At 35.9% G+C, this 72,089-nt stretch overlaps 2 protein-coding genes across 2 annotated transcripts; one reads left to right on the plus strand and one right to left on the minus strand.

Annotated features, from left to right (window-relative positions):
* Nucleotides 1–26,352: 26,352 nt before the first annotated feature.
* Nucleotides 26,353–49,325, plus strand: SLC6A14 (solute carrier family 6 member 14). The gene is made up of 14 exons (XM_006208827.3): nucleotides 26,353–26,759; nucleotides 27,673–27,838; nucleotides 30,798–30,929; nucleotides 32,359–32,520; nucleotides 33,268–33,406; nucleotides 34,555–34,687; nucleotides 36,287–36,427; nucleotides 41,255–41,483; nucleotides 43,142–43,267; nucleotides 44,455–44,573; nucleotides 45,106–45,205; nucleotides 45,463–45,572; nucleotides 47,650–47,817; nucleotides 48,740–49,325. The coding sequence occupies exons 1-14, from the start codon at nucleotides 26,712–26,714 to the stop codon at nucleotides 48,884–48,886; spliced, it is 1,920 nt and encodes a 639-aa protein (XP_006208889.1). The 5' UTR covers nucleotides 26,353–26,711; the 3' UTR covers nucleotides 48,887–49,325.
* A 1,941-nt stretch (nucleotides 49,326–51,266) lies between these two features.
* On the minus strand, nucleotides 51,267–53,680 carry CT83 (cancer/testis antigen 83). Its single transcript, XM_006208851.3, has 2 exons — nucleotides 52,397–53,680; nucleotides 51,267–51,600 (listed from the first exon to the last, which is right to left on the minus strand). Exons 1-2 carry the CDS (start codon nucleotides 52,469–52,471, stop codon nucleotides 51,292–51,294), a joined length of 384 nt encoding a protein of 127 aa, XP_006208913.1. The 5' UTR covers nucleotides 52,472–53,680; the 3' UTR covers nucleotides 51,267–51,291.
* Between the last annotated feature and the right edge of the window lie 18,409 nt (nucleotides 53,681–72,089).

The raw sequence follows: 72,089 nt of genomic DNA on the forward strand, positions 1-72,089 counted from the left end.
CCAGGGACATAAGGATGGTTCAACATACACAAATCAAGCAATGTGATACACCACATCAACAAAAGAAAGGACAAAAATCACACGATCATCTCAATAGATGCAGAAAAAGCATTTGATAAGATTCAACACCCATTTATGATAAAAACTCTTACCAAAGTGGGTATAGAGGGAACATATCTCAACATAATAAAAGCTACTTATGACAAACCCACAGCCAGCAAATACTCAGTGGTGAAGAACTGAAAGCCTTCCCACTAAAATCTGGAACAAGACAAGGATGCCCACTCTCACCACTTCTATTCAACATAGTCTTGGAAGTCCTAGCCACAGCAATCAGGCAAGAAAAAGAAATAAAAGGGATCCAAATTGGAAGAGAAGAAGTAAAATTGTCACTGTATGCTGATGACATGATAGTGTATATAGAAAACCCTAAAAGCACCTCACAAAAACTACTAGAGCTGATAAAAGAATTTGGCAAGGTAGCAAGATACAAGATTAACACACAGAAATCTGTTGCTTTTCTTTATACTAACAATGAAATATCAGGAAAAGAAAATAGAGGAATAATCCCCTTTAAAATCACATCCAAAACAATAAAATCCTTAGGAATAAATCTGACCAAGGAGGTGAAAGACTTATACATGGAGAACTACAAAACATTGATTAAGGAAATTAAAGATGACTTAAAGAAATGGAAAGATATCCCATGATCTTGGATTAGAAGAATCAATGTTGTTAAAATGGCCATACTGCCCAATGCAATCTACAGCTTTAATGAGATCCCTATCAAATTACCTATGACATTTTTCACAGAACTAGAACAAATAATCCTAAAATCTATATGGAATCACAAAAGACCCAGAATTGCCAAAGGAATACTGAAGAAAAAGATGCTGTAGGCATAACCCTCCCAGACTTCAGTCAGCAATACAGAGCTACAGTAATGAAAACAGCATGGTACTGGCACCAAAACAGACATGGATCGATGGAACAGAATAGAGAGCCCAGAAGTAAACCCACAGATGTACAGTCAATTAATCTTTGACAAACTAGGCAAAAATATACAATGGAGAAAAGACAGTCTCTTCAGCAAGTGGTGTTAGGAAAACTGGACAGCAACATGTAAATCAATGAAGTTAAACACTCCCTCATACCACACACAAAAATAAACTCAAAATGGCTTAAAGACTTAAACATAAGACAAGACACTATAAATCTCTTAGAAGAAAACATAGGCAAAACATTATCTGACATAAATCTCAGCAATGTTCTCCTAGGGCAGTCTACCCAAGGAATAGAAATAAAAACAAAAATAAACAAATGGGACCTAATTAAACTTATAAGCTTTTGCACAGCAAAGGAAACCATAAGCAAAACAAAAAGACAACCTATAGAATGGGAGAAAATATTTGCAAATGATGTGACTGACAAGGGCTTAACTTCCAGAATATATAAACAGCTCATACAAGTTAATAACACAAAAACAAACGCCCCAATCTAAATATGGGCAGAAGACCTAAACAAGCAATTCTCCAATGAATGAAGACATACAAATGGCCAGTAGGCACATAAAAAATGCTCAGTATCACTAATTATCAAAGAAATGCAAATCAAAACTACAATAAGATATCACCTCACACCAGTCAGAATGGCCGTCATTCAAAAGTCCACAAACGATAAATGCTGAAGAGGGTGTGGAGAAAAGGGAACCCTCCTACACTGTTGCTGGGAATGTTGTTTGGTGTAACCATTATGGAAAACAGTATGGAGATTCCTCAAAAAACTGAAAGTAGACTTACCTTATGATCAAGCATTTTTGTTATTGGTTGCTTCCCATCTATTCTGCCTCTCCACACTGAAGGGATGCCGTAATTCTCAGTGGCTCAGTCCTCATATCTTGTATCTCCTCTGTTCTCCCTCTGTTAGTGATCTAATCCCCTATCATATGTTTAAATCTCATTTATCTATTGAGCACTCCTAAATTTATCTCTATCCCAGATTTCTCCACAGAACTCCAAACTCAAGTATCCGATGGCCTACTCAAGCTTTCAACTTGGAGGTACAATAGGCATCTCAGAGTCAACACATCAAAAATTGAATTCCTGATCTTCCACCCCCACCTCCCCTAGCCTTGCTCCTCCCACAGATTTCCCTATCTCAATTAATGGCAGCTCCATTTTTCTAATCATTAAGCTTTGACCCATTTGTTCCACTCACATTTCACATCCAATCCATCAGAAATCATGTTGGCTCATCCCTTAAAATACATCCAGAATCTGACTGTTACTTCTCACAACCCTCTAGTAGCTCCTCATCTCACTTAGAGTAAAAGTCAAAGTCTCTACAATGGTCAACAATTCCTTATATACTTCTTCCAACTTCCCTACTTCTTTCATTGCACCCCCTCTACTCCCTTCCTTGCTCACTTTGCCCAGCCACACACTGGCCTCTGTGCTGTTCTTTGAATTCCCCAGGAACAGTTTTCCTTTAGAATCTTTGCACTTACTGTTCTCTTTGCTCATTCTGTCCTTTAAAATTTTATCCCCTCTTGGCTTTCCCTCTGTCTCTCCCCTGCTCTATTTATCTTCCTAGCACTCATCACATTCTAATGAATGATATTGTTTATCCATTTTGTTTTATGCCAATCTCCCCCACCTAGAATATAAGCTCTATGAGGGCAGGGATTATTGTCTGTGTTATTAACTGTGCTGTGTTGTCAACACCTAGAGCAGTGCCTTATATATAAAGTATTGAATAAATATTTGTTGAATGAATGAAGGTATTAATTCTCTGGGCTTTCAGTCTGAAACCATCAAGGACCCACTATGTAGTGGTGCAAAACTACCTTGGCATTTGGAGGGAATAGTGATGACTTAGAAAAGCTAAGATAAGACCTCTTCTCAAGGATGCAGTCCTGTAACTCATCACCTGTTGATCTGAGAATAGGACTATGTGACTCCAGAGGGAAGACTCGTAGGTAAAAAGCTACAGGAAAGTAGATGTTATCTTTTTCATTTAATAAACATTTATTGCTCACTTTCCATGTATCATGTACTGTGTTGGGTCCTTGGGACCTAATCATAAATTATAATTCTCATTTCTGAGGAACTTCTAGTTTACTGTGTGTTGTGGGAGACAAATAAATAAATATTTGCATTGGGTTATGATAAGCACTGAAAAAGAGACATTGTAGGATAGTTTGGAAGCATATGAAACAGTTATCTAACTTATTGGGGAAGGCTTCCTGGAAGAGGTGCTATCTAAAAAGAACAATTATGCCAAAGAGGGGAGGAAGAAGGGGGAGAAAGCATAGTTTATACAAAACTGTGGTGTTAGAGCAGTGTGTGTGGCTGGACTCCAGAACTGAAATGGGAGGTGTGTGAGAGAAGAGTCTGAAGAAGTTAGAAAGGGCCAGGTTATGAAGGAGCTGGCATGCCATGTAAGGGATTTGAACTTTATTTTGAGGGCAATGGAAAGTCATTGAAGGTTTCTTCTATCACCCCCCCCATTTAAAAATACAGTTTGTTTGTTTGTTTGTTTGTTTACATTTCAGGTGTACAGCATGATAATTCAACATTTGTATACACTACAAAGTCATGACCACCATCCGTCACCATACATTTGACCCATCCTATTGAAGGGTTTTTTTTGTTTGTTTATTTATTTGGTTTTTAAACTCAGGAAAGTGACTTTATGAGTTAGGAAACTGTTACGGTGGTTTGGAAGAAAGCCCATGAGGAAGATTTGGAGCAATTACAAGGTGTTGAGGGTGTCCGGAGTGATTTTGGCGGGGGGGTATCTATGCATTCATTAGGGGGCTGATCTCCGCGATATCTAATACCCAAGTCAGAAATTCCTAACAACAAAGTCCTAATGTATATAGCATAGGGGACTACATTCAACATCTTGTAATAACCTATAATGAAAAAGAATATATATGTGTATATATGTATATATGTATAACTGAATCACTATGCTATACACCAGAAATTAACCCAACGTTGTAAATCATCTATACTTCAATAAATAACAAATTCCACGATTATGTGACAAGGGCTTTTGCAGAGACATGTCACTAAAAAAAGCTTCAAAGCAGAGGAGGAGGATATAGAGGACCCCTAACGGAACTCAGTGGATGTGTGTCTTTTTATGTGTGTGTAGTTGTTACATTAGCTCTTGTGGCAAAAGAGCTACATTAAGTCCCTAATGTCCAGAAGAAGTAAATTCTTCTCTCTTTTGCCTTGAGTTCATACTCAGGCCTCTCCCTATCTCTCCATAACACTAAGGCATGCTTCCTAGAGAAGTGGGAGCACCTTTTGGGAATAGTATGGATATTTTTCATAAAAAAAAACTTTGCCAGCCACTATCTAAAAATGGTTCTTGATGGAAATAGGTACACAAATGCATTCTACTTTAATGACTTTTGACAAGACATTTAAATTGTTGCATTGTATTCAAACCCTATTAAAATGGAAGCCTCTTGTTACAATGCACAGAACTGGTACTCTTGGTTATTTACAGATTTAAAAAATCTATTTATATAAAGCTAATATTTGATATTTATCTACGTCCAGCGTATTGCTGGAGGTAAAGATATGCAATAGAGATATCTAGTGATTTCTAAAGAAAGAATCTTGAGAAGCCAAGTCTCTGTGTGGGTCACAGTGTGCCTGTTTTTATCTCCCTAAGGGATGCAACATAAAACCTCACTACAATTTGAGGTATTATGTGGGAAAGATATAGAGAAGCTTGTGTATCAGCTAGGATTCCAGCAAAAAAAAAAATGGGACATATACTCAACTTGGATTCTGAATAACATTTAATGAAAGTCTATTTACAGAGGTGTAGGCAGTGTTAAGGGAACCAAGAAGAGATGGTGAGCTACCCAGTGACTAACAGCAGTGGAAAACTCTCACCCTTAGGCCAGGGAGAGCTGGGATCTGCAGAAGGGGTTAAGGAGCACAAGGCAGGAGCTGGAGTCACAAAGGAACTCCTGCTACTGTAGCTATGGGGCCGAGCAGAGAGTTCAATGGATTTGGGAAGGTGGGGCAAAAGGAGAATAACCAATACATCTGTAAATCACTTCTCTGGGAAAGTGGTTTTTCACACCCCAGGCAGCATTGCAAAGGGAAGCATGTGTGAGTTAACACTGGAGTCCAGCTTAATTGGTAGTTTGGAAATCTACAAACGCTGTCCTTCCCTATAGTCTTAACTCAGGAATCTTGAGGTCCAAGCTACACTGCTGCTGAGTATGGTAGATCTCCTTGGTTAGGTTTCCCAGGAAGCATGTCCACCGTATACTTGTCACCAAAAGCCAGACCATGCAAGCCAAGTCAGGCTACTGTGTTTCTTTACTGAGATATAAAACCTTCTGATGCTTATGGATCTCACAACAGCTTTTTTGCCTTCAGTAGAAAGTCGTTAAGAACAGTGGAAACATGAGTAAAAAGGGACTGGGAAGCCAGTCCCATTTCTGACTGGTTGAATGACCTTATATCCACTTTCTTTCTCTGTGACTAGGCTTTCTTATCTGTATCATAAGGGGATTGAGCTAGTGATTTTAAAGGTCTCCTTGAGGAGGGAGGGTCTAGCTCCGTGGTAGAGTGCTTGCTTAGCATGTCCTAGGTTCAATCCCCACTGCCTCCATTAAAAAAAAAAGTTTTTAAAGATCTCTTTGAGCTCTCACATTTTTGGCTTAGAGAAGAGTAATTTCCAGCATCAATGGTACTTCAGCAGTTTTCCTGTGGCCTGGACTGTTCTTTACTCTGTAGCAAAAATAAATTAAAAAGGGAGCAGGACATTTATAACCTCTCCTTTCCTTTCCCTAAATTGTCAGTTCAACATTTTGACAAGTCAGCATTTATTAAGAAATTTAAAAATTGTACAGATATTCAAATGTTCATACTACACAAAAAAGATACTAGCAAAGGTTCAACTTTATCATGCTTTTAAAAACTGACCGCTTATTTTACAGGAGTACTGATCTAATTTGAGTTGTTTGATAAATTTGTGAATGTCCCATCCTATAGGACCAGGTATCGTGAATTTTTTCTTGAAAATGGATTCTACTTGTGCTTTTATAAGTTTATTATTCTTCTGTAAACTGGATTTACATAATAATCCTTATTGAAAAGTGTACTAAGAAATGAGCATTGACTTTATTTTATTATTTTTTACACTATTATTAACTAAAGTACATACTTTATTCTGGTTTCCTTAGTTTTTTTTTAATTGAAGTATAGTTTATTTACAATGTTATGTTACTTTCAGGTGTGCAGTAAAGTGATTCAGTTATATATGTATATTTTTTCAGATTCTTTTCCACTACAGGTTATTACAAAATATTGAATATAGGTCCCTGTGCTATATGGTAGGTCCTTGTTGCTTATCTAGTTTATGTGTAGTAGTTTATTAATCCCATACTCCTAATTCATCCCTCTCCTGAGCACTAACTTTAAATAACTGAAAGACTGTCACATAAATAAGGTTTCCAGTAACTCTTGTAGATCCAGAGGATAAAACTAAGACCAGGTGTGGAAATGCAAAGAGATGAACACTCTGGACATTGCCTTACAGACTTATGGTGGCCATTAAGAATCAAGTGTCTCTGGCATAAGTGTCAGTAAGTTTAAATGATTAACCAATGCCTCATACCCCAAGTGGTTTCTGCTAATTTTATGTCACCACCCTCAGATCAAAAGGTGTAGACTGAGAGTGTGACTCAATTATTTCATAACTAAGAAGTACCTAATCTGATCCTAATTAGTCATCTCTGAACTAGGACTTTACCCTGAGTTTTTAAGCTTTCATGACAAGTTAAAAAGTCACACAGAAAAGATATTTACATAGACATTTTGATTACCATGCAAAATAAATGATGTCATTAATAATATAGATCCTTTTTTTTCCTCCAGGCATTTTTCAAGTGTAGGAAGTGTTCTATTTGTTTACATGTATTAAAGTTTAAGGGAAGATCCTGATGTAGGAAGACTTTTTTTTTTTTCTGAGCTACTTCAAAGGAAAACTAGCAAATCCTTTCTAGAGTCTTTCTGTGCTTTCCTTTTTAAAAAACATCCTCTTAACTAAAGAGAAACTAACATTTTACTGAATGCTAACTCTGTAAAAGATTCTGTAGTAGGAGCTGCTCATTTTATCCTCTTAACAATCCTCTAATATTAATATATTTCTATTTTATTGGGAACGAAACCCATGGTTACAGCAAGCACTAATTTGCCTAAGACTCCATAGCTGGTAATTAGTATGTGAATCCAGCATTTCTGATGTCATTTGCCTTGCTCTTGTCATTATCTATTTGGGTTTTCCTGAGACCATATTCAGGTGTGTCATAAAGTATTTTCCCAGGTTGTTTTCCATTTTAACATTAAGGTGTGTAGATTTTTCACTTACCAGGTCCTTTGTCCTTTGAATAGATATCAATCTTTAGCCAGGGCCACCGCTAGCAAGCTCAAGATTATACACTATGGAGCTTCTGCTACCCAGGAAACCTGAAGAAAGCAATCAGGAAATCTGGGTTCTGATTCTTGACAATTGATACTTATAAAGCTACAGCTGAGTTCAAATGACACCAAGACGGCAGTGATACTTTGGAGAACTTTGGAAAACAGGTACAAGTTACATATGCACGGACAAGGGTGTTCAGCATAATGCTATTTGTAATGGCAATATTTTGAAAACAACTTTAACTGTGGTACATCAGTATGGGAATGAATTCAGTCATTAAAATTGATAAAATAGACCCATATTTATTCATGTGGTTAGTTATTCACAACATGTTAAATTTTGTGTAATGGAAAATCCTAACATAAAATAAAATGCAGTGCTATATTTAAAAAGATCATATATCCCAAATAGGCTAGGTTTATTTCAGAAATGCAAGAGTTGCTTAGCATTTTTAAAACAATGAATATAATTCACAGTAAGAGAATCAGTGAGAAACTCATATTTTATATAACTAGGCATTTGATAAAATCCATTCAAGATGTAAAAAATAAAACTGGTATAAAACTAGGAAGAAAGAAGAAATTGTTTAGTCTGATAAGAGTATATATCAAAAGCTTACAGGAAACATGTTTAACAATAAAATATTGAAAGGCTCTCCCCCAGTATACACCAGGATTGGGGATGAGACAAGGATGCCCATTAATCATTGTACCAGAGTTATTAGCCAGTGCAACAAGACAGGAAAAACAATGGTAAAATCATGTAAGGACTGGAAAGGAAGAAACAAAACTGTCATTATTCACAGATGAGCTTGTGTATGTAGAAAATCCAAAAAATTCTATAAGCAAGTTATTGCAATTAATAAGTGAATTGTTAAGGTCATTGACTAAAGATCAAATATGCAGTTGTACTTATATGCCAGAAATAATCATAGAAAATGAACATTTAAAATATAGCATTTAAAACACCATAAAAATATCAAATACCTAGGAAAAATCAAATGAAATATATGTCAGATCAATACACAGTAAACTACAAAGGATCACCAAGAGATATTAAAAAGACCTAAATACATGGAGGTATATACCATGCACATAGTTTGGAAGACTCACTGTTTTAAAGATATAATTTTTCCAAGTTGATCTGTAAATTCCATAGCAGTCTCAATTAAAGCCATAGCAGGTGTTTCTGTGGGAATTGAAATGCTTAAAGTTTTTATTAAAAATGGAAAGGGCCAAGAATAAGACAAGAAGAATGAAGGTGGAGGACGTGCACTGCCTGATAACAAGACCTTATAAAATTATGATAATTAAGATAATAGCATGATGTTGGCACAAAATTAGATAAATGGAGCAGAATAGAGAGTTCCGGAACCAATTTGTATACATATGGTTGCTTGATTTATGACACAAGTGGGACTGCAGTGCAGCAGGGAAAGATGACCTTTTCAATAAATGGTGCTGGATTCACAGTCTATTGGGTTACAGATAGAAAAAAAGGAAATCGCACCTCCATATATCACCATGTACGAATCAATTACAGATGGGCTGCCGATCTGAAAGTGAAGATAAAACAATAAAGTTTCTAGAAAAAGATAGGATAAAATCTTACTGACTTTGGGCAAAGATTTCTTAAACAGGACACACAGACACTCTTTATAAAAGATGATGCTGTAAAATTGGACACTAACTCAAGAACTTGTGTTAATCAAAAGCATCATTAAGAGAATGAAAATAAGCTACAGATTGGGAGATGTAAAATAATATATATAACCAGAATATCTAAAGAATTCTACACATCAACAGTGACAACCCAAAAGACAAAAGGGTAAAACACTCATCAAGATACTTCACAAAAAAAGGATATCCAATGAACTTCTGAAAAGCTACTCTGCATCATCAGTCATCAGATAACTGCAAATTGAAAACAGGTGGAGACACAAATATGCATCCAATTGCATGCCTAAAATGGAAAAGACGGATAGTAACAAGTTTTGGTGAGAATGTAAAGCAACTGGGATGTCCATGAACTGCTGGTGGGAGTGTGAGCATACCCAACCACTTTGGAAGACGGTTTGACACTCTGTACTAAAGCTAACAGTCATAACATAACCCAGAAATTCCACTTTTAATTATGTACAAGAGAAATGTGAACATAAAGGCACCAAAGATATGTACAAGAACACTCTTAGCAGCGCTATTCATAATACCCAAGAATTGGAAACCTCCCAAAAGTTCATCAAGCATAGAATGAAAAAGTAACTTGTGTACTCACACAATGGACTTCTGTACCATAAGGGAGAGTGATTACTGCCACGTGCAACCACTTGGATGAGTCGTATAATAAAACACAAAGGAAGCTAGATGCAAAAAGATGTGCATACTTTATAATTTCATTTATGAAAAGTTCACAAACATGAAAGTAGTGAATGGTGAAAGAAGCCAGAATAGTGTTTTACTTCTGGTATGAGGAGTGTGGCTGGGGGGAAGCACAAAACCCTGAGAGGTCAGTAATATTTTATTTCTTTACCTGGGTGATGATTACATGGGACATGTCTACTTTGTGAAAACTCAGGCAACTCTATACTTAAAATTTGTGTGTTGTGCTTCAAAAAATATATATAATATATAATAGATGAGGAAAAACACTTGTTAAAAGAATACATCAAATGTTCCTTTGTTTTTTTAAAAGATGCATCTCCATAGAAAAGGTTTTAATTTATTTATATACCAAAATGTTACATTTTGGTGGGTGGGATTGTTGATGATTTTGATTTTCTGCTTTGTACTTTTATTTCTTGGGGATGGGAGTAATGCAGAAAGAAACGCACAACATTGTAGAGGTGTAGTCCAAACCTTGAGTTTCTATACTATGTCTATACGGTATCTTGAAGTTGAACAGATTTGAATCAGGCTGGCAAGAGAGGCAAATGCTAGAGAAATGTCTCAGGTTCTCCTTAGTTACAATCACATGACATCAATCAGCAAAAGCTTCTGGATTTCATTGTCTGTGCAAGAGGTCATTGTTGAAGGCCCAGTATAGATTGCCTCTCTGCTGGTAAACATTTCTCTTTCTTGATGCACTGAAGTAGTGGGTTGAGTTCATATTGACGCTGAAACTTGAAGGTGATTCAGAAACTTGAGATGGGAACAGAACATTTTTTACATTATTCTCATGGCTCTTAAGGGATCTTAAAATTTGGTTCCTAAGGGAGAGACTGACAAATAAAGGAGATATTTATAACAGAACTTTTGACTGCTAAATCTCTATGCACATTGAAATCAATATCGTTTATTTTCCTTTCAAGTACATAGCTGCCTACTTTGTAGTTGGACCTTAGATATTAAATTAGTTGTGATTTAATGGGGAGGTTCATGAGCTTGGACTTCGATGTTTTCATTCAATTGGGAGATTTTTCTTAGTCATCCAGAAAAGGTCAAAATTTTGGCCTCGTGGTTAAATGTTTTGTCCCAAGCCAAGTCAATCCCACATGAATCAAACAGGTCTAACATGATTTTACTGGCCAAAATCCAGCCAGCCTCTGCTGCACCATCTCTTACCTCTAAAGCTTTGGATAATCCTTGTAGTGGTTCTGAGTGACTGGGACTGTCTAGCTAGCTCTGGATGCAGGGGTGCATAAGGAGTACAGGTCCTTTTGGCAGCTTCAATGGTTCCTCCATTGTCCTTGCCTGTTCTTTAATAATTATACATGGATTAAAAATTCAGGAAATCATTCCCTGTTAAAAATAAAGCTACATTCCATTTAAGCAGGAAGATTATTAGAAAGATTGTTCAGGAAAGCTTCTCTGGGTTAGTTAATAAAAATAGATAGGGAACCTTTTTTTTTCAATTTCCAAAATTAAAACATCAATGTAGAAAAAGAAATAGTCAAATAACTTTCCAAGAGTTTTTCTATATCACTTACATAAAGGGAATTACCTTTTCGGGGTACTTTTTTGTTTTGTCCTAATAGGCACTTTATTTACATTCTGTTATTGAATCATGACAGCAACCCAGTGAAATGAGTACTATATTATTGTCCCCATTTTACAAATGAGGAAACTGAGACACAGGATGCTTAAGAAACTTGTCCAAAACCATTCAACTAGTAAGTGACAGATCTGGGATTCCCATAAAGATTCTTATTATTATACAGACTAAATTCTTAATCATTCCAATATATTTCCCATATATATATGTGCTATCTAATAGTGCAAATATACCTTTCTTGATTCTTCTTTAAAACAATTCTGTAGGGAAGAGGTTAATATTGTATGTATTTGTAGATCTACTCTACCCTCTTAACCACCTCTGCCCAACTCAAGCATTTTCCTCTTTATAACCATTTCTTTCTTCTTTACCTTAACCTCAAGCTTTGAGTGGAAATCAGAAGTAGTACCTCACTACAAAGAAGTTGGGGACACTGTAGTGAGAGCAGTAGTCTCCACTAGGGGAGATTCCATCCACTATCCTCCACCCCCAGGCACATTTATCAGTCTGGGGACATTTTTGATGGTCACAACTTGGAGGGGAGGTTGCTCCTGGCACCTGCTAGGTAGAGGCCAGTCATGCTGCTGAACATACTACGGGCACAGTAATTCTTCTCAACAGAAGAGAACCAGCTGGCCCAAAACGTCAATAGTGTTGAGGTTGAGAAACTCTGACTTGGAGGGATAATATTAAATTGCCCAACAGGCCTTGTTAACTAAGCTTACCTAGGACAATCCCAGTTCTGTAACTGGGCTGCTATCTTGTAAATTCCAGCAGCTTTAATGTACTCAGGATGGTTCCTGTGGACAAAAAGAATTGTCTCAGATTATTGCCCAAACGTTTATAGGATTCTCATATAAATGGTTAATAATTTATTCAAAGAAACAAGAAACAGACACTGAAAAGCAAGCCACTCCTTGTAAAGGAAGAGGAGGGAGAGAGATGCTCTGAAAGAAGTTGATTCATACACTAGATTAGTTCTGACCTCATATTTAGTAACTTGTACCTTGATGTACAGATAGTCAAATTCTGCCTCCAGCTATTTGTGTGGAACGCTTAGACGTCAGCAAGAGTTACAATGAAGGTATCTGAGGATAAATATTCTCTCCCAATATTTTGTAAAATAAGAAAGTACACATCTACAGAGAGACTAACAGATAACATTAAAATTGGAGCCACTGGGTTTAAGTCATTCTGTCTTACAACAGCTTTAATGCCATCATATACTTTATATAGGTGTGTTGTGTTACTGCGTGGCTGTGCAATCACTTATTGATTAATTTTCAGAATATTCCTGGGGTAGTACTAGTTCATGGTAGAAGGTTTTTGGCTGCAAACAGAATCAAACATCATAAGAGATATTAGTGGGAAGATGAAAGTTACTGATCATAAGAGGTTATAGCTCTGTTTCAACTTACCTTTCAGAATGTCATGTGGTGAAGTAGAAAGAGCGCTAGCTGTGGGATCAGACAGACCTGGGTCTCATGCCTGGGTCCACCATTTTCCAGTGGTTGCAGTAGTGTTAGACTCCCTAAGCCTCAGTTTCCCCATCAGCAAAACAGCACATGGAGAACTTCACCCAAGAGCCTAGTGAAGATTAAATGAGAGGATTCACGTAAGGTGAGAAGCGCACACTCCCTGGCACGTTACCACTAGCAAGATGTTAGGCTTCTCCCATGTAACTTGCACAGGAACTGACCGAAGTTAACTAAAATTAATACAGAAAACATTACCTAATTACACTTGGCATTTACTTGGTGGCTTGTTTGGTCATCAGAAATCACACAAGGAGCCAGTAAGATTTTCACATGGACATTTGTCCTGTAATTTTTATTACATTCTGGTAAGATTTAGGATATGAGTGGAATTTTTAGAGAAATGTAACTAAGAGATATCAGATAACAGGACTACTAATTTGACTTCATGGTCATATCAAAAAGTCATTTTCCATAAAGATCTATAGAAATCCATAGAGAGTCTTTCTGATTATAGTTAGGAAACTGCAGTCAATGTTGGATGCAAATAATAGGTAAGAAAGACCCTTGCATATCTGGGACTGGGTCAGGGTTCCCAAAGCACACTGAAAACACTGGCCCCTAATTGTCATGTGCCAAGAATTGCCAAGGTTCTCTGACATAGGAGGTAGTGTGAATTGTTACAATTTTGGATGGTAATCTAGAAATATGTCTTAAACATAAAGCAAGCATTCCTTTTGACTTCTAATCACACTTTTAGGAATCTATCTTGAGGAAATACTCCTTAACAATATGCAGACATGGATAGTTATCTAAACATTGTTTATAGCAATGAAAACTTGAAAAATTGTAAATCACCAAGAATAGTTCAAATAAATTGTCATGCCCATGTGAAAGGATGCTATGAGGCCATTTAAAAAATGTCGACTTAGAAAATGCTCAAAATATAATACTAGGTGCAAAAAAAGGGGATCTAAACTTTTTTTACAACATAAAACTGATTTTGTTTACATATGCGTACATATATACATATAAATACATTTACACAGACATAAAGTATATGTCTGAACAGTAGTGGTTACATCTGGGTAGAGGTATTATGGATGGTTTTTGCTCTTACTTTAAACTTCTTATTTTGTGATTTTTTAAAACAAAAATATTGCTTTTCTACTCAAGAGGTAAAATAAATACTATATGCTGTATAATTTTGGAGTACCTAAAGAAGGTGCAGTTTTACCTCAGCCCTGAGGGGCAGGACTGCTGGTCTGTCAGGAAAGAAGAGGGCCAAATGACTGAGCTGTCCAGCCTTGGAGAAAAATCTAGAGCAACAGCCTCGTAAGGGCCTAATTAACAAGTAAGCTGTGTCTAGCTAATTTAAATAATAAGCCTGTGTACCTGCAATTTACCTAATCTGTGTATAGTTTATCCCTCGAAATTGCCACGCTCTGTCAGTAGTTTTTCACTCCGACTGGCTCGCTGAGCACGTGTGAGTACTAGACGCGGTGCAGAGGAGGGTGGCGAGGGGGAAGGCAGGAGGAAAGCCTGTGGGCCATAGGGCATGGAGTTCAGACAAGAACCGCCCACCCCTCTGCTACCTAGGCATTACCTCGGATGATGTCAGCAGAAAGTTAGCCAGCAGGGAACTGCCTGTCTGAGGCTAGTAGCCCTATTTCTTAATACTCCCAATTACTGCCAAATTGAGAGGAAGTATAGTAGACAATGTCAAAGTCGCTAGATTCCATGCCCTTCATTTTTGGTTTAAATTTTAGACCACCTTTAAGGGCAGGAAGCAGACTAGAGGTTTAGCCTAGAATTCAAAGAGATTTCCAGGCTTCGAGCTACATACACCACTCTCTTTCCTCCCTGGGACATCAGAAAGCAGAGAACCATCTGAATTGAACTCTTTTTTTGCTTTTTTTTTCCTGTTGTTATTTGCGTGGACAGTCATACTGGGCCAAGAGCATTAAGATAAGGGAGTGATTTGCAGGATTAATCCAGGAATGGGCTCGGTGTATCTGGGCATAATCCATAAATACCTGCTGATACGTTGCTCAATTATCTTGAATTTATTGTCACTTCCATTTCTCTGTCCCCTTTCTTTCTTTCTTTTTTTTTTTTTGTTGCCTGTGTAGAAAGGATGAGAAGATAGATTTTTAAAAAGACTCAGAAAGTACAGTTTTTGTCTGGTTATAAAAATATACATGATAATTGGGGATATAAATTATTGATCTCACTACTGAGAAACCCCTCCCTAATATTTTAGCATAATTTCTTCCAGAGTTTTTCCAGTCTATTTGGGTACATGTTTACATTTTTATATGTCATTATTCTACAACGGAAATTTTCTTGGTTGAATAATATAAAATTTACTTAAACATTCAAAAATTTTTAGTTATTCAGTGAGTTACCAGTTGTTCCCAATTATGCTAAATTTTTATTCATATCTCTGTTTCTTTAGCCTACATTCCTAGCATTAAGAAATATCAGGTCAAAGATTATGAACATTTTTCAAATTTTTGACACAGGTTGCCAAACTGTCCACGAGAAATAATACAAATATTATAATAAATTTGATTCTGATGACAGCAAAAGAAATAAAAATGAATACTACTTTGGTCATTCATCAGCCTCATCTCATGAGCTGAGACTGTGGATCTGCCCTTGTCTCCCTTGGTATAGCCTTAGACAGAATGAGGATGTTGGGTGAAGACTGGGTACAAAACAAAATTTGAAATATTTCTAGAGGCACTTTGGGAAATGCTCAAGTGATTCTGTCCTTGATGATAACTTGATGATAAGAGGCTCTCTCTTACCTTACCTACAGGGTGGAATCCAGATTCAAGCATCTCTATCCTCAGGCTCCTCAAGTAACAAATATTTATTGAGCCTGCTATGCTACAGGCGTCCTTCAAGGCCTTGGGGATACAGTGGTGAACAAGACAAGGTCCCTTCATGAACCTGACAGTCTGGTCATCCCACTGCACTGAGCCAACCATTTCTTCTACTCCCTCTCCCCAACACAAAATTGTTTGCTTTAGTCAGATGTATATTAAGCCGCTTTATGCTTATTCTTGCCTGATTAGTTATCTTGTCCCATAAACCCTAATCCTTTCAGTCAAGGCTTATCCTAAGTCTCCTGCGACACTCTCCCCAGCGAGTCCAATCATCCAAGCACTTAAATCTGGACTCACCACTTAGCACTCGATTATTCATTGTCTTGTTCAACTCTCTAACACCGTCCTGAGGAAGACGGCAAGGTCTTTACGCACCGCTTCCCCAAAGCACCTCGTGTGGTGTGTGCACCAGGTAGTCCTTTCTTTTCCAGAACTTTGCTTTAATATAGTAGGATGAGACTCTGAAGAAGGCTTCTCTGTTTTGCACCAACCCTGTCCAAGGAGATTTCATTCCCGAGATCCCAAATGTCTTCATGTCAGCTTAGGTGCAAGGGTAAGGCAGAGTCCCTGAAGTGAGGGTTAGAGTGGGGCTCCAGCAAAGAGCACAGTCCTGGGAAGCTGGGAAGCAGACTTCGTTCCTGGCTCTGCCAGTCACATAGGTTCCTTTGAAAACCCAATATCTTGGAAGAATCCATGAGTTTTAGATTCTTATGTAAAATGGGGTCAATAATACATTTGCTACCCCTTTCATAGTATTACTGTGAGAATCATATGAGAAGTTATATATAAGAAGTTATATATGTGAAGTGTTACAGTTTTTCTCTTTTAAAAAAGACTATTTTTATTGAGACACACTTGACATATAACACCATGTTAGTTTCAGGTGTGCAATATAATGATTTGATACTTGTGTATATTATAAAATGATCATAACAAGAAGTTGCAGGGTTTGGCAAAAAGAAGACACTGGCATGTCATTTTTTGTTTTAACTTCTGCTTCTCTAATGGAACATCTGATCTGTCGCTTATGACTCTTTGAGCAGCAGGAGGAGATGACAGAAGAGATGTCAGTGGAACAGCCTGACCTCCCAATGTCAGTGGAACAGCCTGACCTTCCCCATTGGTCAAGTGGATGCCAACAAAGGTAGCCAGGTTTGAGTCATCTTGCCAGTATGCTACAAAGTTGGCTGCCTGTTGATGAAGGTGTTCCTGACAGCCAGAGGTTCTGAGGTGTACTGCGGAGGCCAGCTTGGAAGAAGTTGCATTTGGGTGTCAGAGACTAGTGCAAAGAGGAGCCACACGGCCATACAGTTCCAGATGACTTCACATGCACCCATAATTTGACTGCCTGCTCTGAACAGGTCATTGATGACCAGTAATTCGTAGTCAGGGAGACAGCGACAGCTGAATGTATTTTTTTTTTTACCAGGAGCTCTTCCGATCTTCAATCCTGCAGAGAAGAAAGACTCTGAAAACAGAGAGGGGAAATAAAAGACCCTGTTGTATTTCTTCACCACTCCAAGTCCCTTGAGCAGAAGTCTGGCTATTACTGAGGGGAGAAAGATAATGAACAGCAAATAGGCAATGAATTGAAATTTTAAAATGGGTCAGACTAAGTTGGACTTTTAATATGAAAAAGTAATCCCCAAGCTAGGGATATGCCTGAAATGTTGGTTTGTCTTTTTTCCCTCATATGTCCTTTACTTTTTTAAAGTTGTGTTATGATTGACATGTAACATTATATTAGTTTCAGGTGTGCAATATAATGATCCAATATTTGGATATATTGCAAAATGAACACCACAATAAGTCTAGTTAACATCTGTTACCTTATACAGTTCCCAATTTTTTTCTTGTGATGAGAACTTTTAAGATGTAATCTCTTAGCTACTTTCAAATGTACAATACAGTATTATTAAGTATAGTCCTCATGCTGTACATCACATCCCCATGACTTACTCATTTTATAGCTGGATATTTGTACCTTTTAACCACATGTTTTGCTCAGTTTCCCCACCCCCTGCCTCTAGCAACCACCAATCTATTCTCTGTATCTATGAACTTTTTTTGCTTGTTTTCTTGCTTGTTTTTGCTTTAGATTTCTCATGTAAGTGATATTATATGGTATTTGTCTTTCTCTGTCTGACTTATTTCACTTAGCATAGTACCCTCAAGGCCCATCCATATTGTTGCAAATGGCAAGATTTCATTCTTTTTTTTTTTTTACTGAAATATATATCTCACATACTCTTTATCCATTCATCCATTGATGGACACATAGGTTGTTTCCATAGCTTGGCTATTGAAGATAATGCTGCAGTGAACATAGGGGTGCATATATCTTTTCAAGTTAATATATTTTTGGATTCTTTGAATCAATACCCAGAAGTAGAATTGCTGGATCAGATCGTAGTTCTATTTTTAATTTTTTGAGGAATGGCCAATGCTGTTTTCCATACAGGATGCACCAATTTACAGTCCCACCAACAGTGCACAAGGGTTCCCTTTTCTCCATATCCTCACCAGCACTTGTTATTTCTTGTCTTTTTGATAATATAGTCTAATAGGTGTGACGTGATATCTCATTGTGGTTTTGATTTGCATTTTCCTGATAACGATGTTGAGCATCTCTTCATGTATCTGTTCACTCTCTGCATGTCATCTTTGGAAAAAATGTCTGTTCAGATCTTTTGCCCATTTTTAATTGGATTGTTTGCTTTTTTTTAACTTTTGAGTTATATGAGTTCTTCATATATTTTAGATATTAACCCCTTACATGATTTGCAAATATTTTCTCCCATTCAGTAGGTTGCTTTTTATTTTGCTGATGGTTTCCTTTACTGTGCAGAAACTTTCTGGTATGACATAGTCCCACTTGTTTAATTTTGCTTTTGTTGCCTTTGTTTTTGGTGTCAGATCAGAAAAAAAAATCACCATGACTGATGTCAAGGAGATTATCACTTATGTTCTCTTCAGGGAATTTTGTGGTTTTAGATCTTATATTCAAATTTTTAATCCATTTTGAGTTAATTTTGGTGTATGATGTAAGACAGTGGTCAATTTTCATTCTTTTGCATGTGGCTGTCCAGTTTTCCCAACACCATTATTGAAAAAATTGTCTTTTCCTCGTTGTATATTCTTGGCTACTTTGCTGTAAATTAATTGACCATATATGCATGGATTTATTTCTGGGTTATCTATTCTGTTCCATTGATCTATCTGTCTGTTTTTATGCCAATACCATATTGTTCTAATTTCTATAGCTTTGTAATATAGTTTGAAATAAGGGCATGTGATGCTTCCAGTTTTGTTATTCTTTCTCAAGGTTACTTTGTCTATTTGGGGTCTTTTGTGGTTCCATATAAATTTTAAGATTCTTTGTTCTAGTTCTGTAAAAAAAAAGCCATTGGAATTTTGATAGGGATCGCACTGAATCTGTAGATTGTGTTGGGTAATGTGTACATTTAACAATATACTTTCTTCCAATCTAAGAGCACAGAATATCTTTCCATTTATTTGTGTCTTTTTCAATTTCTTTCATGAATGTTTTATAGTTTTCAGTGTGCAGATCTTTCACCTCTTTGGTAAATCTATTCCTAGGTATTTTATTGTTTTTGATGCAATTGTAAATGGGATTGTTTTCTTTATTTCTATTCCTGATATGTCATTATTAGTGCATAGAAACGGCACAGATTTCTGCATATTGATTTTGTATCCTGCAACTTTACTGAATTCATTTATTAGTTCTAACAATTTTGGGTGGAGTCTTTCTAGTTTTTACTATATAATATTATGTCATTCACAAATAGTGACAGTTTTACTCCTGAGGCATTTTTAAGAGTCAGGACATGGAGATTCAACACATTGTGGTTAAAGGCAGTAATTAGAAAAAGTTACATGTGCACCCACCATGGTTCAATAAACTGAATATCAATATATGTTCTTTATTTCCCAAAGGACATTTTAGTCACAATAGGTAATAGGATTTAACACTTATATCATGGAATGTTGCCCTTTTTTCCCCTAGCTCCATAGATTTTTTTTTGCACCAAGAAGTTATGAGAGAGCAATGTGAGTGTTTTTCATAATTAGAAAAAAATTGATCTAATACACATTGCACCTATTTCACTTGGCATACCACATTGGGATGAGCAACTCAATTTGGTAAAATGATGTAATAGAAAGATATTACATAGGAGGCTCTGCTTTAATTTTTCCTGCATTTTCAATAATATTTCCCAGTAAGTCTTAATCATATGGCTCCTTTCATTTCTAGACACAAAAGGTCTAAACAGATGAGTCAGTCTGTAACCCACACTGAGGCATTAGCTTGTGTTCTGTAATTACGAGACAGGTGTATCACCACTCCTAAGCCTGAGAACAACAGTATCCCAATAACACAGGGTCATGGGCAGCCTGAAGTCCTGGCCACAGTGACTGGTTGCTGCACTCCACTGATGTTAATAGCTATAAGAGCACCGATTATAGAGCTGGATTCCGTTTTGTTTACAAGCCCGCCCTCCCATGGGTATTGGCAGAAGTCTTGGTACTGGTTTTATAAACTAATCTCTGGTTGTAGGAAGCTCATGGAACTGATCCAATTGGCTTATTCACTGAACTACCCCTCCTTTCTTCAGCAGTCTCCCCAAAGAGATCCCCAGCTTGGAGAAGTGAGATCGCTGGCAGGTATTGAGGTGTTATCTGTTCAGGCTGGTGATGAATACTAATTACCCTTTGTGTTTTAAGGATAGACTGGCTGGCAGTAACGTTATTGTTGTTAGTGGCACTACCATTTGACAGTAATAAAGCCCAAACGAATCAGTTGCCATGACAATCAGCAATAAAAGTAAGTGCATAGATGAAGGAGGCCTCAGATAACCCTCCAGATGTCAGTTTTAGCAAAAGAAGCTAGAACATTTCCATGCTGGGTGAAGAAGGAAGGAAGGATTGCATTCTATTATTCACATTCTACCGCTCATCACTTTTACATTAAGGGACTTCAGCCAAGCAAGAAAAAATAAATGCTATACTTCGGACACATGACCAATATTGTTCATAGCCTTTCCTTTTCGAGTTCTTTAGAATATGTAGTAATGGCAACCCCCAATTTGATCTTTATTAATTAGAATAAGATACTGAAAATTCCTGCACATCAACATAGACAGTATTAAAGTAACTTTTCTTTCATTGATTTTATCTTCTCAAAGGACTCGAGTAGGTGGGTTTCAGTTAGGTTTCATAATGAAATGATTTTTTTATGCTTGCTTTTATTTGAGAAGTTAACAAGATCAATTATTCTGTGGTTCATATGAAATGAATGATTTCCTTAGGTGGGAAAGCAAAAGGTTAGGCTCCTGGATCTCTAAATAGCCTGATATGTAAGTGCTATAGCACATAGTTCTAAGGCAGCTTATTATTGTCAGTGCAAACTAGCAGCAAGCATGCCTTACAGCAACGATCTTAAAAGGAGAAATACCAGTGTATCAAGGGTGAGGATTAAATATTTCTCTCCTTTAATGCATCATTACAATAGTGTCAGATAACTAGGTCAAATTAAAATGTTTATTCATCGGTACTAACAATTTAAAGAGTACCTCTTGTGGCTACCTAAAGTTTCAGGGTGATAGAAAAAATGAATATTGATGAACTGAAGAAAGACTCTCTCTGTCCTGGGAGAGAACATTCTTGATTTGTTTGTTAAAAAAAAAATCCACATTAATTCCATTGCCTAGTGTGATTCAGGTAGCTCTTATATGAAGGATTTCCCTAGTTAAAGATGTTTCAAAGAAAAAGCTACATTGTATGAGATGGTTAGTGAAGCACTTAAGTGTTTTGTAGGCTCCAAATCCTCTGTGTTTGTCACACCTTAGAGAACTATGTGTGTCTCTTTGTTTCTAAGATCTCACTACTGACATTCAGCCCTCACCCTGAACACTCAGTACTGATCGTCCTCACTATGAATCAGTTGAATCCAAATTTCTCGATGATGACCCTTGCAAACTGACAATGTGAGACTCAGCTGGGAAGGAAGCACAGACGTTGTGTAAGTTGTGACTTCTTCAAGTAGGAAATACAGGTAAGCTTATTCAATCTTTGTGACTTCTCCTTCAAGGAGGAAATACAGGTAAGCTTAGTCAATCTCACTGAAGATGAAATGAAACAGTTTCATCTCTGTGTACTGTTCTACTGGATATGGAGGGTCAAATGATGCCAAATTATTTCATGTCATCATTAATGTGGATGGAGTACCAAACCCCTACAGCAAGAATGCCACAGACAAAGCATTTTATAACATCTTTTTCTTGCATTCTCATAGTAAAGTGGTTTGAGAGCATAGACTTTAGAGTCAGATAGTCTGGGTTCAAATATCAGACTATGTCACTTATTAGTTGTGTAACTTTGAACAAGTCACTTAACTTCTCTGAGCCTCTGTTTCTTCATCTGTAAAGTGCAGATTATAATAGTTCCGACCTCACAGAGGTTCTGTGCGGGCTGAGATCATAAATGTAGATCACTTAATACAGTACTTGGCTCAGTAAATAATTATTTCATCTCTTTCTCCATCAAGCGCCCTCTTCCAACTTCTGTTCCTTCCTCAGCCCACTCTATTCTATGTGGCCTTTAAAAATCTATGGGTAGGGCTGATGGGAATGTAAATTGGAAAATCACTTTGGAAAACTGCTTTGCAACATCTACTAAAGGTGAACAGTGTATATTCCCTGTGATCCAGCAAGTCTGCTTCAGGTCTATACCTAATAGAAACACATACAGAAGACATGTTGCAGGGAAGTTTTTAGCTACACTCTTTAAAACAGCCCCAAATGTCCATCATTAAAACAGATACATAAATTGTGATATATTCGTACATTGGAATACTATACAGAATGATGATAGATGAATGACAGATGTATGTTACAGTATGGCCGGGTCTCCAAAACACAACATTGAGCCAAAAGGAGTCAGATACAGAGTGTACATGCCTTAATATTCCCCTTATCAAAAGTTCACAAACTGGCAAAACCAATTTATGGTGTTAAAATTCAAGATAGTGGTTAAACTGGAGGGAGGTAAGGCGGGGTCTTCTGGGGTCCTGGCACTGTTGTTTCTTGAACTTGGCGCATGGGAGCGTTCCATCTGTGAAAATTCATCCAGCTGTACACCTAGGATTTGTACACGTAATACTTAAGAAAAGCTGTGTGGTAGGCTGCAGCGAGTGTTTGTAAAAAATTGTGAAATTTAACAGCTGCGCTTTTCCTGTTCAGAAGTACTACTATGAAATTACACATCAAGAGCTATCGTTTTCTTTCAAGGGTCTCTGTCTTGTTATCCTTTAGTATTCTGTAGAGAAGGAGTACGTGTTTCTCTGTCCATTCTCTAGGGAATCATTACGTCTCCTTGTCTGGCAGGAGGGAGATCTATGTGGTTGTCTTCCCTGAGTATGTGTTACTTCCCAGGGTTGAGGGAAACCTTTTTAGAAATAATTTATTAATGCTTTGACTATGGGTGGAGTTGGATTTTTTTAATAAAGTGGTTGTCTGAAACAATAAACTTAAAAGGATAATTCATATACACACATGTACTCTGAGAGAATTTTTGAAAAGTAGATTTCTTTCTTTTTCTGGTAGGTAGACTTGTAGGGTTCCTTAGACTTTCAGCAGGTGACATTTAATAAGGTTCTTCCAGAAGAGATCCAGAAAGTAGTGTGGGAAGTTCTGCACAGGGCATTGGGTTTGTGAGATTGTTCAAATGTCTTCTCATTTGTGTACATTTTTCACATCCAAATAGCTAGAAGAAAGCCTTAGATAATGATTCCCCCTTTATATTTAGTGACTAAGAACAGGATTGAAGGTATTTCCATGGACAGTGACATAATGTCAGTAAGAAGAGAAAAACGAATGGGGAATATAACTATTGGATCAGTTTTTATTTTAACATTTTTTTCCTGGGCAAAAATCACAGTTGTGAGCTGCTTTTTGGTTATGGTGACTTATTACTAAATAAATCTTTATTTTTTAGAGTATTTTTAACCACCTATTTATTTATTTTAATTAATTTATTTGTTTGTTTGGTTTTGAAGGAGGTACTGGGGATTGAACCGAGGACCTCATGCATGCTAAGCATGCACTCTACCACTGAGCTATATCTATCCCCCTAAATAAATCTTTAAATTGCTGTCAATGTTTTTTTTTTTAAAGAGAAGCAGATTCATGGCTGAGGTGTGTGTATCCTAGAATAGATGGTCCATGGTTTAAAGTCCAGCATTTCACACTTTGGTGCATGGAGGTGATTCGTCATAATTTTGAGGTATTTTTACACAACAAAAGTGGAGTGTACTATGATTCCCAAGTTAACAATCACTGTACTAGTGCTTATCAGACCATAGTTTAGGCCTGGATTTCAAGGCACTTGCATGGTTCCACTTTCTCTCTCTAACTTTATTACCCCAGCAATTAGCCTAGTCTTGTGTTCTCCCACACTCTGCTCATTTCTACCCCCATGACTGAGTTTACGTAGCTCCCTCTCTTGTGCCCACTGAGTTTCTATGTTCAAGTCCCACATAAACAAAAATTCACAAACACAATTTGTTCATCAGTAGGTAAGTCAGACCCCAAAGAAGAGAAAACAAGCTCCTGGTATTTTATGATCTATTGCGGATGGATTCTATACCAGTTGTCCTTTCCCTTCTTTGACCACAAATTTATTTGATGGCCTTTCTGAGTCAAATTTTCTAATAAGCATTTACTGAGTGCTTGATCTGTGTCTGTCAGGTTTTGTGCTAGGTATTGGGAATACAGGAATGAGTAAGACAGCTTCTCTGCCCACAAAGAACTTGCATTCTACAGGACTGTAAACAAATAATTTCACACAATGTAAAATGACTATTGAGTAGCATAGGACTCCAGAGAAGAGGCGTCTAAAAACTCAGTTTGTAGTAATAGAGGCACAATCATTGTGGAAAGATCCGGAGGAGGTAACACCTAAGCAGAGTCTTAAAGGATGAGTAGTAGTTAGCCAAATGAGGAAGGTAGGAATTTCCAGAAGAAATAGCAGGAGCAAAGGTACAGAGGTGAGTAACAACATGTATGTGCAGGCATAGGAAAGGACACACAAACTCGAGAGTTTGTGGCAGAGAATGGCAAGAGATGACACTAAAAAGGTAGGCAGAAGCCGTGTCGTGGAAAGCCCTGCATGGCAATGGGAGAAATACCCCCAAAACAAACAAGTAAAGAAGCAATACTTTCCCTAACATACCTTCTATCTTAAACTTATGCCTCTAAACCTTCAGAGGTGTTAGAAGCTTTTCTACTGTGTAATGGGCAGGGAAGATTGCTGCTTGTTTTCTCTGCTTACCACCTACCCGTGGGATGGATAGGTTCCTATTCTCTTTCCTTTCCCACGGTTACCATCTGTTTCCAGGGCACCATGTAAACAGAACTGTGATAAGGGACTTTGATAGTTTGGTAAACGCTATTAGATTTGCTTTTCAGCTCCTTCTTTCATAAAGAGGTTTATAAACCCCCTCCCTCTTCTCTCTTCTATGTTGGAGACAGGCTAATGTTTTAGCCTTTAGATCACACCAGTAGTATATAATAGTAATACTAATAGTATATAATACTAATGCACATGCACACACACGTGTACACACACACACACTCACACACACACACACACACAATCAGCCTGTGCCATGTTTAAAACAAGATTAGATGAAACCTATTGATTTTTTTTTCCTTACTACCTTCCCACTTCCCTCGTGGACTTTCTACCTTACCTGCTCATCTTCCCCAGGGCATATTTCTACTGCAAATGGAAAATTCATGTCGGTCAGCAGAGAACAAAGGAACTGCACACAGGACACAGAATTTGGCTTTCGGCTGGCTCCTCTGTGTGCGGCGATTTGTACTGTTTCCTAGAACCGCCACCATCTTTTCCTTGGTCAGATCGAGTTTAAATCCTTTGACTTTCTGGTGAAAAGGTGCTGCACTGGTAAACAGCATTATAATAATTCTTTCCTCCCTGGCCAAGCTGGGATGTTTCCTCATAGTTTACTTTATAGGCCTCGCCTTTCTTGCAAACTGGAGTCCTTTGTTAGGGTTAGAATTTCCCATAAACCTGCTCAATAATTTGTTTTTGTTTGGCCTCTTTGAAATAGCACACAAAGCAATCCCTGTAAAGGGCAATGCTGTCCTGAAGGCTGCGAAAGGTGCCTGAGACATAGGCTCAAAGTTGATCTTTTCAGGCAGAGCCAGCTGAGTAATCTTATCTCAACTGGCTGCTTTTCAAGGTGCCCAATTCCGGAGCTCTCCCTCTCGAAGCAGCATTTGCCTCAGGGGATTAAGTGCTTTCTAGTGAGGGGCAAAACTTTAGGAAATCCCAGAGCCCAGGACAGTACAGTCTGTTCAGGAGAAACTTGGGGAACAGAACGAACCTCCCGGACCATGCCCTCCCCACCTGCAGCACCAGTGGAGATCAGCACTTGGCTCCAGGACAGAGACCAGACTAATAGAAGAGGTTAGGAGGAAGCTGGGAAGCCGGGAAAGGAGGCGAGGTTGCGAAGGCACCTGCGCGGCTCTGAGTCAAAGGCTGTCAGTCATCTCGGCTCAGACTGCTCCGCTCTTTCACAGCCCAGCCCTTTCCTGGGGCCGGGGCTAGGGATTGCTACATGCCAGCTTACCTGGGGAAAAACCAGAGCCTCACTTTAGTCCCTTCCGGTAATTGACACGACAGGGCGCCCGGGCGGGGGAGGGGAGAGCTTCCCTCCATAAATGGTCCCACCCCTGGGCAAGGTGGCTCACTCTGGCAGGTAGCAACGGGGGAGTGTGCACCTGCCACCAGTCAAGCCCAGCCAGACAGCGAGACAGGCGGAGCGAGCCCAGGGAGTGAGTGAACCATGGACAAGTTGAAATGCCTGAGCTTCTTCAAGTGCAGAGGGAAGGAGGTAGGGGTCTGGGAGCTGTGGGAGGTGTGGAGGACCTGGGAAGGGAAAACTGAAGGGGAGGCAAGTCTCTGTTTTTGGTTTCTGCAGCTGTTCCTTGTTTTCCACTTTTCTGTTTAACTGACTTCAAGTGTGCCTGAGATGCCCCCATAGAGTGGAGGAAAAATCAATCAGCTCTTACTCTGGTAGCTAGAAGACTTAGGGTCACCTCATCCTCTGCCCACAAGTTTGTGTGCCCACAAACTTCTGTTTTCTGTCCCTCTCCGGACTGTGTCCACATGCTGGTGAGAAATGAGAAAATGCACTGTCCTCATCTGACCTGAGGAACACTCCCTTCTCCTCTGAAGTGGAGAGAGTGCTGCTCCACCTGGTGGGACAGGAGAATTTACCTCTGAATATTATTCTGTGGCTTTCAGAAAAGCACTGATTTTACTCCGGAAAGAAATGAAACTTCCCTGACAACACCAAACATCGAAACTATCAGCTTATAGGAAAAAGAATCTATGACTTTTCTCTCTGTAGTAGCTATATTCGATCCTTCTTAAAGATCTCCAATTTTAAGAGTGTTAATTTTACATCTTAAAGATTTGCATATTTGAAACCTTATTTGCTCACCTTCATTTGCCCTTCATGCTGAGTGCCGCATGTAACCTTCCCACCAAAATTTGTAAGATCTAACCTAAAGAAGTAGTGAAAATACCCACCTAGAGCTTTTTGCATTTCAAGGGGTAAATGCTGTAAAGTAAAAGCAGCCATCAGCAGAAATCTCCCCACTTTTGGAAAGGGTTCCCTGGCTACTTTCAATGTTCATTATCTCTCAGTGCCTCTCTCTCTTTCTCTCTGGATTTGTGAAATTAAGCTTCTGCAGAATTTTTAATAGTAGAAAGGCAAGCTGTTAATATTTTCCCTTTTCCAGAAAGTGACGGCTTCATCTGAGAATTTCCATGTTGGTGAAAATGATGAGAATCAGGACCGTGGTAACTGGTCCAAAAAATCGGATTACCTTCTATCTATGGTTGGATATGCAGTGGGATTGGGGAATGTGTGGAGGTTCCCGTATTTGACCTACAACAATGGCGGAGGTATTTACCACCCCCCACTCCCGATTTATTTCCCCTTCAATTTTAGGTGGGGTGCTATATGGTCTCTCATTTTAAGAACTGAGTAAAGGTATATGATAGTATAGATTAGTAGGAGGATGGGAAGTGAGCAGACTGCATTTATTATTAGACTGAGTTTCTGGCTCAAGTTGGGAAGCTGGCTTCACAAAATCTTCAAATATAAACTTGATACAAGTTGTGTATTTAGCACTTCTGAGTTGATTTGAGATTCCATGTAACCTTTAACCATGTATACACGTTCCTGTGATAATCCGTTTAGATTCAAGTTGTGTTTTGCTTAATTTATAACTGAATCTGAGCAAATGGCAGGGAATTCTAGTTCTAATAAGAAGCTCAAATAAATTGCTTAAATAAAATAAGGCATTGCATTTTGGAAATTTAAGTGTGGAAGGAGTTGATTAAAAAGTAATTAAAGGTTTAGTACTTCAGGCTGCAATATTCAGTTACATGTATTCCAAATTGGGTTGACCATCTAGAAGTTCCTTCTAAAATGCAGTAGAATTTAGTTCAAGGCCAGGTGTTTAATTTCTGCAAATAATACTGTTTATACCTCATAGATTACTAAGGAAGACTCAATTAGAACAAGGAGAAAAAATAACTCTGAGGTGACACACAGAAGGAAACAAAATGAATTGCACAATCCTCTAGTAATGTCGAAACAACTTTTCACTTACACCATATTTTATTTACTTGTAATTATAGGTTATATTAGAAGTGTAGAAGTGACATACCCTTATATTTCATAATTGGGTACCAGTGAAACTGTGCCACTGTAATTATTTTGCTGGGTACAATAGGATTTTGTGTGGTGATATTTCAATCTCATATTCCTTGTTAATTGGTTGCATTAAAGCATTCATACTGGCCTTTAGAGACTTAAGAAAGGAGCTCTGTTTAGCAAACACTCTAAGTCTTGGTGCCATTAATTACCCTATCTAGAGCTTATGATGTTGAATCATGGGTTTGGTATAAGTTTGAACTGGAAGATGAGTCAGGAATCAATCTTTTTGGTGTCTGTGTCCTAAGGTCCAGCGTAGTAAAGAGAAGCATTCGGGCTCCTTTCCAGTCTCTTGTGTTCAGGTTTAGAGTAAAAAATTCCTTGTGACTTGATGTCACACATAGGCCCAGTACTTGCTATCAATTTCCAGGAACTGTATTAAAATAGGTTTAATAGAGATTTTTAGACTTAGCCAAAACAAAGTGGCATTATTTATCATATGCTATTACCTCTTTCACCATTTCCTCTAGAAATTAATATATCACATCAGATCTCAGTTTTTAAAGATCACATCATTTGAGTAATGGCTGATCTAGGCTCTCTCAGTTGCTTCTTTCTCTTTTGCTCAAGGGTAGAAAAGAAACAGGAAGTTCAAATTTGTCAAATGTTAATAGATCAGATTTAAAAATACAGTCAGGTTTGAAAGACTGTTGCTAAAATCTGGACTCATTTTTCTCTGTAGATGCTTTTTAACAGTTTATGAGAAGTCTCAGACTACCTTAGGGTCTAGGTCAGCAGTATTAACAATTTGTGAGCACACAGTGTATTAATAATTTACCAGTTATGGTAGTTATTAATAATGAAACAATATAATGGATGAAAAGCCATATATAACACTGAGGAAAAACCTTTTTTGTGTGTCTAAAAACCTATTTACACTGGGCTAGGGAAACTTTGCTTATCATTGTATTTAAACAGAGATATTTTGTCTTTTTCTTCCTATTTATCATGGGTAGGAATTAAACTTCTATTAGTCATAGTAATGATGGTTTGTACATTGCAACGTATATAAGAACGAATTTGTCCCTATGTTCTGGTGACTAGTGACTTGTATGAAACAAGTACTTTATTATCTTCTTTTTACTAGTATATATTTTGAGGGTTGGAAAAATGTAGTTTCCCAGGTATGATGTTACAGTATCATAATGGGAAAAACACATAAGGAAGAAAGGTAACATGGAGAAGGAATGAAATATACATAATTTAAAGCCCATTTTTATTCTCTGATCCCCACATTTTCTTATAAAACTTTGTTAAGACTTCTAGAATACTTGATCAATAAATTTAATATTGTGTCCCGGCTTCTACCTAGAGTCTGGTCAAAGTTCTAATGAGCAATTTCATGTCCCTAAAGTGGGCAGAAAACAAAGTAAAATAATAAAAAATTTAAAACAAAAACCAAAGAGGGGCCTGGATAATCTAAATGTAGGAGAATTAATCCTTATGAAATTGAAAGCCGATTCTTAATGCATCTCAAAGGTTCGGGTTTTTCTACCAAAATCATCAGTTTCTTAATATTGAGTGAAGACCCTTATGACTATTTCGAGAATAAGGAACTTAACTGCATTAACTTGCACTCTGAACCACCTGTAACATTTACACCCTAACTCTTAAAAACAGATCATTTATTTTTAAAGGAGACGGGAGGGAAGTAACTTTGAACACATACTATTTGCCTGCTCATTTTGCCAGGTGTTTTCACATATGCTCTGTAATGAAACCCTTACCACAAACTGATGAGTTGCATTGTTCCTCCCATTTATGAGGATCCCAAGGTTGAGAGGTTGGGTAAGTTGCCCTAGGTCATATAACTAGTATATAGTGGAGCCACGATATAAACTGAGGTATATCTGGCTCCAAAGTCTGTGATCATTCAACTTCTCTGGCTCGCTTTTTATGGGCTATTGTTTTTAATAATCATGACAAGCTCATTAGGTCATACTAGCATCGCCGTTTCATGGATGAGGAACCCAAGGTTTAGAGAATCAACTGTTTTCTCACAGACAGTGGTAAATTTGGAGCCTAAACCCAGTACTCCCTGACTCCACTATATCAGAATGCTTTCAAAATGTTATGCTGGTTGTCAACACGCCATCAAGATTTTGGAATATAACAGTGCTTTGTTTGTTTTGTGTTTTCTAGGTGCCTTCTTGATACCTTATGCAATTATGCTAGCATTGGCTGGTTTACCTTTATTCTTCCTAGAGTGTTCACTGGGACAATTTGCTAGCTTAGGTCCAGTTTCAGTGTGGAGAATTCTTCCATTGTTTCAAGGTTGGTATTAAAATGTTTTCCTTACTGTAGTTATTGGTCCATTCCTGCATATAGCTGTCCTCATTATGTGGACAAAAAGTATTTAAAATTTGGACATGTTAAAGGCAAAGAGGCATACATTGCTTTTCTGAATATTTGCCACTGTTGAATTTAGAACTCAAATGTTAATTTGTGTATCTGTCTATCTTGGGCTGCAGATGTAGGGGTTAGGAAGAATATGAGAGAGGGTTGTAACGGTCTCATTATAGTCTTACTTTCACCTTTTTTTTTAATTTGGGGGGGAGGTAACTCAGTTTATTTATTTAAGTTTTTTGATGGAGGTACTGGGGATAGAATCCAGGACCTCATGCATGCTAAGCATGTGCTCTACCACTGAGCTATACCCTCCCCCCTTTCTTATTTTCACCTTTTAAATTCTCTTGGCACAGTCCTGTGCATCAACTTTATAGCTCTGGCTTTTTTCTACTTCCTATGCAATCTTCGTCTTCTTGCTTTTGCATATCTTTTACAATGCCTCATTCAGAAAAGTTGAAGGGCAGGTCATTATTTTTTCTTGGATGCCCCTAATGGAATAGGACAGTAGGAAAGTTTGAAAAAAATGCTTTGATTGTTATTAAACATCAAACAGCCTTTCTGTTGGAAGATTAGATATCATTTTGGTATGTGCTAGCTGCTGAAAACTATTTGTAAAAGCTTCAATGCAACATCAAAAAAGAAATTTATAGCGAGGTGAAGAGAATATTGTGCTGGAATATTAAGGAAGCTACCTCAAAAGCTAGTCTGAAGTGTAGGAGTTCTATTCAGTATGCTAAACTGCATTTTGGAACTACTGAGTTAAAGAAACTTGGGAAGTTGAAATTCGGACTGTTCCTGAATTATTGAATTTTCTTTATACGCACTTGTAGAAGTGGTGTGCACTATCTTTTTAGGACATCCATTCAGAGGCTTTATCTTCTACTTGTCAAAATGTTGGTTTATAGACGAAGATGTAAGTATTGGTCAGTGAGTCTATAGGATATGAACTTTGAATAGTTTGTTTTTGTTCTTTTTTGTTTTATTAAGAATAGTACTCACGCTGACAAGAATTTACAGCTTGGGGTGGGGGAGGGTAGTAGTTCAGTAGTAGAGCGTATGCTTAGAGTTCTTCCTCATGTGAAATTCAGTGGTTTAACACAGGACTTCTGCCCTTGGTCTTAGTACCTTTTCTGATCAACTAAAAAACTGTCTCAGAAAGCTGATTATCAAAATAATTTTACTTTGGAAAAGAAAGCTACTCAGATAGTACTACTGCCTCTGCCCCACCCCCATAAAAGAGAAAAAGTTGTTTGAAACAGTTTTCTCATTTTAAAATAGGTTTTGGGGAAATTGAGATGCAGCTTTATGAATCAGCAAAAGAAAATTCACTTGTTTTTTAATTGTTCTCTTCCAGGTGTGGGGATTACAATGGTCCTGATATCCATTTTTGTGACAATCTATTACAATGTCATAATAGCCTACAGTCTTTACTACATGTTTGCTTCATTCCAAAGTGAGCTGCCATGGAAATACTGTTCTGATTGGGCAGATGAAAACTGTAGCAGAACGCCGATAGGTAAAATTCATTTATTTATTAAAAAGAATATTGTTAACTCTGTATCATTCTTTTGTATTTTCTAATAAGATTAAAAGTTTAAATCATTTTTTAAACCAATTTAGGTGCAATTTTAAGTGAGCCATAGGTTACTGATGAAAGCTGAATAAAGCACATGTAACCTGAAAATTGATTAATGCCGTATGTTCATTTCTGAGGGCAGTCAGTAAGGCTAAACCACTGCTAGGAGTCCTTCTTGCAGGCCGAAGTCGTGGGCAGGGGAAAAGGAAGAAAACTGGGAAAGTGATAAGAGAGAAAAGCACTGTTTATGATAGTAACAGTGTTTCAGGAGATGGTGAGTGTTGTCATGCATAGCAGAGAATAACGTGATAGAGATTTAACAGTTCTTTGGAATTTAAAGATGTCATTTATCTATCTAGATTCAATAAGTCCACATATTAAAAGTTCCTTAGACGACTAAGTCCCAACTGAAATGGCTGTTATTCTATAGCTGTTACTATAAATATAATCACAGTTTAAAAGGGCAGATATTTTCATGCTCACCCCCAGCTTAGTGGTGGAGAACACTGAAGATGCTCAACGTGCATGGCTTGTGGCATCAGTAAAACTTCTACTCCACCTTCACCAAGTAACAATTTAGGCAATACTTTGAATATTTCACCATTAAAACATTTTTCTCCCAGGAAATTACTCTTCTCAAACTCAGTATGTGTCTGTGTGTGTGTATTCTTTTTTTTTTATTTTCAGTAACACATTGTAATGTGAGTATAAACATGACTGAAATCATCCAAATGAATAAAAGCTGGGTAGATGCCAACAATTTTACCTGCCTCAATGGAAGTGAAATTTCTCAGCCAGGGCAGCTTCCCAGTGAACAATACTGGAAGTAAGTACAGTAAATTATCTATGTCTTTAGCAGATGTTATTACAAGTTTTTATAAAGAACAACAAGCTATTGATCAGCTCTTTTCTTAACTCATGTAAGTAGAAAAAAAAAGGGGAATCAGCAAATTATACTTCATTTGGCTCAGATGCTTACCTATCCTGGGTGGGTAGTAGTAGCCTGCAAAATTAGCTCATACTTAACAGATTGCCATTTATAAACTAGTTATTAAATGGGACAATGTAGCAATGATGCTTTATATAGTACTTATTGGCTATAAGTTAGGGCATTGCTTAAAAGAAAAAAATATTCAGATTTTAGACTTCAATGAGCAAATTCTAGTAAGGAACAGTTGGGTGATGAGTAATATTTGGGGCAAAATTGCAGCTATTTAAGACTGCAATTCTTCGTTATCCACTTGGCTTATAATTGTCATTATATGGTAAAAATAGATGTTTTGGGTTATATTTGCTGTTATTAATTTTAAATGATCTCTCTTACTGCATACCTACTCTTTAACTTTACCTAACTTCTCTACTGCTGTCATGAGCTCTTCCTCATCTACGTGCTATTGCTCTTTGTGACCCTTTTAAAATTTGGATCTTGAAATGTTCCAAACATCTAGCTAAAAATTAAAATCCTCAATCCATATATGTCCCTAGTGGAAATCATGAAATTTTAGAGAAAGCCTTTGAAAAAGATATACATAATGGGACCATTTAGTTTTGATGATAACTACAAGTATGATGAAGTATAGTGTAATTTTGAATGTTTTCTCCATCATTTTAACTTGAGAAAAAATACTATAACAAGTAAAATGAAATAATCTGATGTAAGGTTAATTTCTTTCCATAGAGGAGCTTTGAAATATTAGGGGAAAATCGTAGCTAAAGGAATCAGTGGATCTTTTATTCTAGGGTTTGGAAAACTTTGTGGATTGGCTCGCAGTTAACCAGAAAGTTCAAAGCCTGGTTTTTCACTGAACTATTTTTGCTCCTCCATACATATGTATCAATAAAAGGCTCACATGACATTGATGTATTAATAAGATAAAATACTCATGAAGCTTCCCCCTGGATGAAAGATATTACAAAATTCAATGTATTAAGACAAGTGATTGTGTGTTCATCAAAAGGCTTCTGTGTTTTCAGTAAAGTTGCGCTCCAGCGGTCAAATGGAATGGATGAGACTGGAGTCATTGTGTGGTATTTAGCACTTTGTCTTCTTCTGGCTTGGCTCATAGTTGGAGCAGCACTATTTAAAGGAATCAAGTCTTCTGGCAAGGTAATTTAGAAAACACATTAGATAGTGATGTAGCGGTTTTCCAATTTTGTTGTGGTTCCATGCCAAGCACTTATCAAATGCATGTTTTTTTTCTATAATGTGAACATTCAAATGTGTGAAAAGCTTTCTAAGTAGGCAGTTTCGCTCTAAGAAAACGCATAAGAACACTGCTATTATTAAAAATGAAACAAAACAAGCAAAAATTGGTATGAGATTCATGCAGTTACTCTAAACTTGGACCCTTCTAGCTAATACAGCATTCTGAAGCTTGGGAGTATATTTTTAAAAATTTCTGTCCTACTAGATAAATAAGCATTTTGAATAGAATTATATATTGCAATGTTTGGTTTGGAAAGCCTCGATCCTTGTTATATATGTTCTATAGGGTAGTAGTGTTAGGATTCCCCTAGTTGGAGAGAGAAGGAAAAAAACCCAACTATACCATTGTTCTCTCAAAACTTGCCAAAATTGACTCAGAACCCTCTCTCAGTAGAGAGTCCTTTCTGAAAAACATTTCCCACTTCATTGTTTTATTTTTTTTTAACTTTCAGAGAGCATCGTAACAATTTCAGAGAACATGAAATTGTCTCTGAAATTGTGAGCAAGTGAATATGTACGTGTTTGTAACTACCAGAGTGAAATTTCCTTAAAAACAGAAGACAGAAATAACTGTGGATACTCTTTTGCATTCCTGGTACAATATCTAGCGCATTCAGCTAATGTTAAATTATAATGAGACATGCTGTTAGATCACAAAAATACTGTGAACATCATAAAGTCAGTGGAACCTTTTCAAAATAATGTTGCAGTTGTGCATTTTTGGAACCCTTGGTTCCTTTTTGATATTAATACTGAAAGAATCCATTAAAGGCCATTTACCCAGGCAATTAATTTTTATTGGTCTCTGGATGACTTATTTAAATTGTTTCCTTGGACATGTTATCAAACATAGGACATCTATGGAGCAAAGAAATCATCCCCATTAATGAAAAGCGAGCCTCAAAGGCAATCGGCTCATCTGAAACCATGTGTTTTCAGGACACACGCAGTCCTCAGGTGTATATATGTGTGCTAGCAAAGTCTCTAAATGGTAGCTTGAAGGATAGTGTCCAGTATTCACTTTAATCAACTTTCATGGGATTTGGACACCTACTAGGAGAGTATTTTTCTTCTCCTTGGAGACTGAGTATATACTAATCATTGCAGGGTTTAAAATCATTTCCCTTCCTACTTCAGTGAAGTAATTTACCAAGAGATGATATTCAGTCCCCTCAAACATTTATTAGGATACATCTAGGAAAGCACTCCACCTAGATTCTAAGCTACCTCTGTTGATGTAGTGTGTATTTACAAGAACCTGGGAAATACTGCTTCATACATCAGAATGTTTTGAAAGTGGGTCATTTGAGAGTGGTGAGAACAGAAAGAGGAAATTCTGTCAACATGGGTATTGGTGTTATCAGACTTATTATGAACCTGATGAAATCTTTGATACTTTATTTTACTCACTTCAGCTGGCTAATAACTTAAATTTGTATACAATTTTACACCATGATTTAAAACAATAACTTATTAACTTTTGGTCATTCTTCTTGGCAGGTGGTATATTTTACAGCTATTTTCCCCTATGTTGTCTTACTCATCCTGTTGATCAGAGGGGCAACTCTGGATGGTGCATCAAAAGGCATTTCTTACTACATTGGAGCACAGTCAAATTTTACAAAACTTAGGGAAGCTGAGGTAAGACAACTTGGATCTTAAATTATCTGAGGCGGTAAACCTTAAAAGCCAAAACTGAAAATCTCTGATTTGCAATTAAGAGTGTCATAATGTAGCAGAGCTTCAAAAGAACGTGCAGTTAGATTTATTAATGTTTCTGTCCACGAGGATGTCTGATTTAGCTATTTAACATGACACTAATGCTCTCTTAGGAAGTAAGATAATCATTTCCAGCAATAGAATTTTAAAAGTCATTTTCTTCAAGCTAGTTCTATTTGACCAAAAAGATTTGGGGCTTATTAATCTGAAAAAGAATATTTCATGCATGAACACCTACAAATTGATACCTAGGACTTTGTGACTTATCGGAGAAACTCACGGTAGATTTAAAGATTACTGCTCATGGTTTAATGGTCTAATATACATTTTAATTGTCTTCAGAAGTTAATATCCCAAAAGTAAGGATGAATTTTACCTAATTGATTATGAAGTTAAAACATAACTTTGAAATACATGAAGCATTCCAGAAACAAAACTGTTACTTGTACCAGACCCATTAACATGTGCCTAAAAATATGAATTGGGCAGCCCTCTTTTAACACTAGTCCATCTCCAGATAATGGTTGTGTATATCACAGATACATAAACTCTTTTACAATTTTGACTGCAGAGAGCATTACCAGTAAGTGTATTCTATTGATACAGCCTCATGTCACATTCTTGACACACATTAGGCTTCTGGTCAGGTAAAACTCCACAATATTATATTGAAATCAAGAAACACTATATTGTCTACCATTCTAGTAGTCCTAACCAGAATGGATATTAGTTTTAGTTTGCTATGATATTCTTTGTGGAACTCATGCTAATTTCCAGCAATTGCTATTTTCTAATACAATCCAGATATTTACTTATTTGTTGTAGAACTTCTCTGGGAAGCAAGTCAACTGGATCAGTTTTTAGTCATGCAAATCCATCCATTACCTTTTTGAGAACTGAGATGTCAATCTCTGGCCTTTGATTACCTTCCTTGTGTCCAAATAATTTTTACTCATTAATTAGCCACAAAACCCTGTGAACTTTTTATTACTTATGTGTTGGAGATTAACACATTCTGATGTGTCCACAGGCCCCCTGTTTATTTCTTCATTTATCTTGGGCCTCACATCTTTTAACCTTGTTTGTTAATCTCTTCCCAACTCGACCATTTTGGATGATGGATAAGAAACAAATAAAATGGAAGCTGGGATTCAGCGTCTTCTCTCTGTTAGGTTATTAAACAAGATGAAATATGTTAATGTACTTTGAAATGGTCAACTGTTATATAAATATGAGCACCCAATTATTTCAATTATTGCTGTTATATAATACCATATTATTATAGATGCAACATTTTTCCCTAAGAAGTGGACCCTCTATTTTCTTTAAACCTCATAACTTTGAGCACACTTGAAAAGCCCCTTTGATATTCCTTAAAGTGGCTCTTACAAGCCTCAGATCACCTGGGCTTTATAGATCCATGAAACTATCCTGAAAATTTTTATATGACTGTTTTATATTGGTCTGTGTTTCGGTGTCTCTGATCTTTAAAACATCAGAGCTAAACCTAAAACTCCTTATGAAACATACAGCTTAATCCTCCTACCTCCCCACCCAACACAAACACTACCCTACTCCTTCTTTGGGTTTGCTGGCAATGAGAATTTTTTTCCTTCGATGTTTTTTATTCCTCTCCAATCCATATTCTAAGCGTGCAATCATAAGTAAACATCTTTTCCTTTTCTTTGAATATTTGAACTCTATTGAGATCTCTAGGCAAGTAGAGAACCATACAAATTTGTAGCTAGAGGGGTCTCCAGTGATTATTTTACTAACTCCCCCATTTTGTAGTGATGAAGTTGAGACCCAAGAAGTTTCACATTTAAATTTACACAGCCAGTTTGTGCATCTTGAATTAAGATTTCCTAATCCCTAAACTAATAATCTTATATACAGCTATGAGATTTGTATATATAGAGAGTCTAACTACATTTGGAATTTCGCTTCACTTTCATTTGCAGCTTGGGTACATCATATGCAGTAGCATTCTTACACAACTCAGACCTGCCACACCACCTCCAGCCCCTGTGAACTCACATATGCATACCTAACGTATCAAGTCAAAGCAGCTGAGAGACCAACATAAGCATGTTGTTCATCTCTTAATATGTACAACTGCCTAAGAAATAAGAGCATTTTATTTCTAACATGATTTTGTTATATATAAGTGAAGTAACTATGATCTAGCTGTCTATCCATCTATCCATCCATCCATTGATCCACCCATTTTCTTTCTTACTGGCTTCCTGCCATTATAAAAGCAATTATAATGTAATAATAATCTAACATCAAGCTGTATTCTGAAGACATAGTAAATATTTATTTTACTCATAACAACTTTAGTTCTATTGAAATCAGAAATAGATTGCATACCTTTCAGGGAGACAATTATTGTTTGTAACTTCCATAAAAGAAACTATCAATTTGTGATTATTTTCCATAAAAACAATAATAGCTACCACTGAGTATCCTGCTAATTGCTTTATATGTGTTAAATCTCCTTTAATTCTCACATCATTCCTAGGACACTTATCATTATTACTATTATCATCATCATCATCTCCATTTTAGAGATGATGAAACAGATTTAAAGATGTTAAATACACTGAAGTCAAAAAGAGCAAGAGGTATTGGATTTAAACTTCATTCTTTTTGACTCCAGAGCTAGAACTGTTAATCAACATGTTATATGGCCTGCTTCCACTGACCAGTCCTGTTTTCAGATGGACTGAAAATACGCTTTTGCCTACATATATGCCAGCCCTATTATTTGAAGTCTTCATAATTAGGTTTTTCTTTGGGGTAATGTTACATCTACAGAATTCACTATTAAAATGGATTTACCTAGGCTAGTTTCTAAGGTAGACTACTGTCTTTTAGCAAAGACACAGGAGGGGTAAATTGTGAAAGGGGGGAATAATAAGGGAGGGCCAGATTAGATGAGGAGTGTGGGGGCTTCTTAAAGAGATGGGGACAGCTACAGGAGGCTCTCATCAAAACATGGAATGAGGGAATTGGATGCCTAAATGTATCATCATTCTTCAAAAATTGCCTAGTACTAGCCTTGTTAAGAATTAATATTTTTTTGTCCCTAAATTGGTATGTGGAGGAAATTCCAATCAAATTCCCAGCAGGTTTCCATGGATCTTGAAAATTGATTCTAAAATTTATATAGAAGGGGAAAAGACAAAAAAAAAACGTTTTTTGAAGAAGTGAGGAAGAGTTGTCCTATCAGAGATGAAACAGTATTATAATGCTATAGTTAATAAAATAATGTGGTGTTAGCATAGGTATGGACATACAGACCTGTGGAACAGAACAGTCATCTCAGAAACAGATTCATGAACATATGGAACTTGATATGTGGCAGAGGTGGTGATGGACTATCCGACTGATATAACTGATATCCAAATGATATAATTGATAATATCAGTTATCCTCAGACGACTGATACTCCATTTAGAAAAAAATGTATTGGTATTTCTAATTTAATATGCATAATAACAAGTTCAGGTTAATTGAAAACTTAATATAAGCAAAACTTTAAATCTTTTCAAAGAAAATATAGGATAGTATCTGTATGACCTTGGGCTAAGGATTCTTTTTTTAAGTCAGAGTAACCAAGGATAATGCATAAAAGCAAAGATGGATACTTTCAGCTACATTAAATCAACAACAAAATCTTTGGCTCATCAAAGGACGCAATGTTAAGAGGTGAAAAAAATAAGCCACAAATTGGGAGAAAAAATTTAACATATATAACACAGAAAGGATTAGAATCCAAACTACATAAAGAATTCCTACAGATCAAATAAGACAAATAACTCAAACAAAAAAACTGGCCAAGATATAAACAGGAATGTCACAGAACAAAACTATGGGATATAAACACATAAAAATCATGTGAAACCTGATAAGTAATTAAGGTAATCAAAACTGTCATTTCACAGCCACTAGTTGGACCATATGAAAAATTCTAACCAATGTTGGCAAGGATGTGGGTGAAAGGGAACTCTCATACCAGCTAGTAGGAGTGCAAAGGGATACAACCACTTTGGAGAATCATTTGGCAATATTAAGTAAAAGAGAAGATGCATATACTCTGACATCACAGTTCCACAATTACGAATGAGGAGACATGTGCAAGGATATGCACAAGTACATCATTTCTAACAGCAAAATACTGAACAACCTAAAGGGCCAGCAACAGGATAAAGGATAAACTGTAGTGTACACAGTGGGGGCAACACAGCAGTGGAAAAAAATGTTCCAACCTACTTACATTTAATTTAATCATATGAATTTGCCTATATTCTTTCATTTTTGACTTATAAAATTGAAATTTCGTATGATAAGATAAATCTCATGCAACAGTCAATGGAAAAAGGCAGGTTGTATAAGTTTTCATGCATTAAGAAAACTTTTCTATAAAATTCAAGACATGCAAAGCTAAATGCCAGATTGTTTAGGTTTACTTATTTACATAGTTAAACAATATACAGAAAATTTTAAAAAATGATAAATATAGAAGTCAGGATAGCAGTTACCACTGGAGACTGGAAGGGTGATATGGTCAGGAAAGGGCACATGGAGGCTTTAAAAGACTGGTGACATTTTAAGCTGAGTAGTGGGTAGCTGGGTGTTTATTTTGTTCTTAGAATACTTATTCATTTGTATATATGAAATATTTTATACGCATAAAAAATTAAGAGTGTATGTTTTTAAATATTAAATTATTTTCTCTTACAGGTATGGAAGGATGCTGCCACACAGATATTTTACTCCCTTTCAGTGGCTTGGGGTGGCTTAGTTGCTCTATCATCTTATAATAAGTTCAATAACAACTGCTTCTCAGATGCCATTGTAGTTTGTTTGACAAACTGCCTCACTAGTGTGTTCGCTGGATTCGCTATTTTTTCTATACTGGGACACATGGCTCATATATCTGGAAAAGAAGTCTCTCAAGTTGTGAAGTCAGGTATGTAATGCTATATATTATTAACTTTGATCAATTAAACGTAGCTCATTTAAGAAACACTGATTATTTTATAGCAATAGAAATACTCAAGATTTAGGGTATTGCACTTTCTCATTTCATCTTATATGATTTGTTTTAATGATATAATTCTTAGATGATCTGAGAAACAAGGCTATATTATAGAACAACTCTTTAAGTTTTTTCCCCAAATTTTGTTTAGCCCTTAATGTTTTTTCCCAAATAATGTTTAGTCCTTACTGCACAATTACAAGTATCAGGCATCATGCTAAGCACTTTACATTCATCACCTTCATTTAATTTGTGTGTGTGTGTGTATACCTATATATGTATATGTGTAGTAATATGTATATATGAATATATGAGAGACAGTATACATAAAAATTAATCTGTGTACAATTACAGTATTGGGCCTGAATTTTTAAAACACACAAATATCATAATAGATAAGAAACCCAACTGACTTTGAGTGTACAACTGTATCCAGCTTTAGAGAAATCTAATCAATGAACTTCCTAACTTTAAAGGCATTGACTCGGGATGCTTAACTATCTGGCTAAAGATTCTTAGTAACAGAATTCAAGGGTTCTCTTAAGTAGGAATTCCTTTTTAAATTTCTATTTACAGTTAGTGTCATTTGATGAGACTGATGAATGAGAATAGAACGTTAGGACAAGAAAGGCCTTTGGAGACCATCTAGTGTCCAGCTCACTTACAGAGGAGTGGACTGAGGTACAGAAATGTTGTATCTTGCAGAAGATCAAATAATTAGGAAGTGACAGAGCCTAGGATAGAAGCTAATTCTCCTGACTCATGGGTCAGTCCTCCAGGAGGTTGGAGAGACTTAAAATACTTATAACTAAGTATCATATAAAATTTTTCAAAAAGCATCTTTAAAGGTAACATACGTCAAATAGAAAATAAGATTGAATTTATAGTTTCATTACATACAATTTTGCAGGTATCTATATACTAATTAAAACTGCACTAAAATTATACCCCTTATCTTGTAATAACCTATAATGGAGTATAATCTGTGAAAATACTGAATTACTATGCTGTACACCTGAAACTAACATAATACTGCAAATCAACTATAGTTCAATAAAAAATAAAATGGCACTACATGGCTATGAAATGTATAGTGAAAAAAATAAATAAAATGGCATTACATATAGTGATTCTGAATAAACATCTGGACAGACAGTTGAAGACTAAAAAGTTAGTTCGTAAGCATATCTTTCTTGATAGTGTAATTCTTTCAGAGTGTCTAGGCTAAAATAAGGTAACCTAATTTAGGTTTCTGAAAGTTTAAGACAGTTGTTAATTCTTCATTAAAAAAATAAAATCAGTTAAACAAAATCATTGAAATACTTAAGGTTTCTTATGTGAGAAATGTACAATTTACAAAATTTCTCTCACTAGCTTAATTCATGTCACATGTTCACATGATCACACCATAGAACACCCTAGCCAAATATTTTCAAAAGTGCAAGTGAAACAGTTGCTAAAGAATTTATATTATGGATTGGGTTGCCAAATTAAAATGCGATTTTTCTAGTATCGTATTTTGAAAATGTCCAAATATGTGAATTTTTTTGGCAACTAATTTAAATTGAAATGCCATTCATTTTTCTTAGGTTTTGATTTGGCATTCATTGCTTATCCAGAAGCTCTAGCCCAACTACCAGGTGGACCGTTTTGGTCCATATTATTTTTCTTCATGCTTTTGACTTTGGGTCTCGACTCTCAGTTTGCTTCCATTGGTAAGTAATACTCTCAGTGTTCACATATCCCTCTTACATTTTACTCATGTTTCCTCTACTTAAAAACATCCTTTTCTTACCCTTGTTGCCTCCTTTAGCTTTTACTCTCAGAATGATCTTTCTGAAAATTCTTTTTAACTTAAATTTTAAATATGGAAAAATACAAAACACTCATGTATCAGATACCCAAAAGGAACAGTCATTAATATTTTGTATTTGCTTCAGATATTTTTTAGAAAAATAAGCTGTTATAGATAAGTTTGAAGTCCTCTATATTTCTCTCCTTAATACAATTCACATTTCTTCCTTGAAGCAACTGTCACCAAGGATTATGTATGTTATTCAGTCCATGTTTGTATACATTTTATATGTATCCATAAATAACATAAATTTTAAAAATTTCACAGAAATGTGAAGTTTCATAGCATACATATCATTCCGAGTTGTTTTTACATGTATTATGAAATCCATGTTGCTACACAAATAGCTCCAGTTAATTCACAATCTGTTGCCATAATGATAAGCATTTGGATTATTTCCAAATTTTAAAAATGACACACACTGCTGGAATGATTATTACTGCACATGGTTCTATGTACACATAGAGATTTTCCCTAGGGTACACACCTAGAAATTCTGAAACAGTTTTCATCATATCACACTGTTACATAAAATATTTTAATAGTTTACAGGATAAAGTTCAGCCTCCTATAGTTGACTTTCTAGTTGACTCCAAAAATTTCAAACATGTTTCTTAATCCTTTTACTCATACATCCTTCTACTTTTAACCAGTACCCTCTTTCATGAACACATTTATTTCTTAAACCTAGAAGGCCTTTCTGGCTCCATGTCATTTATTCAAATATTCAGCTTATTTAAAAGTTCTACTAGATTTTTCCTTTCAAAAACTACTTCAGTCCTTAGGGACCTTATAAATTGCTACCCACAAAACCCCTTATAAAACAGTCTAAAAACAACAAATAGAGCTGCATTTGATTTTTATCCAAATTGACAAGTGGTGACCACCAAGAGAAAGGACCCTACAGATTTTTAAAAGGAAGGAGTAGGGCTGAGCATATATTCTCAACATGTATTTGTAAATTTGATTAATAGAAGTTTGTTTCTGTGATTAAAATTATTGGCAAATGAGTTGACATATAACATGCCATTTCTTTCCCTTCCGAAGAAACGATCACAACAACGATTCAAGATTTATTTCCCAAAGTGATGAAGAAAATGAGGGTTCCCATAACTTTGGGTTGCTGCTTGATTTTGTTTCTCCTTGGTCTCGTCTGTGTGACTCAGGTATTCTACAGTATTTTTTCATACACAAAATATGAGTTGGAATGTACTTAATAATCTAAATGAGGAAACCAGGGTTTAAGAGAATGTTTAGTGACAAGTCCAAGTCTGACTTGGATCAAGGTTTTCTGAATTTTAGCCCAGATTTTTTTCCCCATTATAACATAATTTCGATGGTAAGTATATTTTGTGGAGGGGGAAAAAGCCCAATAACAGACAATTTCCCCAATTACAGCAAAGTTACCGACTTTGAACACAGACTGTATTTCTTGGCAGCTACTACGGAGCACACAGACATTGCATATCATTTTGATAATCAACTATTCTAAATGCTTATTTTTTCACAGTGACTCAGTAGAGAATGAAAGGTACATCCTTTTTGAGATATTTAAAGAAGTCATCCTTGTGTTTTCTGGCAGAGGTGAAACTAAGTAGCATATGTTAAAATCAAACTAATAAATTCAATTTGAATACCTCATCAATCATAAAAATAATTTAAAATATACTTAGGAGTAACTGATTTTTTTTTTGGTAGGCTGGAATTTACTGGGTTAATCTGATTGACCATTTCTGTGCTGGATGGGGCATTTTGATTGCAGCTATACTGGAAATAGTAGGAATCATCTGGATTTATGGTAAATAGTGACTACAGAATTATCTACACATTTTATTAAGATGATTTAGTTTGATTCCTTTTCATTATGTTTACTATAATACTTAAGTATAATATATTGGGCAAAAACATATTATGAATAAAATGCAGTTAAAGGTATATGCTTCATTGCTGTAGGATAGGAAAATGTTTAGACCTTGAAAGACGATTTGGGGACAAAATGATTAATGAACAAAAATATGAGCAAGGGCTGAATGCATTCTTTGTTGTTGTTTTTAGGAGGGAACAGATTCATTGAAGACATAGAAATGATGATTGGAGCAAAAAGGTGGATATTCTGGCTATGGTGGAGAGCTTGCTGGTTTGTCATTACGCCTATCCTTTTGATTGTAAGTACTAATATGCCATGAATTTGCTATCAGTAATGTATATTTAAACATTTCTGAGATAAACTTGAAAAATTCACATTGGATACAATAAAGGAAATTAATGTCATAAATTAGTGATTTTCAACTTTTGCTTCTTGACTGGTGCCTACTAGCTGCCTAAATTAAAATGCCTTTGTAGTAGTATTTTTGAAGCCATAGGGTTAAACATTTATCATTTGAGGAAATAAACAGGCTCCTATAGACCTAAAGGTCCTAGATACTTACAAATTATCAATAGGATAAACTTTTAAAAACCAGTCATTTGCTCATTCCCTAAAAAATATGCTGAGCCAATCTATAACGTTCTTAACCTCTCTGCTAGGTACAGAAAATACAAAGTTGCATAAAACCCACTCTCTGTCTTCAAGGAATTCAATCTTCTAATTGCTAAGAGACACTCAGATGTTAATGCGTATTTTTTCTTTTTCTGGGAAGTATTTTGTATCTGAAATTACTAAAAGAAACTCACCTGTGTCAATAGAGGCAACAGTTTATGTTAATAACTTGGTGCTATTTAGGAGCTGAGGGAAAGCCAAAGATGTCTTACTGGAGAAACATGACATATAGATGTGATGTCTTTAACAGTTCAGAACAGTAAAAGGCTGAATTCTAAAATAAACACTTAAGCGATGGAGAATTACTATGGACTAGAGATAACGGTGGGGGTGGGGCAGTGGCAAAGCTTTACAGAGGATGTGTTTTGGTTCTCATCGCCTCCATTCTTCAGGTTTTCCAAGGAAAGACCATTAAATAATTTGATCTAGAGTCTGTTTTTAGAGGGTAAGTTTTATTAACATTATCAGGTCAGGTTCAAGTAGTGAGGAGTTGAGAAGTGGATGTGCTGAATTAAAATATTTGGATGCTCCCATATTCTTGCTAGATGACTCTGACAGTGCTACTAAATACTTTTTTCCTTGAGAAGTCTCCATAATAAAATAAAACCCCTCATCAACTTAGAAGATCTAACTAGACTTTTTAGCCAGCTAATTTTCATTGATTACATAGATCTGACAACTGGATTTACTTTAAAATGCAAAGGTAGTAAATATTAAATGATATACATTATCATCTATTTTGTATAAAGTCATGAATATTAGACTCCACTATCCTTCATCTATTGTCTTGTAGTAATTATGAAATAAACTTAAATAACGGTAACTAAAGGAATTAATCTATTTAATTCTAAAGTTAAACTTCAATATCTATAAAATTTGTACATTCTACATTCTCATTGATTCTAGTAAAACAAGGACAGGTAAATTTAGAGAAACTACTGGGTGATTTTGGGGTTTGTTCATTTTGTTTTGTTCGCTTTACAGGTCTCCAAATTAGTTTTTATGCTGCAACATTCTAGTAGATTTTTTAAAAACACATTTTTAAAAACTTGGCCTTAAATTGTTTTCATCTTTAAGATTCACTGTTTTACCCAAACATACATCGCGCTTGTTTTTTTCTCAATAGGAGGCTGGAAGTGAAGTGTGCTTTGGTGCCAGCACTGTGTGAATGCGCGCGTTTTGGGTGTGGCGTAAGGGATGCTCTGTGTAATGGGAAATAACAGAAATAACTGCTAAGCAAGGAGCAAAGCACGTTCACTAAAGTGTACTTTACAGTCTCCTTAAGTTAACTGATAGGCTGGCTAGCTTATAGCACAGAATAAAACCATGCTATTAAAAGTGAAAGTTAACAGAAAATTGCAGATATTATTTTACTTTCAATCTGATACATTTTATCATAAAGTATTTTACTGAAATACATGTTGTACAAGTATTTGTAACATTTATAAATATGTGGAGGTGGTAACTTTGGAAGAATCTATTCTAAGCCAAATACAAGTTATTTAGATTGGCTCACTGAGTATTGGTATCTTCTGGTTTGTTACCTGATTCTCTTAGTTGGCTTGAATGTCTTTTCATTTTAATTGCTTTTGATAAATTATTTCTAAGGAACAGAATCAATTTGCTAATAATTAGTGGAACTGAAATCATAGTGCAATAAAATCTAATCTTTAGCATTGTCTTTTCATATTTTACTTTAATAGGCAATTTTGGTCTGGTCATTGGTGCAGTTTCATAGACCTGAGTATGCCAAAATTCCATACCCTGACTGGGCAGTTGCTCTAGGCTGGTGTATGATAATTTTCTGCATTATCTGGATTCCAATTATGGCTATCATAAAAATAATTCAAGCTAAAGGAAACATCTTTCAAGTAAGCACATTAATATTACTTATATTTTATATAAAGTACTTATGATCAAAATAAGGATTAATATGAGGTTATGAACATGAAATCAAATCATTCTTCCCTTTAGGCTACTTCTATAACCTGATACAATTATGTGCATAACATTGTATTATGCTGGATATATATTTGTGTGTCTCCACGTACTAGATGAGAATCTTTAAGGGGGAGTCTTGTCTTGCTTGTTGCCTGTATCCTCAGGCTCTATTAGAATGCTTAGCACATAAAGGCTATGGTATCTATACTTGAGTTGTACTGAGATGACAAAGCAAATGACCTTTTTTCTTTATAGCTGTATTTTCACCTTTAAAACCTCATCTAGTTGTAATACATACTGCAGTAGTATGTTACAACTGGAAAAAGTCTGGTAAATTATCTTGAACCCAGCTGAGACCCTGGGTTATCCCTCTTTCATGGAGGCCTACCTAAGGGGATAGAGTTGATTATGACATCTCGCTAGGATAATGACAAGGCAGGCTCAGGAGTCAGATTTTAAATACATTTCCAAGGTATATATTGGTTTAGCGCCTCACCTGATTCTTACTATAAGGCCAGGATAGAAATGTCTGAGAACTCAGTGAAAGTACATTAAAGTGATGCTGTTGCTTGAATGGGGTCATGTACTTTCTTTGGAAATCATTTACATACTCAGCTATTTTGGCTTTGCAGGTAACACGATTCTAGTAACAATTAGTTAAATTTGAGTATCATTTGGTAGACAGTATATTAGGAATTTAGATGATCACTTTTTACTTTTTTATGGTTCTTTTATCATTTTGATTAGCAAAGAGACTTATTAACACTCTAGAATGAAAATATAGTTTGATATTTGTTTGTTTATAGATTGCAGTATTTAAGATCTAAGATAAGCTTTTTCTTTTCTTTTCAGCGCTTTATAAGCTGCTGCAGACCAGCCTCTAACTGGGGGCCATACCTGGAACAACATCGTGGGGAAAGATATAAAGACATGGTAGATTCTAAAAAAGAGACTGACCATGAAATACCTACTGTTAGTGCCAGCAGAAAACCAGAATGAGTTCTCATTTTTAAAAATATGTGGTTATGTAATGTGATTGTTTTAGAATAGAGGGAATTTTTATTTATTTGTATGTCGAATAGAAAAATGTATATACTATGTTTATAATAGCATAATGAGCTTTTTTTTCTCCATTTAAGCAGGAATGTAATATAAAAATGTGAAGCTACTAATATTTAGCAATGTGATTATTATATTTGTTTTAAGATTTTCTGTTAACACACACACATAGCTGCCTCTATTTCATAATAACATTGTTGTAATTATTACCAGAATATTTTTCCAATATATTGAAGGCTTTATTTTGACCTGGTTTATTTAGAAAATAGCTATATTTTCTATTATACATGTTTTTAACTATTAATTGCTTACATTTTCTTAGCACACAATCTTTCTTTTCCATAAAGCGGAGAGAATAAATCAATATGTTGAAAAGAAAGTGTTAAAATTGAAAGCCTCACTTAATTAGAAATGTCATATGGAAAAAATGGACTGTGTATATAAGGACTGTAGTTGTTTAATACTTTTGATTCAAATGTCTGAACACTTCATCTATTTATTACTCACTTTTTCTGTGAACTTAGTGGTTATATTCTTTATTTACAAATAGTGAACTAACACAGAAAAATAAGGATTCTATGGCCAGTAAGTGATTAATACAGAAAATGGAACCTGGAAGCTTTAGTATTTCTTTCCCCACAAAATGTCTTCCTTAGGTTACATTTGGAAGAAAAATACGACCCATCTAATTTCTACTATTTCACAAAGTTAAGAGTCGTTCATAATACACTCTGAAACCTAGGTTTAATTTCAAATAGAAAATATACTAATGACAGAATGGCTTCAATCAAATCTAAGAGCTTATGATTGAAATGTATAGTCAATAGATCAAGCAGAATGATTTTGTCTTATTTGAATAAGTTACTACTTACTGGTGATAACTTATTTACACACTTAAAGGCGATAAACTTGTCAAACTTGTCAAGAATGAGGGCAGCCAAATTAGAAAGTCCTATGTCCCAGTTTCCTTACAAATAATAATGAAAACATATTGTATCACCAGTAGATTTATACATTGATTATGTATCACTGACAATTCGTTTAACATCACAGCCTAGCACGATGAACATTGCCTAAATATGTAAGAAACGTTTCAGTTATTCTTAAGTTTCTTAACCTGAGCTTCAGAGAATGTATGAAACTGATACTATATGTAATATTTTTCTATGTGTATCTGTGTATGCATTTTTCTAGGGAGAGAGTCCATAGTTTTCATCAGAATATCAAAAGAGATCTGTGACTCAAAAGTTTAAGAACTACATATACTACTGCTGGTTTTTTGTTCTTGGCAAATGAGGAATAAAAATAATTTTAAGCCTTAATTTCTTACGCATTTTAAATTCCTTTTCCTCTTCCTTTTGATTGAAGATTAAAGGAGTAAGGGATTAAGGTGTTTCTTTAATTTATACTGGTAATTTATTGGGGGGCATGAAGACAGGTGTCTTTGTAAGCCTTTAATTGAATAATCTCAGTGAATTATGTATATATATATATGATGAACTTGTGTTAGATATTTTGAGGGCTTTCTTAGATGGTAGGTCATATGCTTAGTGAATTTCTGCAGATTGTTAATTCCTCAATTATACTGGATGCTATAAAATATTACTTGAAATAGATGGCTAACTGCAGCTTAGAAGTACTTTTTCTTAATTTTAATCCATATTACTATATTACCTGCATTCTACCATTGTATTTTGGTGCTATTTGAGATGTGGATTTTTTACTAAATAGAGAAATGCATGCAATTTTCTACAGGTGACTCACACTTCTAGTGAATAATATCTAGTTGATGGGGGCAGAGGTGGTGCTGGAAAAGAAATCCATTTCAAGAGCTGACTACAAAGAGTAATTAACAGTTTGTGGGACTGTATTTACAAGTGTGTAATGCACAGATCTTAACAGAGTGCCTGGCACATTTTAAGATGCTCAATGATAGAGCTTATTATTATTATCATACAGATTCAACAGTGGTGAGAAAGACTATTCTGCATGATGGAAAGAGTTCCATCAAGTTCCATTTACTTTAATCAAACTTGGAGACATTTACAGTATTGTAAACCATTAGAAAAAACTGTTTTTCACACGAGTGAAATTAAAACCACTATATCTCAACTATATTCTTTTTACTGTAGCTTATTAAAAAGAAAACAACTTTTGGACTCTTTATTGTGCTTTCATTCTTTCCCCAGTAAAATATATATTAGCAATGTAATCAATTCTTTAAATATGAGTAAGCAAATTGACAAATGTCTGGATTTTTGTATCTGACTTGGCATCCTTGCCCCTTTTAAATAATAATTCATTTGGTATAAACACATAATCAAATGAATCCACTCAGAGTGCCTTTAATGATTACCTCCACTGTCATTACATTCTGTAAGGTTGTCAATGGATTTCCGGTTAACTAATGCACCATTTAAACCCTTAGTAATTAGGCATTGTTCCATTTCAGCCAGCTTGTATTCCACAATCGCGAGGTTTACCAGTATTCTCTTCTGCATGGCTATTGAGTGCGGGAAATTAATTAAGGTATCCCGAGAGAGATGGTTGACTGAAAGACTCTTATCAGTATTGCTCTTAGTTGACCCAGTGGGAGAGGATGATCTTACTAGTGCAAGAGAGGTCGAATTTGATGACATTTCACCAGTATTTCTCTGTAAGGAAAGGAAATTACACATATGCAGTTTACTGACTGAGCTTAGCAATTTCTAAGTACTACCAAAAAACGACGTGCTTAGTCTTGGTTACCAAAATGAACTGATTTTCCTCCCCCAAGGGGATTAAAAATCTGTTGAATGAACACATTGACATGGAAATACGCCTGTCCCAAACAGACTGAGAAAAAAAAAAAAAAACCATGAAAGTAGCCTTTCACTGCCAAAATGCCATACCCTTGGCTTATCGTTTCTTAGGCAGTCCAGTAGGTCTGTACTTCGACCCTGCCTGACTCTTGCCTAAAGGCACTTCACTTGCAATTTTATCACCAGGAAATCCACATTTTGACCTTAATTATTTGTGAATGCCTCACAAAGCTCTCATAATGATAGCTTGAAAGGAAAATACAGGAGAGGAAGAGGCAAACAAACAATAGAAGCCAGAGAAGGCGGCAAACAATAGAAGCCAGAGAAGAAGAAAGAAGGTCGAGATTCTTAAAATGGAAGGAGGTGGGAAGTGGCCACTTTCTGCTGTACTTTTTAAGGAGGTGGAAAGCTGACCATAATCACTTGGTAAACTTAGGGCTTTTTATAACGTATTATAGCTGTTGAACCACCGGTCAATATGAGGAAAGTATGGGGGTAAACACCTGGGGCTCTTTCAAAAGAAAAAGGAATAAGGCGACATCCTTTTACTCTTATTTTACTATCTTTCTGCTCTCTTAAACACCTCCCCACTTCCCATCCACGCACTCATCTGGCGTTATCTAATTCCAATCGCCCTTACACAATTTACCTGAAATAGGGTTTTCCAGAAGACAAACATAAAGGCGAACAGAACGCCGCTCACTAGCAGCAAAAGGATGCTCATGATTCTTCTTCGGCCTCTTCTCTCTTCTCGGGCACCAAGGCACTCAGCTGGCAGTTGGGAAGCAGGGGGTTACTAGCCACCCGCACTGGGCAAACCCCGGGCCAGGATGCTAAACGTCCCGCACTGCCTGGTGCAACTGGCAGGCGCGGCCACGTCCAGCTTTATATACTGGAGAGAGTGTGCGTGCGTGCGTGCGTGCACAATTGAGCATGCACGCGGGGGCGCTACGTCACAACTCGATGACGTCAAAACAGCCCGTAGGAAACCAGGCGGCACTTATTTAACCGCCCACCTGGTTATAGTAAGAGACGGTGGAGGAGTCTGGGATTTTCAGGAAGCTGAGACATGGTAGAAATACAGACTCCAAATCGATTAAATACAAGATTTTAAAAGTGCTCTCCCCTCCTCCCTTTTTGTTGTTAAGATACGTTTGGCTTTGCTGCAACCATTCTATTATTCATTTCAAAAACAAGTTCAGAAACAAAAGTAGAAATGCACTGTAAAAAGTAGTTACCCGCAAACTGTAAGTCTTGGCCAAATATCTCCCTCCTACTCCCACTGCTATCTTAGGATTCCCTCCAACCGTACTCCCATTATCCCAATGTTAATACACATTTGTGTCACTGTACAGTTTAAAAACTAGTTCCAGAGACATTTCCCCATTATTCTCATAATAATTTTGTGCCCATAGGTGTTGTTAATACTATGTCTACTTTTGGAAAGATTCAAGTTTTAAGTAAACTCATTTGAAACTAGTAGTAAAAGCAGGACTTGAAACCACAGAGTTGGGTCGTGAGATAATCTCTCCCATTCCCTCACCCCAATCCCCACCCCCAGGACCTCTACCTATTTTTGAATAGCTTTATTAGAAAATCTCCCTTAGAACTTTAATTTGAAAAGATACATGCACCCCAATGTTCACAGCAGCACTATTTACAATAGCCAAGACATGGAAACAATCTAAATGTCCATCCACAGATGACTGGATAAAGAAGTTGTGGTATATTTATACAATGGAATACTACTCAGCCATAAAAAAGAATAAAATAATGCCATTTGTAGCAACATGGACGGACCTGGAGATGGAGATTGTCATTCTAAGTGAAGTAAGCCAGAAAGAGAAAGAAAAATATCATATATCACTCATATGTGAAATCTAAAAAAAAGAAAAAAGGCACTAGTGAACTCATCTACAAAACAGAAACAGACTCACACACATAGTAAACAATCTTATGGTTACCTGGGGGAAAAGGGGTGGGAAGGGATAAATTGGGAGTTGGAGATTTGCAAATATTAACTACTGTACATAAAAAGACAAAAACCCAATTTCTCTTGTATAGCACAGGGAACTATATTCAATATCTTACAGTAATCTATAATGAAAATGAATATATGTATGCATATGGATGACTGAAACGTTATGCTGTACACTAGAAATTGATATAATGTAACTGACTATGTCAATAAAATATAAATAAGTAAAAAGGTCAAAACTTGTACATCTTTGTTATTGGCAAGAATGTGCTTATTCAATTATAAAATGCTGTTTCAAATGTCTCTGCTGCAAATTTATTTAATTTAATGGTCAATTTTCTTTATTTCTCTATGACTTCCCTCCTTTCTTAAGGATTTTTTTTATGTTTGCCTAAAATGCAAATCTACTCTTTTTTTCTCTCACCAAAATCTTGGTTTGTGCTATGAAAGAATGTTTCTGACAAGTCTGTTTTGTGAACAACTGTGTACTCAAAGAAAAATTTGCATTTGCCTGGTAGTGTTTTTTCCTGTTTATATAGGCAGGGAAGGTATTACTTTGAATAACAAACAGAAGGGAAAGGTGCTTTCTAGGTCTTTTCATCTTCTAATGAGTATTTCTTCTCTGGGTTTTTAACAACATGAGTTCAACTTAAAGATGCTAAAACATATATATAATTTCACAAGTACCTATTCCTTTATAAATAAATGTAGTCAATGAAAATGTCATGCTTTTGGTTATTGTTTAAGTATTGTGACTATCACAAAGTTTGTGAAATGTGAAATACTGATTTGACTCCTGAAATGTGAAAGATTATTGATATTTTTGACAATATTATATCGTAGAGTCTTGGCCAAATATCTCCTCACAATATTATATTATGAAGTGTGATTGTTGTTGGCAGCTTGATGGCACTGATAGAAGTCCTCTTTACCTACACAATTTCAATAATGGGATACCTGCCTCTTGGAGCAAGAGGAAAGATTAAGGGCAGTGACAGGAAACAAGTCAAGAGGTAAGAGGTTATAGTTGTGTGTGTGTGTGTGTGTGTGAGAGAGAGAGAGATAAAGTGCACTGAAATTGTCCAGAAGAAAGGAAAGATAGGAAACAAGCAGCAAAATTTGCTCCTTATTGAATTGCCATTAACAAGCTAAACTGTGGCAGTCTTGTAGGCTCTCTTTATTTTGTAAAACTACATGGTCAGACAGGAATTACAGGACTATCTTATTGTTGGGGGGTGAGGAAAAAAGTATGTTTTCATCTTGAATTTCTCATTAGAATCAAGCTTATTTCATATGCTTACAGAATGTGGTTTTCAAGTCCACTTCATTCTTACACACAAAAAAAGACTACCCCCATCCCCACTACTGAATTAAAATTCCTAGGAGGTTGTAAAAGCTTTTGTTTGCTCCACATTTTAGAGATAAGACTTAAAACACTTCCTCCTCCTGAGACTTCAGTTTATACTAAAGTGTACAAAATATCAATTTTCTAATAGTTTTTTAAAAAATACCTAGATTACATTTTATCTGGTGGGATTTTGCTGGCAGGAGGAGGTAAAATGAGAAAACAGGTTTAATGGAGGGGAAAGAGTAGAATAGAGTCAAGGGGGGAAAAAGGATGCTGAGACATCAAGTATAAATTTTATGACCACTACACAATTTTACCCAAGACTTGAAATATACATCATACAATATTGAATTTGAAAATACCAGATTCCTTAGTCATTTGGATATCATATTCAAATATTTGTGGGCAACTTGGTGAATGTTTTCCAAGGCTAGTGTTTGAATATATGTGATTTTTACATTATAGTTGGATCATTGACAGTGTTTTTATGGTGATGGGAGTTAGGTAAATGCATTTTGTGACATGGTCAATTTATTTATGAATACAGTTTGCTATCTCTAGTAATTTGGACAACAACTGAATGCTTCTACGTTTATCATTTCATGCTTTTTAAAGCATTTTCATTTACATGATTTCATTTAATCCTCCCAACAACCCTGTGTGGTAGGTGGGGCAGGTGTAATTCCCATTTTACAGTGAAGGAAGCTGGTGTAATTTAATTGCTTTGCTTAAGGTCTCAGAGTTAGTTGACTAGAATCTGGTCTCCTCAGTCTGGGTCCTGTCATCATATTGCCTTCATGTTTATTCTTGAATAGAGAATTACAAGTCAGATATTCTATGGTGTTAATTTTCTGTTCCTGTGTTGAAAAGGTAAATAAAGGGAGATACCTTCGCAGCATCTTATGTACACGTTAAATCTTTCAGTGGGTTCCCCATCAAGCACATTGACAGATAACTCATGTCTCTAGTGATGAAACTGACAGAGGGAATATCAAATGTCCACGATGCCCATTATGGACATTCTGCCATTGCTCAGGAATTTCTCTTGGGTATGCTATCATATTTGTCCACATTTATGACAATGTCATATATGCGAGGAAACTCTTCTTAACAAATGAGCCAACATAACAACAGAAGTAAGGCAACTGGTATTCAGAAAGTATTACAATGAGAAGGGTCTCTCAATGATCATCTAAGTCATAATTTTCATTCTGTAGTAATAAAATTTACCCTAATGTTTATACCATATATCTTTAACACACTTGGTTAATAGTCAATGCAAGTGTATTTGAATAATGCCATAAAGGTTGTATAAATAGTTGGTATAAAATCACTTATAACATCACAATGCTTGTTGGTGTCATTGTTTTCCTCTTTTGTCCTTTTCACTTTTACAGGTGCATGAAATACAAAGGAAGCTTGGTTGGTTGTTTCATTGGTTACTCATATAATGTTTGAGAGCACTCCAGTCAGAGTCTTTTTGAAAATTTTTACCGTAATATTTATTCCTTGTTTCATTTAGGTTTAGATTCAGCTGGAGCTGAGATCCAAAATAACAGTAACTTAAACAAACAAAAATAGTTGATTAAGAGACAACAGTTCAGTGTGGACAGGGGAGAGTCATAAATGTATTGGGAACCCTGATTTTTTATACTCTGTTGCTTAGTTATCTTCAACATATATCTTCCATCTCATGATCCAAGATGGTTGCTGTACTGTTCTCAGTTGCCAGGCTGGTGGAAAAGGTGAAGGATGCGGCTCCTCTCTTGTAAGAACATTTCCTCGAAGTTGCATATGATACTATCACTTTAATTTTACCGGCCAGAATGTAGATATATGGGCAAATCTGGCTGCAAAGGAGGCTAAGAAATGTAGTATTTGTTCTGGGTACCAATATGCCCAACCAAAACTTATGGTTATGATACTTAGAAGGAGAGGAAGAAGAGTTATTGAAGGATGTCGATCAATTTCTGTGACACTGTCTAGAAGAGGGGATTTAGATTTTGTCTAGGATACCAACCCATCCTTGTACCCATAAGACACATGAACTCCATCATTTATGAGGACTTGGCTAATATGTGAAGATTAGGGAAAATGAGGGGGAGGACAGCAATCTGGCTTGTTTAGGATTCCAGCCCATCTACCTCTTCCACCCTGCCTTAATTGAAATTATCTAAAAATGGTTCTTCCCTTCCAATTCTTCTCCCAGAAGGAGTTCAGGGTACACTACACTTGCTCAGGGCCCTGTGACTGGGACCACCACATTAACCATTTATATGTTGATACTTTTTCCTATTAACTTACATAATTTTGTGCCGACTGCTATAAAAACAGAAGGACATAAAAATTTATTTTATGAAATTCAGTTAGGACATATTTTAGAGAAATTAAACAAAAATGAACTAAGAAACATATGTTGAATTTTTTTCTTTCTTGATCACGCATTCCCTAGTCACACATTTCATCAACAGAGGGCATTGTAGCTTTATTTCATTTTTTTTGGTTGCTCTGAATTTTTCAATAATAGCTTCTTTTCATTTGGAATTGCACCATATTATCCAGGGGCAGATAAATAAGTGGTGTGTTGTATTTGTAAAATATAAGCACAGATCATTGATCTATGACACCATAATCCAGACTTCACTACATATAAATTACCATAGAATTTTGCTGAGAACATGCTCTTTAAAATCAATCATATTTGAGTCAAAACTACTAGACTATATTTTTTCTTTGTTTTAAAAGAAAAAGGATAAAGACTATACATGTTATGATCAAACCTACTCTGAGACATTTTTTTCCCTCTCTATTCCCATATCACCCCTGATGTTGTAATAGAGGCAAAATAAAAAGATTACATAATCTGAGTGATGATGCTTAAATCTGGTATTTTATTTTCAGTGACATTGTTTTACTTTAAGTGACATTTAGAGCTTATTTTCAGTGACCTTTAGATCTGTAATATGTTCTGGAAAGTATTAAGGGACTTGGAAGAAAAACTGCTTTCAGCTTCTCTATTAAGTGAATGAGCTACATATCTATCTCAAATTGAGACTTTCACAATTCATTATGTTTGTCATTGAAACTTTGAAATGCCAACCTGAAATTTTTATTAAAATATCATTTGCAGCCTTTTTATAACTTATAATAGTGGAAAGTATTGATAATTGTTTTTAATATCAGTGGGAAATTTAAGAACAATACTGATTTTTCTAGTAACAACTATACTTGAGTTGCTAAAATAAACCAGTTTTTTAGGGGTGTGTGTGGGTGTGTGTGTGTGTAAAGTTATGCTTTATAGAGCAAACCACAGGATAAATCGGGAAAGAAAGAAACCTTGGAAACAACTCTACAAAAGGACTGGGGAGACTATTCATTACTTTACACTTATTCAACAAACATTTATTGAATACCAGGCACTGTTCTAGAACAGCAGGGATACAGTAGTGAACAAGACAGGCAAAAATCCTCCTGGAAGCTTATATTCTATTGGGAAGTTATATTCAAATTCCCAGACTGATTACTTATGGGTTTTTTTTTTTCAGATTTCCGTGGAATATGGAATAGCCAGTAATTTAAAAAGTCAGATCCTGGTAAAAGAGGAAAGCCTGTCTAATGCATTTTTTGAAGCTAACATAACCCTGATATAAAATCTTGCCAAATACAGCACAGAGAATTTGAAGACTGATTATCTTGAAATAAAAAAATTCTAGCACAAAGCACTAAGCAAATAAAATATGGACACTAATTAAAAAATAATATCACCAAATATAATTTATTTCAGAATGCTAGAATGACAACAGTAGGAAATCTTCGTGTTTCATTTCCATAGGCCAAAAGAAAACTGTAAGACTATCTCAATAGATGTCCAAAAGAAGCATATGCTAAATTTAAACACCCATTTTTAGATTAACAAAACTAAGCATTAATTTTTTTTAAAAGCCTAGGCATCAAAGGATAGGTCCTTAATAGTATGATACTGAGATGAAAACAATAATCAGCATCACCTGTAACAGTGACACACTAGCGATATTACAAACAAGGAACAAGACAAACACGTACCATCACTACAGTCATTTAATAATGGTATAGAAATTCCAATAAATACAGTAAGAAGTATCTGCAGAGAAAATCTAAAAGATTCTACATAAAATATCTTAGAGCTAATGAGTTTAGTAAAGTGCTTGGATGCAAAATAAACATCTAAAACAGACTAAAGAGTTTTCTTATATACTGATAATAACTCACTTGTTTAGAAAATATAGTAGGAAAATAAGACTACTTACATAATACACAAAATAACCCAGAAACAAAAAATAAAAAATTGGCTGAAGAAAATTACAAAACTTTACTGGGAGAGATACAAGATTTACGTAAATGTAGAAGAATAACATGTTCCTGGATAGGAAGACTAAACAAAATAAACGTGCCAAGTTTTCAAAAATTCAGATGTAATTTTACTGTAATTCAGATAAAAATCCCAACAGGATTTTTGAAACTTGAGAAAATGATTTTAACATTCATCTGGAAGTTTTAAAACGTGAGACAGCCAAGACAGTTTTGAAGAACAAAAATAAAGAGAGGATACTTGCTTATGCAAAAACATTATCAAAAAAACCACTTTTTAAAACAATGTGGTCTTAGAACAGGAATATGTAGACATAGAAAGAGACTGGAAAACTCAGAACAAAGATGAATATTCTATTAGAAAATTAGAACATAAAAAGAAGATAAACAGTTGACAAAAAATTACAATAATGCTGAACCTAATTAGCAAAGAAATAAAAATTAAAATAAAGTATATGTACTTGACTAATATTTTAAAGATACTAATCATCAGTGATGATGAGTGTGGATACTCTTTCTACCAATAAGAATGCAAATTTGCCCAAATATTTTCAAAGGCAATATAGCAAAATATATACCAACAGCCTTAAAATAGTCATATCCTAGTAATTCCATACCAGGAATCTATTCTAAGAAACTATTCAGAGATAGGGCCAAAGATGCACATCAGAAATGGCCATTTTTATTTAAGTAGTGAAAAACTGGAAGGTATTGACATGGCTAAATATCAAATGTTGAAATGCTTACTATGTGATGTTACATAAATAAATTAGTATATAAAACTTCATGACCCCAGTTTACACACACACACACACTACAGAGGGTAAGAACATGGGGGAGAAACACTGAGAGAGATGTATTACAAGATTAACAGTGGTAGACACTGGGTGATGGGATTAGGAGAGATTTTATGTTCCTTTGAATAATCTGGACCCTAAGAATCCACCATTCACTTTAACAGACATTAAGATTTTTGTCATATTTCCTTGAGCCTTTTTAAAAGAATAAAACTTGCACATACGGTGGAAGCCCACTTTTTACCCTGAACCTATCTGAATATTCCCTTGCCTTTCTAGGATAACAACTATCCTAAAGTTAGTGCCCTCCATGTCCCATTTTATGCTAATACAGCAAAATGTTTCCATAAACCTTTTACAGTATATTACTGTGTTGTGTGATTTTTAAAATTTACAAATATTTTACCATTATATATGAATTCTTTTGTAACGTGCTTGATCATTCACTTTGTTTTGACATGTATCCACATTGACCTTGCTCATTCATTTTATTGTTAAATAGAATTTCATTGTGTGAATAAAATTCTTTCCAAAATTGTTTTAACTATTCTCCAAGCCACAATACTTGAGAGAACCTGTTTCTACATCCTTCCCTAAACTTGTGCTATCAGACTTAAAGTTTTGGCAATCTGTTGGGTGTGAAAGATATTTATTTAAATTTGTATTTCTCTGATTATTTTTGAGATTGAATATCCTTTCATATGTTTGTTTATATTTATTTATTTTTAAATGTTTCCAAAGTTAAAATTTATTGTGTTAACATTGATTTACAGCATAAGTTTCAGGTGGACTACATTATATTTTTGACTTCTGTATACACTACAGTGTGCTCACAACTAAAAGTGTAGTTTCCACCTGTCACCATACAGTTGGCCACCTTTACCCATTTTGCCCTCCCGCCACACACCTTCTCCTCTAGCAACCACTCCTCTGTTCTCTGTATCTATGTGTTTGTTTCGGTTTGATTTGATCTGGTTTGGTTATTTATTTTTTACTTGTTTGTTTGTTTAATGTTTCACATGTGAGTGAAATCATATGATATTTGTCTTTCTCTGACTTATTTCACTTAGCATAAAACCCTCAAGGTCCATCCATGTTGTCACAAATGGCAAGGTTTCATCCTTTTTTTATGGCTGAATCATATATATGTCCATATATACCTATATATATATATATTATACATATGTATTTACACATAAGATTGGGGTTGAAAGTCCCTGTTTTCAATCTGGCTTTCTCTGAGCCACCTAATCAGGGGTGTTGGAGAGTCTTATTGCAGTGTTGTGAGAGTGGATGTGTGGCTTCTCCATTTGGCCTTTGCTTTCATGGGTGGGGGTTAGGCCACATTTGTATGTGGTGTCTGAGTGTAGTAGACTGGTTATTGTCTAAAATTTTTTTGTCTTATTAAGCACCTTCTTTCCTGATCCTCTGGCTAGAGAGAATAAGTTTTATCGAAGCTTTTTTTTTTTTGTCTGCTCCCTTTGGTATTCATGGGATATATATACACATATACATCCACACTATGGACTTTTGCAACTAAGGAATGATACATAAGTATAACACTCAACCAATGTATCATTCCTTGGTTCCAGAAGTCTATCGTCAATTTGCTTTCTTCTCTACCTTCCAGAGACTTCATATATTTGTTTTATATACAATGTCCAGCATTTTTGGTTGTACTTAGCAGGAGGAATAGGGAAAATACATCTCCATCTTCCTGGAAGTCCCACCTTGTTTTTAAACTCCCCCATAGTGCTCATTGTAGTATAAGTTTTAAAAGCAATGACTAATAAGCTTTACTCACATATATGTCCACTTCTTTGCTTACCATTGCCTTCTGCATTTCCATTCCTTCCTTCCATTATATATAATCTTTAGTCACACTTTTAGTTAGCATTTGTGAGTGGTAAACGCCTTCAATGTTTGAAAATGTCTTCCGCTACATTCACTCTTGAGTATTTAGCTGGGTATAGACCCCCAGGCGGGCAGTCATTCCCCCTTAGCTGTTGGATGGACGATAACTACTGTCTTCTTGTTTCTATTGTCGGTGATATAAAATCTGCTGTTAGTATGATTATCATTTCACTGGAGGTAACATATCAGATTATCTTATACCTTTTTTCTTTGTATTTGATAGTCTATCAATTTCATTTAATTTCGTGATTGGAGCTTTACTCTTTCAACCTGAGTATTCACGTCTCCCTTAAATTCTAGAAAATCTTCCCTTATTTTCACTATCGTTTCTTTGCATTTTCTATTGTCTTCTTTTGGAATGCTTGTTAGATATCTGTCACTCATACTTCTAAGTCTCCTAATCTCTCTGTAATAGTTTCTATCTCAGTTCTGAATCAATTTAGTTTTTAAACTTAGTGACCTTATTTTTAGTTCTAGAAGATTTATCTGATTATCGCACTTATTTTAAAATTATTTCTTCTTATGGCTTTTCTTCCCTTTAGTGCATTTAATCACTTTAAATATATTTATCTTTAGGGTTTGGTTTACACTGGGTTTTTTGGCATTGCTCCTTTATTTCCAGAGTACTGGTTGTTGTATCTGAACTTCTTAAGGACAGATTACCTAGTTGTGTGATTTGTATTGTGTGTTTACTGTATGAGTGTGTGTATACACACATGCATGTTCATTACTGAGGCAATTTTTCCCTCCTGTGGAAGTTCCCGGCACTCTGGTTTGTGAAGATAGCTCTAAAAATAAACTTTAGATTTGCTTCTGCTAGAGGCAGCAGGGGTTTCACACATTGGGAAGCAGATTTTAATGTTAACTTTTACCTGGCATTCCCGCTACATGTGTGTATTATAAATTCAGATACTCTAGGAACATTCGTCACAAGCTTAAGGCTTTTAATTCTTAGGGTTTACCCTTCCTGTTTGTTTTCCATTCAGAGTCAGGAGAGAGAGTCTGTTTCTTTGTAGGTTCCCGGTCCATTGGGCAGAGGTATTTTCCCTCCAGTCCTGTATTCAGAGTGCAGTTTATTCATAGTTGTTTCTCTATGCAGGGCTCTCAGTTCCAGCTATCTGCCTTACGCAAGTACAAGGTCATGAGTCCTTTTCCTTCAAGAGCCTTAAAAGCCTAACCTCAAGGCCCATAACTAGTTCAGACAGCCTTTAGGTCACTATAATACTAGCTAATTCACTTATCACTTTGGTTTTGAGTTCCTTCTACACTTCTGTCAGCTGGCAGATTTGCTTTCAAGATTCACTATGATTATGAAAATGGTTGTGTTTTCGTCAGCATTTATACGTCCTTAGAGCAGAGTTCATTGTTAGGTTTATTTGTTACATTGGTGGGACTAATATATACATTGCTTTTTATACTTTTTATAGTTTAGGAAGTCATGGTTCTCATGTATTTCAGATAACATTGATTCCATGCAACATTCTGAGTGTGTCTGATAGGATTTTCTACTTACTTTAATGATCGTTCTAATTAAAGATGTTAGTTTTACCATGCACATTTCTCACAGGAGAAGAGCCTGCTCTGACTCAGTCTCAAACATACAAATGTACAGACGCAAGCTCGACTACAGAATGCTACAGAGGGAACTTGGGCTTTCAGGGATCTAATGCTCTTGCTAGTATAGGGCATGTCTGACTACACTCATCATATTATTTTTCTATAGTGAACAAGTGTCACCGTAACATGTGTACCTGTGGTTAAAATAACCTGTGATTTTCTTTGCATCGGTTCCCAAATGTAGATAATTTATTTTCCCATGTGTGGACCTAACTGAGTTAAAATGATGCCTAGTGGATCTCTGAGGTTGTTCACCTCCACTTAGTGGCCTAGAGATCTAAAATCATTGGAGTGGTGCACTGAGCACACTTGCAAGTTAGAGAAATCAAAGTGAGCAAATGCAATGAGAAACTGGGAAGAATGACCAGAGCAGGTCACAAGCAGAAAAGAAAGGAGACTGATTACAGATAATTAGCTCATCAAAAGACTGGTAATTATAGCTGAGATGAAATTGAAACTGCCCCAAGCAATCTTCAGTTAGGTTCTCAGGTGAGGAGCAGAGGTGCTGTTCCTATTATCTGGAAAGCACAATCTCTACAAGATTGCAGATCACGCTTTAGACAAATTCTACAGATTTGGCAGAGCTGATTATTTTTCCACCAACGCCTGCTCTGACCAGGAGAGGTTAAGCTGGATCCAGTGAAGGGATGGCGAAAGCCCTGACCTGAGTCATGTAATAAATTTGAAAGGAACTGCTGTCTCCTAGACTCCACGTTAACGTCGCCTGGTAACTGCTGGAGGATAGACTGAATGAGGAAAGTGGTTTAAAATATGGGTATTTTTGACTTAGGAGGAAAACTATTTCAACTAAATTGAAGTCATTTCAATTGAAAAAACATCTCTGCTTATGATTATGACTGAATTTCATATATGTTTTTAAATGCTGGTCCTTACGTTTTGCTTTATTTATTCAGCTTTAAGAAATGACTGTGGCTGGCTGTATACAGAGAAATAGGAAATGCACCATAAAATGAGCTGGACTTTTTCCTTCCCATTACATCTTATTTATTTCTTGGTCTCTTTCAGTTCTAAAGCTGATAATGGGGACCATTATTCTGGACTCTATTTTAAGATCCGTCTATAGGCCATTGGACTTGGAATCCCACTGTCATTATTGTTACTTGAATTTTACTCTGAATTATATTGTAATAATTTAGTAGACTATGTATTAAAATTGTACTCAAAAAAGTGTAGTCGAGCTTTAAAGAAATAAACAGTTAATGAAATTCTACAAATTGGTAAGAAAATATGGTGAGGTTGAATGCTGGACAAAAATCTATAAACCTCCAAAAATAGTGGCTACCCATACTAAGTGAAGTGAGTCAGACAGAGAAAGACAAATATTATATGATACCACTTATACGTGGAATCTAAAAAAAATGACACAAACAAAATTATTCACAAAACAGAAACAGACTCGAAGACATAGAAAACAAACTTACATTTAACAAATGGGACAGGGGAAGGGGAGGGATAAATTAGGAGTATGGGATTAATATGTAAAATAAACAACAAGAATTTACCGTATAGCACATGGAACTATATTCAATATGTTGTAATAATCTATAATGGAAAAGAATCTGAAGCTGTTCACCTGAAACTAACACAATATTGTAAATCAATATAGTTATATAAATTTTTAAAAATAGTGGAATATATATATATTATATACATATATATATATACTATCCTTCTAGCAGGTTATCTGTTTAAATTCACCTATGAGTTTTGAATGTTTGTTGCTACGTTTTTTGAATCTTTACCAAAGTTTAGAGATTTATTTGAATACACAGTTTTAATCTTTACTTTTAGTAATATTATGTGCATGTGTGTGCATATTATTAAAAAATGAAATAACAAATGCTGTTTTCCCTCCTCCGAGAATTTAATTGCATTTGCTTGATAGTTAGATTTGTTTAAAAATCTTCACGCCCCCGGAGGATTTTTAAGCCTATCTATGTATGACTCTACGTATTTCTCTAGTCATTAGGTAAGCACAGTTACATTGTAGAAAGAACATAATTTTTCTAGTCAGAGAATTAGTACTCAAATCCTCTTTGTTTCCATTGCAATCTTCATGACCTCAGGCCAGTTATTCAAATGACCTGAACTCTGTTTCCACATCCATAAAGTGGGGGAATTTTAACATCTGCCTCCAGAGTCCTCTATTTAGTAGGCTGGGCTGTTTTTATAAGCAAAGCATCTGTCTACTTTGTCACATGATTTGAGGGAGGCAATGATAATTATCCCTAAATAGTTCTTCCATGGATATAGCTATAGCATTCAAAATTTCCATATTATATGTACATATGAGTTACTGAAGGTTCATTTTAAAATGTGCATTTTTCTGAACAAGTTAAAACTTTTGAAGCCATTAAGGTAGTAAAAGTTAAGTTGATTGAAATTTTTTTCTGTTCTCTAAAACCCTGATATTCAGAGTGCTGTCCCCCAACTAGCAGGTGTGGGCATCATCCAAGGAGCTCATTAGAAATGCAGAAATGCAGCACCCCCAGCCCTGCTGAATGAGAATATGCATTTTAACAAGACCCGGGTGAGTCACATGCACATTCAAGTTTAAGCAGCCTTTATCCGAATGAGTTCTGGAGAAATGGGATACCTTTTGCCATGGGACAGTGGTTCAAATCTGGGCAGGGGAGAAGAGGAGTACTGTAGGAGAGGGCCTTGTACATTCAGATGATCTCAGGAAGACAAAGAACAAGGAGAAGAGACAGAAAGAGGGTTCCAGAAGGGACATGCAACCTATCTCACAACCCTCTAGGAGATAAATCCTTCATGACAGAGAATTGGTAATCTGAAGAAAAAAAAAAAACCCACAGTGAGAACAACAGAGGGAGAGCTTTAACGCTACGAGGATACTTTTCCTTTTTTATTTAAATCTTTATCGATTCCAAAGAACAATTTCTTCTGGGTTGATAAAATGTCCTAGAGGCCCTGGAACCACGAGCAAGTTTACATGTTAGTTCACGTTCATCCTACAAAGCATAAAATGCCCGATCACTTCTGGGACATAAATCTAGGACATATTCTACTCTAAAAGCCTTATTCCTGAAAACTCATTAGCTTTGAACCCACTTATGAAAAGATATTTGATTTCATCCAGTCAATGAGACATATGTCTTTGTGTAAATCAAAATCTTTTTGAAGTTTTAATAATCATTCCACTAATTGTATAGCAGGCCATTTTTTGCTCTTCTTTGAATTTTAGTTCACAATACGAATTAATTCCTTGGATGAGAACAAGTTAAAAATAACCACACTTTGGAAGTGACCTTTGGAAGGTCTACTTGAAGAAGTGCCAAGAATTTTCTGCCCCAGCGCTGTTTTCTCAGTGATTCACAGCATGGTGTCATCAGCACTGCTTCTGGAGAAGGCGTCTCATCTCCTTTGCTATTTGCAAATGGCTGGATTAGAAGTCAGACTGTGAAGTAAAATTCAGCGAATCACAAAAAATAGTATAGATTTTCTATTAATGAAAACAGTGTATATTGAAACCATATGGATTCATATATCTGTATGTCTAATATCTATAGCCATATTTATATTTATGGAAAACATAAGTTGCCAATGCATACTTTAATGGCTTTTATAGTTAAGGCAGAGATGTTCTGATAGTAGTACATTCACAGGCAATTTAACTCTTGGCAGAAGAGTAAAACTCGTTTCATTTTTTTCAGCAAATATATCCCGTATCACTTACTTTGCCCAAAGAGCTAAGCTAAGCATTATGGTGGGTACAGATTGTCTTAGAAAAAGACTTTATGTGGTTATAGTCTAGCAGGGGAGACAGGACATTCTACTACAATGCATGAGGGCTATGAACGAAATGTTTCTGGAGCCCTCAAGACAGTGGGAAATCAATTCCAGCTTGGGAGAAGTCCCAAAGCCCAATGGAAGAAGTGGCCTTGGAATGAAACCTTCAAAAACAAGGTACAATTGTAATTGGCAGACATATGAGGCGAGGGCATTCTAAGCAGAGAGAACAGTGCAGTATACAGAAATAAAGGGGAAAGGGAGATGGTATTTAAGGAATTGCCATAGTCCTGTTTATATGTCGGGCAGCCGAGGGAGACAGGGTTGGAAAGGTATGTTGATCGAAATCTTCTGGAGAGCTTTTGATAATATTAAATTCCTGGGCCCCACCCTAAGAGTTTTTGATTCAAGAGGTCTGGGATGGGGATCCTAGAAAGTTTTCTATTGGAAATGCCTCCAAGGTGATCTGAGGCCCAGTATTTTGAAACCACTGAATTAGGGACAGATTGCAAAAGTAGGCACTGAGGTAATTTAAGAAAGATTATTACTCTGGCCTCAATGATTAGAAAGGGTTGGAGAATGGAAAGGTATAGGCAGGACCACTAAACCAAACACTGAGGTAATAGTCCAACTGTGAGGCAACAGCTCGTAAGTGTGGGCGGGAACAATGGAAACGTAAAGAAAAGCCCAGGTGTATGAGCTACTGCTTCAGAAGAAGGATAGACATAGTGACTGAATGGAGGTAAGAGAAGTCCAGGAAGAAGACTAGATCCAGGATGACTGTGAAATTCAAGTTTAGGTGACTGAATGAACAGGGGTATCATTATCCAACTTAGTATAAAAAAAAAGTTAAGTAAAACTCTTTTGTGTGTCATTACAAAGAGGTAACCTAATAATAAGCATTTCTTGACATCTATGACTTTAGGTTAATCTCCCTAATACAGTTTCATAGCATCCTGTACCTTTACTTGTAGCATGTCCTAAAGTGTAATTTTATATTAATTTGCATGGCACTTTGATTAATATCTGAGTGCCCTATTAGACCACCAAGTCCACGATGGCAAGGAACCACACTGCCTGGCAAATCATAGGAACTCCTACATTTTTTGTTGGTCCAGTTTTTCTGCATGAGTGATTGAGTAGACAAAAACAAATGAATTTTTAAGTAACTCGTTAAGATTACCAGTATATATTACAGGTACAAAAATATTTATATAAGAAAGATTCACTGGTAATCATACATATTTTTATTCCAAGTACTTTGAAATATATAATGGTAAAATTAAGCATCTTCTCTCTAGTTAGTGGGATAAAAAAATTGAGTAAACTAGTTTTGGTGAAAGACTCTCTAGATGAGGTTATATATGCTTACTTGAGAAAGTAAAACTCAAAACATTTTAGGAGCTCTATCGGAATGTTTGCTTATTGTAAGAAAAGTATATGCATAACATATTTGCTTTTATAATTCAAGATCACAGCATATGATTCTGTGTGAATTTTGGAAATTTCAGGTTGCCTTTTTTAAAAAAAAAAACAAAATTAGATAATGAACCCACTCTTTGTTAAACCATAAAGATTTGGGTCTGTACACTACTACATCCTGCATGATCTAAAATTAAAACAACCCAGAGGAAATTTACAGAGGTAAAGCCCTTTTTTTGTTCAAGATCTACCTGATCCTCTCTCTTACTGTTGAATAATGCACCATTGTTCTTCTTCCTCATTTTAATCGGAGGTGAAGCTAAAAGTGTTAAAAGACTTGGTGAAAATTCTACATTTAGTTAGTGCCAGAGCTAGACAATTAGAGGGATGGGACAATTAGGGATACTATTGATCAAATGTGTCTTGTATGTGATGACACTTTAAACATATTTCCATTTAAATGTCATGGCTCCTTTATGTGGTAGGTGTTATCCCATTTTTAGACCAAAAATTGAGGCTCAAGATAATGTTCTTTTCCTGTGTCATCTAGTAAGTTGCGGAGTGTTGATCTATTTGATTCCAAACCCCACGCTTTTTTTCCCCACAATGCTTTGTTATAATTAAATAGCAAAACTGGAATTAAATAAACCAGGTGCTGCATTGTAGAGCTAATAGTATTTTATAATTATGCTTATTTGGCGAATTAAGGTAACAGATCAAGTAGAATGCCAAAAATAAGCTACCTCTACTTATAATTACATTATTCTCCCTCATCCAGAAATAATTAGCTATATGGAAAACGCCTAAAAGCTAACAAAATTAAAATTTGTACAACTTTTAAAATTGAAATATAGCTGATGTACAATATTATATTAGTTTCAAGTGTACTATATAGTGATTTGACATCTACATACATTATGAAATGATCCCCATGATAAGTCCAGTAACCATCTGTTCACACAGTTATTACAATATTATTGACCATATTCTTTATGCTGTATATTATATCCCCGTGGCTTATTATTTTATAACTGGAGGTTGTACCTCTTAATCCCCTTCACCTATTTTACCCCTCCACCACTCTTTCCTCTGGCAACTACCCTTTTGTTCTCTGTATCTGTTTTCATTTTTGCTTTGTTTCTTTTGTTTTTTAGAATCCATATAGAAGTGAGATCATACGGTAATTTTCTTTCTCTGTCTGACATTTCACTTAACATAATAGCCTTTAGATTTATCCATGTTGTTGCAGATGACAAGATTTTATTTTTATGGCTGAATAATATTCCATTGTGGTGTCTATCTATCTATCTATCTACCTACCTACCTATTTATCTATCACAATATAGCCCATCTTCTTTACTCATTCATCTAAACCCCATGCTTCTTTACATGCTGTGTCCTAATTCTCCTGATTTCCACTACAGTGTTCTATACTGATCTTTTGGGGAAAAACAGAACAATTCCAGTAGAAATATTTTCGTCCAAAGGGTGAGACTGTTCCCTCACTGTAAAGAGAATGAGAACTTATGTGATTATTAGCAAGGCTGAGGAGATAATGTAGGTATGATTTGAGCGACATGCAGCACTGACTCAGAAAGGCAGACAAAAAAGAGGCAGAAAAAGGTAGCTCTGGGTAGACAGAGCAGAGCAAGAATCATCATAAATTGGGGAAAGGTGGACTGGAAGTTGGCAGAGGAGTTGGAAAAGGCCAACTGTGAGTCACCAAAGATAACTCGGTCTTTGCATTTTTGTCCTCTTCTTTTTCTCCAGATTCCCTTTCTTTCTATTGTTGTGAAACATATAACATGAAACTGTTTCTAAGTGTACAATTCAGTGGTATTTAGTACATTCACAATGTTGTGCAACCATCACTACTATCTAGTTCTAGAACTTCATCATCTTAAAAGAAAGATTCATACCCTTTAAGCACAGATTCCCTTCTTTTTAAAGTCAAATTAGAAAGCAGCAGTACAGGCTGGGATAAAAACAGCGATAAAATCGCAAGCTTTCTGCTGGAAAAAAAAAATCAAGACCACCTCCAAGTTTCCCAGTCATTCAATTTCTTTTCTCTGCTGCAATGTTCAGGGTGGAACTATCTCTTGAAATCCAGCCCCTTATCAGAGGCAGCTATCAGAGAAACCACTCTCTCTGGTCACTCCATAAGCACAGACTGACAGCTGGGATTTAATAAACCAAGTTGGTGAAACACTCATTCTTGTCGTGAACAAAGACTACCATGCAGAACATGATATAAGACTCTGTTGGGACAGTGCACTTTAGTCATCAAGACCTTCTTTACCATCCATGCACGTGAAAACCTGACAAAACTTGGTATGTGTAGGTGGAGTGGGGAGGAACCTCTGGTAGTTATTGCTTAAAAGGAGAGAAAAGAAGTTTGCAATCAAATGTTAACACATGGTTTGGTGTTTCTAAACAAAAAGAAATAAGGAAGGCATCGAAAATGTTGAAGAAATACTGCACAGCAGTGTACAAGAGGAACAAAAGAGCAATGGAACAGGACAGAATTGAATGAGGAAAGCTGAAGCATTATAGCTTAAGTCTTATAAAAAGCTTAATGTAATGGAAGCTACAACATAGTCCACTGGAAGCTTTCTTTAATGGAACAGAGCAATCCCGCCTCTAATAGAAAGAGAAAAAGAACCTAACAGATCATTGACTTTCTCCCCTAACAGGCAACGCTCCATTCACAGTAACTGTGCAGGGTATTGTCTGCAGAAACCCACCAGATGGTCTGAGTAGAGAGGGAGAAGAAGCAAGATGATAGAATGGAATACAAATCAGTCACTTTTATTACAGCATTGCTTGGAGTCTGATGGCAGTGGCAGACGGCGAAAGTTTTATTTAGTATGCATTCGATCTTGTTCCTTGGGGAATCAATTTATTTTGATATTTTACCTCAAACATCAAAGTAATACACAGACCTAAAGGCTCTCAGCAGACTTGCTTAGTTTGTCCCCAGAATGGGGTCAGATCCAATCTCCCAGCCTCTCAGGTCACAATTCATTAGAAGGGAGAACAAGATGACTGACAATGTGAGACAAATGGACCAAAAGTTTTTAAAAAGAATATTCAACCATTCTGTGTACACTTCTTAGAAAATTTCAGTAGGCAGAAGAGAGAGTAATTT

The sequence above is a fragment of the Vicugna pacos genome, chromosome X, assembly GCF_048564905.1.
Source record: "Vicugna pacos chromosome X, VicPac4, whole genome shotgun sequence".
Lineage (NCBI taxonomy): Eukaryota > Metazoa > Chordata > Mammalia > Artiodactyla > Camelidae > Vicugna > Vicugna pacos.

What these genes read in the sequence shown, in the direction of transcription:
- CT83 (XM_006208851.3), bottom strand. Translation starts at nt 52,471, where the DNA reads ATGAGCATCCTTTTGCTGCTAGTGAGCGGCGTTCTGTTCGCCTTTATG. An exon ending in TCTGGAAAACCCTATTTCAG is followed by an intron (nt 51,601 to 52,396) that starts GTAAATTGTGTA and finishes CTTTCCTTACAG; the next exon opens with AGAAATACTGGTGAAATGTC.
- SLC6A14 (XM_006208827.3), top strand. Translation starts at nt 26,712, where the DNA reads ATGGACAAGTTGAAATGCCTGAGCTTCTTCAAGTGCAGAGGGAAGGAG. An exon ending in CTCTCAGTTTGCTTCCATTG is followed by an intron (nt 43,268 to 44,454) that starts GTAAGTAATACT and finishes TCCCTTCCGAAG; the next exon opens with AAACGATCACAACAACGATT. An exon ending in CTAAAGGAAACATCTTTCAA is followed by an intron (nt 47,818 to 48,739) that starts GTAAGCACATTA and finishes TTTTCTTTTCAG; the next exon opens with CGCTTTATAAGCTGCTGCAG.